This window comes from Calypte anna, chromosome 3 (assembly GCF_003957555.1).
Source record: "Calypte anna isolate BGI_N300 chromosome 3, bCalAnn1_v1.p, whole genome shotgun sequence".
NCBI classification, from domain to species: Eukaryota; Metazoa; Chordata; class Aves; order Apodiformes; family Trochilidae; genus Calypte; species Calypte anna.
In genome coordinates this window covers 50,012,909-50,084,997 of record NC_044246.1, presented here as the reverse complement: position 1 = coordinate 50,084,997, position 72,089 = coordinate 50,012,909, and the positions used below count along the sequence as shown (strand labels likewise).

At 42.0% G+C, this 72,089-nt stretch overlaps 1 protein-coding gene across 3 annotated transcripts; it reads right to left on the bottom strand.

The window, feature by feature from the left end:
* Positions 1 to 14,283: 14,283 nt before the first annotated feature.
* XDH (xanthine dehydrogenase) lies at positions 14,284 to 70,766 on the bottom strand. 3 transcript variants are annotated; one of them, XM_030448784.1, is made up of 37 exons: positions 70,427 to 70,765; positions 57,438 to 57,495; positions 54,947 to 55,043; positions 53,606 to 53,714; positions 52,620 to 52,746; positions 51,758 to 51,819; positions 49,614 to 49,682; positions 48,763 to 48,831; positions 48,231 to 48,317; positions 47,245 to 47,386; positions 46,409 to 46,501; positions 45,467 to 45,618; positions 44,426 to 44,519; positions 43,519 to 43,628; positions 40,544 to 40,728; positions 39,850 to 40,024; positions 39,315 to 39,404; positions 38,483 to 38,652; positions 37,451 to 37,574; positions 36,920 to 37,039; positions 34,843 to 34,939; positions 32,470 to 32,594; positions 30,910 to 31,043; positions 28,927 to 29,014; positions 28,226 to 28,312; positions 26,645 to 26,836; positions 26,015 to 26,160; positions 25,362 to 25,443; positions 24,677 to 24,772; positions 23,819 to 23,947; positions 22,753 to 22,827; positions 21,875 to 21,927; positions 20,603 to 20,717; positions 19,882 to 19,947; positions 16,677 to 16,865; positions 15,258 to 15,425; positions 14,284 to 14,505 (listed from the first exon to the last, which is right to left on the bottom strand). In XM_030448784.1, the coding sequence occupies exons 1-37, from the start codon at positions 70,478 to 70,480 to the stop codon at positions 14,455 to 14,457; spliced, it is 4,080 nt and encodes a 1,359-aa protein (XP_030304644.1). In that variant the 5' UTR covers positions 70,481 to 70,765; the 3' UTR covers positions 14,284 to 14,454. The 3 variants fall into 3 exon arrangements, with proteins under 3 accessions (XP_030304644.1, XP_030304645.1, XP_030304646.1); XM_030448785.1 differs by lacking the exon at positions 28,226 to 28,312 and having other exon boundaries at positions 70,427 to 70,766; XM_030448786.1 differs by lacking the exons at positions 26,645 to 26,836; positions 28,226 to 28,312 and having other exon boundaries at positions 70,427 to 70,766.
* Between the last annotated feature and the right edge of the window lie 1,323 nt (positions 70,767 to 72,089).

Here is a 72,089-nt window from a genome sequence, read left to right as displayed (position 1 = left end):
TCCAGAAATGCTGGGGAAAAAAAATACAAAACCAAAACCAAACCAAAATCCAACAAGAACCCCAAACACAACAGGAATAAAAATGTTAATATAAACAAATCATCAACAAATAATATTAGTAATTAATAACAATAATTCATATATATCCTTAGTAGATAAATTATTACTATTAATTAAAATATTTATTAAGGTATTAAAATACACCACAATAGGAAGAGAAGTAAGTTTCTCTTTCCGTCATGTTGGGTTGTTGAATGTTGGATTGAGGTGGAGAGACAGACTACATTACAGTTGTGAGCTCCTGGTGCTTTCTCAAGGCACTGGTTCCAGATTGAAGCTGGCAGAGCTGAACTGGGAACTGCTGAGTCTCCAAGATGGTAAAACAGGCCTGAGATCTCCCTAGCCAAGAATGTTCCTTCTCAGCACCAGTGGTACTGCAGGGCTTCGGGGCAGGATATTTTTCCCTCTACATAACCTTCCCTATCAGGCAGTTAGTGTTATCCTCAAGTGAGTAACTAAAAATAAAAAATTAAAAAAATAAGAATGTTTTGGCCTTGTTTTCATAACCTTCCCAGTTATACCTAGCCATGAAGGGCTGCCCAGCTCCTTTGAAAACATCTGAGGTGTGAGTTGGGTTTGCAGAAGCATATTGGTTGGGAGGAGGGCATAACATCCCTCCACTCTGCATGGTGGGGCAGGGAGCAGAGGCTCCCACACTCACATGTCCTGGCCCTGGGAAGGTATCACCAAGGGGGATATTGGATGTGGAATATCCCTAGGGGAATATCCCTGCAGCTGCTGATTCTTGGACAAGGCTCATATGGAGGCAAGGGCCTCCACCACTCAGCTGGACAAAGATGGGCACTGACCCTTGCCAGCTCAGCCCCAGTTATGTCCCTGGTCCTGTTTGCAGCAGCTAAATCCCAAGAGCTGTGGGAAGGTGTAAGGGATGAGAGGCATGACAAAGTGAGCTGGGTATCCCAGGTAGGGTCAGGTACCTCTTGTCCAGGGAGGAGATGGCGGGGAGTCAGTGCAAAGCCCTGAAACACTCCCTTGTGATGCCTCCTGCCCTTTCCTTTTGTGGCATCACTCTGCAAAGTGCCATGCTTTGGGGAAAAGCAGAATTTTGGCTTGTGCTTCTCATCCCCCAGACTCCAAAATCAACTTGTTGGATGGGAAGACTGACCCACATCTGCAGGCCTGCATTCCACAGGAGCTATTGGGAGAATAGAGGGAGGCAGCAGTGTAGGGCTGGCACTGGGGGCTGGGCTCTGCCTTTCCTGTGCATCTGTCCCTGACATTCCAATGGGAAACAAACCAGGTATTTATGCCCCTGCCATGCCCTCCCCTTGGCTGGACCCCAGGCATCCCACCAGTGGCATCAAGAGGCTTCTGGCATTCATGCCTACCTGCAATTGGGTCCCACACCATCTCTCTCCAGCAGTAAATGTGTCATTTTCCTTTCACAGGACATGAAGCAGCCTTATCCAAATACAAACAACCTGGGAGTATTTGCTGGCTTATTGTCTGGGAAAAAAAAAAAAAAAAAAAAAGTAGAACAAAAAGAACTTAAACTCTTTTGGGAGTTTTTTTTATTCCAGATTTCCCAAAAAAGTTACTCATCAGTAATAACATCCTGCAAAGCCAAGTGTGGAGTTAGCCCAACCGAGACATGCAGCCACGTCCTCTAAAAGTAGCCCCCCCAAAATTCAGAAATCTATGAATATTTCAAGAGCTGCTACATGAATAATGGAAAAAGCAGCTACCAAGAAAATGTGATAGCTACACCATGAAGTGGCAGTGCTCCCTTAGGAGAGGCCAGGACCAAGAGACAGTGATCTGGGTGTGTCCTCGTACAAGCCGAGCTTTCAGGGAGCCCCAGCAAAAGCCAGTCCCTAGGCAAAAAGCTGCCTGGAGGAGAAACTGTCCTCCCATGTCCAGCAACAGATGTATGCAAGAGCCTTCCTTACCAGGCCAGGCAGCATCACAAAAGAAATGAGGCAAAAAGCTGCTGTAAATGTAAAACAAAAGTTTTTCCTGCAAACTAAACAGGGCAGGAACAGGTTACAAAGCCTGGGGAAAGGGTACCTCTTTTGCAGCAAGAGAGTTGAGGCTTCAAGGAAAAAGGACCCATGGGAGACGTGGGCACAAATCCCATGAGCTCCCATCTTGCTTTGCCTAACTTTTCCCCTTTCTGTATCTCCCCATTCCTTCAGGGACCACAGAAGGGATATCAATGGCTCTGATGAGGGATATTTGACATCCAAGATTTCCTTCTGATCATTCCAACATTTTTCACCACCACCTCTGTTCCAGGAGGTCTTGAGACTTTTCAGACCCCAATCTCCTCTACTCTGCCCCCAGCAGAGCTGCTGTGGCCACCCAAGAAAAAAAAAAAAAAGGACGATCTCCATGAAGCTGGGGATCAGGCACAGGCTTTGTCTCCACATGGGTAGGGTGGAGAAGTGGCTCCTGAGAGTTCTTTGTGGATTCTCCTCTTACTCTGACCCTAAAGGGAAGAGCAGTCCAAAGAGGATAAGTGTCTGAGTGAAATAAATAAGCATCTGACTATGCTAATTGCTTATGGTCAGGGCCCTGAAACATAAAAGGCAGCTGAGAGTCACACCCTAAAGCAGATGGTATTAGAGAACATAACAGCCAGGAGAAAACTCACTTCATATTAAAAATAAATGAGAAAGAAAAGGTGAAGGACAAGATTTTCCAAAAAGCCATGTATGCACAGGCACTGCTTGGGTTGTCTGCAAATGTTTTGTGTTTCTCCCTTCAGTGCTACTGCATCTTAATAGTCAGAGGAAAAGAGAAGGTGGCTGGGAGGTGCTTGGGATGAAAAGGAAGACTAGAATCTGGTTAGAGGAATGCTCAGAGGTAAAAGGTCTTGTGCCATTTGGGTGGCACCATGAAGCACTGTGAGGTGCTGCTGGGATGGAGGTGATGGCTGCTAATCCCATGGTGGTCATGGAATGGAAGTGATGGCCACTAGTCCCATGAACATCTTACCCCTGTGTGTGTGGACCCAAAGAACACACTTTTTTTCCCCTGGGATTCCTATCTGCTACTACAGAGAGGTGATGTCTGTAATTCTCTTAGATGTTAAGAAGCTCAGGCTCATTGTGTCTCCTGGTCTCAACCTTCCAGAAAAATGATGAATAAAGGAAAGAGAGGGGTCCTCTGGTTAGGCAGAGCCTGCACAACTGCCTCAGCTTCTCTCCACTATGGTTAGATGTCCATGTTGATGCAAGCTCAGCTGAGTTTATGCAAATCTAACAGCTCACATAGTATTAAGCAAAGCCTCTCAACACAGCATCATTAATTACATTAATCCTCCCTAAATTACCAATATATTCATGGCACCCTGTAAAATCTTTGTGTAATAGACTTACAAAAAAATTACATTCAGTGCGGGCAGTAAACCATGAAGTGCACATGGCAATTGCAAAGTACTTTGGATGTTTTTGAGCCTAAAATGTACATTTTTCCAAGTAACTCTGCTCTGGGGAGTATTAAAAGCAGCACCTTGACTCAGCCTACCACATAAACATCCTTCTGCCCCTGGACAGCCTGATACCGTCTTCCTCTCAGGATGAGAAACTGAATAAAAAGTGACAATCACAGCTCCTGCCCACAGGAAAACAGGAAGCATCAAGTTGTACAACCACTCCAAACATTGTTCCACCTTCTCTACTACTTGGGTGCAAAACAAACTTGCTTTGCTTTCCTTTCCTTGCATACCTATTTCTGATCCAGTACTGGTCAGTCCTGGGATGCTGCTGCATGTGACTCCCTGTAGCCTCCAGTTTCTCCCTGCCTGCCTGAAGCCAGCCCGGTGCTTTCTGTCCAACACAGAAGAAAAAACATCCACTTTTCAAATCCCCCTGTCACACTGGCACCTCAGCAGCAGCAAGCACTGGAGACTGAGACAGGCCCAGGGTGCTGGGCAGATTGGCTCCCTCCAGAGCTGCCCATATCTGCCAGAAGCGAGGTAGAAGAAAATCCCAAATCCTACCCACTAGGAAGCAGCCAAGAACAGATGTTTTTGGCCAAATCTTTTAAATGACCACAAAGAAGCTAATGTTTACAGATGTGCTCTAATTCATGCCCTAAAGAGCTGAACCTCATCCTGAATAGCCCCTGTGATCAAGGCATTCCTGTAGGTGGGCAGTAGGTTAAGTCTTTTTGCCCCTGTGTTGAAAGAAGCTGGGCAGACAGGCTTCTCCACAAGCACATAGAGAGGAGCTCAAATAAACTGGGAGCTGTGACAGAGAAGAGGACCCCCACTCGTCCTTCAACACCCTCAGTTTATCCACAAATACACTTTTTGGCCAGCAGGTCAAGGGAGGGGATTCTCCCCCTCTACTCCACTCTCGTGAGACCCCACCTGGAGTACTGAATCCAGTTCTGGAGCCCCTATTACAAGAAAGATATGGAGGCACTGGAATGTCTCCAGAGAAGGGCCACAAGGATGATCAGAGGGCTGGAGCACCTCTCCTGTGAAGACAGAGTGAGAGAGTTGGGGTTATGCAGTCTGGAGAGGAGAAGGCTCTGAGGAGACCTTATTGTGGCCTTCCAGTATCTGAAGGGAGCTACAAGAAAGCTGGTGAGGGACTCCTTAGGATCTCAGGTAGTGGTAGGACTAGGCAGAATGGGTTAGAACTAGAGGTAGGTAGATTCAGATTAGATATTAGGAAAAAGTTCTTCACCATAGGAGTGGTGAGACACTGGAACAGGTTGCCCAGGGGAGGTGGTTGAAGCCCCATCCCTGGAAGTTTTTAAGGCCAGGCTGGACGGGGCTCTGAGCAACCTGATCTGGTGGGAGGTAGTGATAAGCAAATGGTGGTCACTCCCTCATGCCCATGGCAGGGGGGGTTGAACCTGCATGATCTTTAAGGTCCCTTGCATCTCTGATAATTATATGATTCTATGATTTCTATGTAAAGTAGGTCTAGCAGTAAGTTTTAATTTAAATAACATCTATAGATACTTGAGAAAACTTTTCAGCATTGGAAAAAAAAAAAAAAAAAAAAAAGGAAACCTGGGGCAAGACATTGTTGTGTTAATAATTTAGAAGGCAAATACAGGTTAGTTGGAGAGTGGAGAAGTTCCCTGATTCTTTCTTTCCCACCTCCACAGCTCTCTTGGGCATATTTCAGAGGTGGCTCTGCCAAGAGGCAATGTCAGCTGTGTGAGTTTCTCTCAGCCCCTGGCCCATTAGTACTGCTCTTGATGGTGAGGAAGGCAGAGACCACTACACAGGTTTCACCTGGGTGCCTGAATAGTGTTTGCATGCTAACGCTCATGAGGCCCCACCAGGTATCACTGACCAGCAGGGCTTAGCACAGACACCCAGAGGGAGTTTGACCTCTGATTGATGAACTTAACCAGTGACACTCTTAGCAAAGGGAAATGTGAATCTGGTACACAAGCCCCCTGACAGCCCCTCTGCTAAAGCAGCCATGGCAAAGCAGCTGCTCCACAAAACCATCCCCAAGCAGCTCAGGAGTCTGTTTGCAGGTCAGAAAGGCACAGCGGGCACTGTTGCATCTCTGGAAAGACTCACACTGATAAAACTTTATAGGTGCTGTTTCCTTGCAATACAAAGGAAAGGGTTTTTTCACTAACTTTCTGCTCCTCGGGCAGGGAACATCTCTTTGCTTTTGCCTTATGACTGTAAAATAAAAGTAAGCTGCATTTCTCCCTACCAGTTTCAGATTCACTTTTGCTCACCAGAGCTGCAGTTGGGACAGTCCCTGCTGAAATGTTTGGTTTTCATGCAGGAAAGCATGTGCTGCTGCCTGCCACCTGCTGAACTAAGAGATCTTGCAGAGCTCCTTCTGCCCTGTTTCTTATTAACCTTACTATAGAGCATTAATTAAAAGGCCCTCCTTGCACTCAAGCTGGCTGGACTGGCTCCTGTGGCAGTCCCTGCAGGGCTCTGCTGCTCCAAGGTGCAGTCAGGACACAGGTGATGCTGCCCAGCTGCCAGAGAGCAGCTTTGGGAGCTGGAAAGGAGTAGTGCTGCTGACCAGCTTGGTCACTTGAAGCAGCTAACATGCACTGGAGAAAAAGCAGGGCATGTTAGCTTGTGCAGAACCCTGCACAGCAGTCATTTCCTGCTGATCAGGGAGCCCTTGTGGGGTGGTCAGTACTAGAGTAACACAAGAAACTCTTCAGTTAATATTCATCATTCACTGGGGCACCCTTAATACTGGGCCACCCTTTTGCCTTAAGAGCCAGTAGGTTGGGAGAAGTAATCAGAGCACTGTAATTCCATTCAAGTAATCCCTGTTTAGTTGAAGTAAAACACATCTTCTGCTGGAAAGGAAGCAAAGGGTGGTCACTCCCTCATGCCCGAGTACATTGTGACCTTGAGGTATCCGATGCTTCTTCTGAATTTGGAGGGACAGGTTGTAGGGTCATGCATCCCAACATGGGGATTCCATCACCTAGAGAAAACATATCCTCCTTACTGAGGCTTGATAAGGATTTCACAGCCTTTCCTAGAGTCCCAGCAGCTTTTCCAAGGCTGGAAGGAGACCCATCTGACTTTAATAGCTTCAAATATGACCATAATAGCCCTGAAGTTGGCTCTTAGAACCGCAACAGGGAAGGATTGACACAACGCCCGCCTCCCTCGCTGGTCTGGAGGCTGCCAGCGCTTCCTCGGGCAAGGAGCACCCTCTGCCGGGAACATCACGGTGCTCACACTGCTGTAAACTTGACCGTAGCACACAGAGGACTCTACCGAGGTCTCATGGGCGGTGGATTTCCAGCACCCTGGGCTGCCTCACTGTCAGTCCCAGGCAACAACAGCCCTTGGCCCATGCCGTCTGGGCTCTGCCTGGCTCCCTTCCCTGCCAGGGCTGTTCCCGGAGTCGCCTCTTGCTCTTCAGAGCTTCGAGGCAGCGATCCCTTCTCCTTTGTCCGCTACATCCCCCCGCAGCTCCAGGGTCTTCTCAGTCAGACTACGACGTCCCTGCTGCATGCCAGCCCGAGGGCCGGCTGGCAGAGGGACGCTGCTGGCAGCGGCTTTCACCATAAGAGACTATTTGTAAAAGTCCCTTCCTGATTCTGAAGTAGCATAATAAATATGAGTTTGGACAGGAGCAGGTCAAGCTCTTCAGGCTGCTGCCTCGGTTTTCACGTTTATCATGCTCACTGGTCAGGCTGCAGCTCCTTGGGGAAGGGGAGGAGCAACCTGTGCACCTACCTGCATATGTGTGCACTCCCTTTTCGGTATAATGGGCCTCTGCTCTGCCTGGGGTATCCAGATGCCCTCACAATTCAAACAGCAACCACAAATTTTAAGTAGCCCCCAGCAAAAAGTACATGAGCAGTGGCTCTGTACTTACAGTCTCTGCTTGGTCATATTGTTGCTACATGACCCTGGATGTGCCCCATCACAACACCTCTCCAGCTTCCACCTCAAAAAACCCCACCAGCACCACTGAGGCACAGAGGCTCATCACTCACTTGCACAGACGAGTGCTTAAGGCACATTGTGTTTGCAGCAGTGCTCCCCCCAGCAGCACTTCACCAAAGGGTAAAGCCAGCATGGAACAAGGTGTGCTAGTCGGCTCACCTGACTCTGCAGGATGCTGCCCGTGTCCATGGGTACAGGGCTCATTTCTCACAGGGACTGCAGTGATCTGGCATGGCCAAAATGTGCTGAGGATGACACAGATGTTGAATAAAAAGGCAGTTTCTGCTTCAAAACCTGATGTTGCAAACATGGAGCAGGAGGCACCTTTTCTGCCTTAGGCTGTTTCCTTGCCTCTAGCCAAGCTGCTCCCCAAGCAGTTCTTTAACTCAGTGCTGGTTGTGCTTCCGCTTCAGTAAACAGGAGGCTCCCTGACACTTCTTCCTTCAGGTCTCCACCTGCTTGCCAGCACAGCCATTCAGCTCCAAGTGCCACAGCAGCAGCCAAAATATCTGTTTCTTTCCTTGTCTCATCATCTCAGCTGCTCTGAGAATTACCACCTTCCTGAGCTGGAGGCTGCTCCTCCAGACCTCAGCTGCTGGCTGAGAAGGCAATGCCTGGGCACCATGGTGGCTGTGTTTGTCTGGAGGCATCTCTCTCAGTGCTGGGGGGGAAATGACCTGAATGACCTTGCAGGATTTTGTTTGCTTGTTTGGGTTTTTTTGTTTGTTTGTTTGTGGGTTGTTTGTTGTTGTTGTTGTTTGATTTGGTTTGGTTTTTTGAGGTTCCCGGTGGGCCCTGGGGGCAGGACAACATGGGGAGAAAGCCTTTCCTGGGGAACCCTACATATTTATGCCCTTCATGGTGTCATTGATCTCAGGAGTGGTGGGGAGACAAGGTGTTAGAGTGCTGGAGGTAATTCCCAAAACCTTTGCTGGAAAGGGTGAAATGCTGTTGGGGAGTCAGGAGGGGCAGAGAAATCAGTGACTAATGCCTAAAAAATACAACCCTGCCCTTCAGTCTCTGTGAATCCAGGGTCATGACTAGTGATGCATGACTACTGATCAACTAGTGATGACTAAGTCATCACTGGATTTTATAGACATGGTTGGTCTGGATTTTGGCAAGTTGAAGAGCAGGGTGGGACAGCTTCAGGCATTCCTGCATTTCTTCCTGAATGTCTTTTCATAATCTTAACTGTGCTTCTCCTCCCTGTGTGACAACCTCCCCAAATCAGTGAGAAATATTTAATTTCCCAAGGACCCAGGAGAAGCCATTAAACTAACTGACTCCCTAGGTCTGCCAAATGCCTGCATTAAGCAAATGAGGCAGATATGTGATGCTGCTAAAAAAAAAAAAAAAAAAAAGTAGCAAGGCAGTTTTTCATCTTTTACATTGAAATACGCTATGGCCTCTTCACATCAAAAATAAAAAATAGAAAAGAGTAAGGAAAAAAAAGCTGAAATGTGAGAAATGAAACTGCTGTAGTCTTTTTATTTGCTTTTGCCTTTTTATCAACAGGAGAAAAAATTTACATACAGAAGTAATGCAAGAAGTTATATCAGTTTGGTTCCTAAATCATCCCAAGTCATTAAGAACAAATCTCTTGCTTTCACATATATTCGATAGCTGGTGTTAACCAAGAGGGTTTGCAAGGGTTGTGTTTTTATGGTTATAAGCAATTTATCACACCTGTGTGTCTCAGAATATTTCTGACTCTCCTTGGTCAACTCACCTCAGTTAAGTTCAGTTGAAAGAAAGGCGTTAAAAGCATAAATTGTTATTTAGGGTTCTGTGGCACAAAGCTACTCCACTTGCAACTGGTTCTTGGTTTGGGGAAAGAGGGTCTCAGTATCCATGAGCTCATACATTCATGAAGACAGAAACCCTGAAAAACTGAGATCTTGCCAGGCAGAGCTGGTGTACCCACTCCTACCCATCCTCCTCCTCTCCTACCCATCTAATTCATGCCATAGCCTTTCCATGTTGGAATAACTGGGAAAGAGTCTGCCACAGCACCCCACACTGGGGGGCTGGCTCAGAGCAGAGGTTGGCAATGGACCCTTGTCTTCCAATGGTTTTCCCAGGTGAGCTGACCCCCAAGGCACAGAAGGACATCACTTTCACTCTGGACACCTTCCTTCATATTCAGCAGCTCAGGAAGAGAGCTTTCTGCAGCCAATCAGGTAAAGTCACCCCACTCCCAAGGAGACAGGAGGACACCCTGCCCTGAAGTTTGAGGGTAGGCACCCTCAAGTTTTTGTTTGCCAGGCTTGTTTTGCACTGCCAAGTCCCAGGGAGGGACAAATGTCAATGGCTTTTGGAGAAACCAGAAGGAAAACATGATGCTCCCAGTGTCACTTCCCTACCCTCAGCAGCACATTCTGGAGACTCAGATGAGTGAGTTCAACCTGAAAGTGACAGGCACCATGTTAGGGTCTTACATCAGGGTACTGTTTGTCAGAGACCCTTTCCAGAGGCTGATCTCCACATTCACGCAAGCAGCCCCTCCTTCAGCAGCTTTGCTCAGGATGTTTCAGACAGCAGACAGCACACTGCCAGCCTGACTTGGAAACCACTTGTCAGCCTGTGCTGGCCCTCTCTCATCCAGTATGGCTATATGGTGATGTTTGGCTTCCTCAGGCAGGAGCTGGGTCATCTGCTGAAGCAGGTTGGGCTGCCTGTGGACAGCCTCCTCAAGGTCACTGACAACTGAGTGGAGTGGACCTACAGCTGATCATCAGAGCTGATGTTCAGTGAGTTGTCCCTCCAACAGAAGAAGCAACTGTTTCATTTCTACCACTGAGATCTTTCTGCTTTCAAGTTTTTTAGTAACTTTCTGTCAGAGCTCCTCTCCACCCTAGAGACCTGGTAGAAATAACCCAGCTGGAGAGGCTGTTTTAGACAGTGTCAAACCAAATGCAAATGTCTCAAGACATTGGCTCATGGACAGACACTTGCTCCACAGATGCATCCAGCACAGTTGTCCAGCACAGCTCCACAAGTCACACCTGTGACTGCTGTGATTGAGCCCTCAAGGGACAAGTTATCAAGGCTCTTCTTGCATTTAAATGTGGCAAGAGCAGGCACTAGGAAAACACAGGGACTGGAGCTTGGAAAACTGCATGACCTGGAACTGCAATGGGGTGACCTGCTCTTGGCAAACCCAGTGTTTTGGAGTAGACTGAGTTGGACCCAGAGCAAACCACAGCATACCCTGCCTGCACTGCTGTTTCATGTTCAGGGCAGTCTTTTGGGTGAAGAGGTTTGGTAATGGATTCTCTGTGACAAATATCCCCACGCAGACGTAAGAAGTGGTCCCAAAGGAGCATGTCACCAGATGTCCGTCTATGCTGCACAAGAGATATCACACAGGATGCAGACCCTCTGGTGAGGGTCTGAATCCTTCATGCTTGAGGAAGGCTATGCCCAGCCCATCTTTTGGTCATATCTGTTCTGTGTGAACTGTTTCCCATTTTCTGACCCCACACATCGTGCATGTTTAGGCTCAAGAAAGCCCTAGGGGCATGAAAAGACACTGACCCAAACTGCAAGTTTTGAGAGAGGTGGTTCTTTACCAAGCTGACCTACATGAGCCAAGGCTAGATTTTACCTGTACTAGCAGTGAGGCAAGGATATGGCAGTCCAGACCAGGTACCAGCAACATCACACAGGTAGCCAACTCCCCACCTTGTCTAAGCACCTGATGGGCCCAGTGAAGGCAGCTAGAAGCATCAGGATGAATCTCTGTGCTGCTCTGGGAAACCTAATGTGGGTACTATGAGTTCCTCCTTGTAAAGAAGCACCAAAGACTGTTTTCTTTTGGACTTGGCTACCAGCATGGCAAGGTGGAGGCTCAGGTTCTCTGGCTGGCTCACCTGCTGCATCCTGCTGGGTCACCTGGAGCACTCACCATCTCCCAGCCTTGGCCACTTGAAATGATCTGCCCTGCAGCCTCTGGGAGAAGTCCATCCTTGCCAAACACCAAGGATGACCTGAAGTTGTCCAGTTTTCTAATTGTGACATATTTTTACCATAGCATACTATTTCCCAGAATATTTTTTAACTTTATTGTGCAATATTGTGACATTCACAAGGAATTCTGCAAGCATTCATGTGACAAAGACACTGATTTTTACAATGCTTATTAAAGAGCATTATTGAAAGCTGCTGATTAGAACTGACTTAAGACAATTACCAAAAACTTTTCCTCCTTCTTTCATCGAGGGGTGTGGTATTAATTGCTTTAAGACATCAGATGAGATGGCATTCTTTCACCCTCCCACAAACTATCCAGCTACAGCAATCATTAAGTGCTGCTGTAGTGTGCTATGTTACAGTCTAGTAAGATGTCACTGTTCCCATTCTGAGAATACAGTTCTAAAAAAGAAACTATTTCAATTATAGGCAAACATTAGTGTCATGCATCCATGCTGGATTTCATTGAAAAGTCCTAGAAAAAGAACAATTTTTCTCTTTGCAGGTAGCTTTTGCTTCAATGATTGCAAGCTGAAAGCCCATGCAGCAACATGTGTGGGAAGAGATCTGATGCAGCACCTTGCAGAGAACAGTGCTGTGGACTCAGAACAGGAGAGCTGCTCTCAGACAGAGAGCTGGTTGTGGTGCAGACTGACATTTTTAGTCAGGCTATCCTACAGCCTACCATCTCTTCCTCCTAGCCCTCTGCAGGAGGTTCCAGTCCATCCCCAGGGTATCTGGCACTTAGTTCCATAGGAAAGCCGTGTATGAAATCATATGATACTATCAGACTTCAAATTAAAATCTTGGGTTCGTGTTCCTTAGGGTCCCTGACCCAGTCACAGCCCAACCAGTTATTGTATTGATCTCTGTGTAAACTCCTGTTAGTCTCCAAACTGTTAATTCTGCTGATGCAGCAGATGGCAGACAAGCAACAACTGATTATTGGCTGAGGAGCAGCAAGGAATGGATAGCATAAAAGGAAAAGACTCCAACTCTTGTCACCCTTCTAGGATGAGACCACCCTTCTTTGCCACAAGTCCAATGGGACACCACTGGATCCCTGAATGGTGACTTCCCTCTACTTTCTCTCTCTATCTCACCCTCTCCCTCTCCTTTGGGTCATGCTTTATATTCCCTTCCTTTCTTTTTCTTTTCTCTTCTCTCTCTGTCTTCAGGATTAGGGTAACAAGTATAGTATTAATGCCTACCAGTTCTGTCTGTGCTCAATAAACCTGTGTAGTTGCACCCAATACTGTGTTATCTTTACTTTGCCCTTGTGGGATCCAAGTAGAATCTCCATATTTCCAGCCTTTGGAATGTGGCAATACTGATCTACCTTACAGACTTTGTAATTTGCATCCCTTCCTGGACATGCAAGAACAGGAATACAATAGCTGTTCTAGTACAAAAAACTATCACATTTTCTCCTCAAAGGGTTTTTTACATGTTGCCAGCTTTCAGGAGATTAAAATGTGTTCTTGCCCAGTACCTCAGAACTTAAGAAACACCAATATCATAGTTCAGTTAATAGAACAATTACACACCAAGCCCAGCAGGCTTAAAATACTTTTTGTAACTTACATCTACAAATTGCCTTTGTCCAGATGGTAGAACTATGATATTTTTAAGCTGAGAATAAACCTACATATTTTCAAACTATATGCCCTGGAGTGCTTAAAAAAGATATTACAACTGTGACTAAATTTATAAGTCCTAAGATGGAGGCCAATTTTAAGCAAGATATATGTGAGCAAAATTTTATGTAAGGCAATGGAGTAACATCCTCTTGTACCATAAGTTTTTGATGGCCCTAGGAGTGCAAAAGTAGTAAAAGGACATTTTCATAAAGCTGTGGGCCAGAGAAATGGATAAAAGTTTGCAGGTACAGTACATGGCTGACATCATCAGGAGTTAACATGATTCTATAGTGTTAAGTCTGACAGTGACAAAACCTGTGAAGAGAGATGCCCAGCATAAAATCCAACATGAAAAATGCATTCAACCAAGAAGACGTGAGGTCATCACATAGTCAGCACAATTTTCAGACAAGCAGTCCCTGAAGCAAAGCAAACCTTACTTTCAGCAAAACTAGGAATGCAAAGCAAGGAACTGCCCCTAGAGAGTGCCCAGAGCCAACTAATCCCCAGTTGTGTCCATCCTGTTCCTTGCCTGGGCTGTTAAAATTGCCCTGGGAACAACAACGAATGAGTAACTTCCTTGGTTATTCCAAGGTTCTTTCTCAGATGTTCTTTCCTATGTGAAAGATGGAGGAAAAATGTGGAAGTATGGGGGGAAAAGGCTGAGCATGTCAAACAGTTCAGTATCTTGCTGGAAGTCATCTTGGTATCTCTAGTTTTTGTCTTTAATCAGACAAGACAAGGTAGCGTGTGAACTGAAAATTCATTAGAGCCCTGGTGCAGGCAAAGCAATCTTCATCTAACTTAGGACAAATCACATTTATCAGTCAAATTTTAGGGTTTTCCTCTGAATCACTTTTGTTACATAGGTAAGACCACAATCATCAAAACTCCTCCTTGTCTTCCTCTAGTGTATATCCAGCTTTATGTGCAGAGGGGATAACAACAAGGTCCAGCTCTATTGTCCTCCACTAGAGGACTGCTTGTCTGGATTCAATACACTTAAATCCCTTTTGGCATAGCATCATAAGGTGGTCCATCTTTTCCCCATAGAGAAAAAAAAAAGAATCAACCCCTCTGCCATTTCACATTGGTGTTAGTAAGCATGTCTCCCATTGTTGCAACAATTCTAAATGAAACCTGAAAGATTTTTTTTTCAATTACACATGGATAACTTCACCTTTCACTTACACTTCAGTTTACATCAGAGCAATAATCTGGCAGCAAATCCCTCTCCCGGTGTAAACAATGATTGGACAATTAAATGTGAAAGCCCCATGAATCAGTAGGTGAGCCACATGAAAGCAGATTACTTTTTCTCCCCCATTATAGTCCTACTGCCTTGTGGGCCCTCTGCTTTAAATTGTTTCTGGAGGAGTGTTTGCTCCTCAAACTTCTGTTTCATACACGCACAGACCATGGTTTAAAGGTCCCTGGCTCAGCAGAAGGAAGCTGTAAAGAGAAAAAAAATGGTTAGCAACAAATCAGGGGCCTGGCTTGGGTTCAGCATGCCCCACCATGTTCCCTCTGAGGTGTCTGACTTTGTAGTAAAGATCTGAGCTCATATCCCAGTCTTTCTAAACAGATGCCTGTCTCATGGCACTTCAGCTAGAGGCTGTGTCTGGCTATAGAGTTCAAGGCCTTATGGTCAATAGTTTGGGCAGATTACTGAAACCATTTCTGAGTGGTTTTAGACAGACAGTGATGCAAATGTTAGGTGAGAAGGACTAAGATATCCAGGTTTTACTGTTAACCACAGTGGAGTTCAAGCTAATAAAAGCCTGGAGGCTTTCATCACAGAGAACATAGACAGCTGTGTTTTCTGAGTCACAAGAATCAGCAGGACTCTGCAGGGACCCACTCCTATGCAGCCCTGTCACAGCACTGCAACAGAGGAACAGCCCATTAAGAGACCGTAACAGGGTTAACAGCATTTGAGATTAACAGGACTCAAGAGATTAAGTGCAACTTTACTGTGTGGCAGCCCTTCCATCAATGGGAGCACTAGCAATGCTGGTTTTGTAGATTTGTCTCTCATTTGGTGGCATGTTAAATGAATGATAACACCCATGAATTAAAAAATACCTGCTTAAGCAGCCTCCCCATCTTGACCTAATCCCAGCCCTGGGCTGCTGTGACCAACACACACATGAGATGTGGGGTAAATTGGCCAGGGAGCAGGCTATGGAACCTGAAGCTGTTACCATTTTGGTGAAGATGTCCACACAAGCATTGCGGATTCTCTCTGGGGTGGCAGGGCTGTCCAGCCTGAATGGTTCAGTCAGGCCAGAGTCCTTCCTTGCTGAGTAGATTGCATCTTTAATGGCATAAAACACTGAGGCAGACAGGAACAGAGGTGGCTCTCCCACAGCCTAGACAGAGTACAGACAAGAGTGAGACTGCAGCCTCGAACAGCCCTGGCCCTGGAAAGACTAAGGCTAACAGAAAGACCAGCAAGCCCTAGGAAATTATCAGGAACTATCTGCATTTCTCATTCCTTCTTTGTAACCTGTCAGTCTCCCATATGTGATGAGGAAGGAGAGCCCAAGCCAAAACACCCCCTTATCTGTGGACCTCGACCTACCAGATGTGGTTAGTGAGGAAATATGAAGCTGAAACACTCTCCAGTCTGCTAGGTGTGATCAGTGAGGAGTGACTGTGCTAAAACAACCCCCAGTCCATTTAAACATGAGAAAGTAAGAAAACACAAACTTTTTGACACAGTGAGGAAAAAAGGACTAATCCATTCCCACACCCATTTTGACAGTGTTAGAATTGCAGCAAAAGAAATTCAGATAAGGCAGTGATGGGCTGTCTGAGCAGAGAGCATAATGAATGCTTCATCATTGGAGGTATTTACAAACCAGGAGAAATGCCTTCCTCAGGGGTTACACAAATATTATCTAGCACTGAGGTCAGTCTCATTCTCTTTTCTTAATTCTGTCATCAGCACTAATCACCCCAAAATTGATGAAGATGTTGCTCTGGATGGAAGGGAAATGGAAAACTCTAAGGAGGCAGACAGGCATATACAGATAAAGATGCCAGTGGCCTCTCTAAGTGCTCTGCTGACCCATGAGTAAAGGAAATTAATTGGTGCTGTACATCCAGCTCTGGTCTGTGCAGCCCTCACTAACTGCAGAAAACATCACTGGCTTAGATGGAAATAAACTGAAGGACACGTGGATTAATAATGGACCATTAAGGGTGTTGTAAGCACCGTGAAATACTAAGGTGAGCAAAACAAACACCCAGATACAGCATCTGGGTATATTAGATCTGGGGAAATGACACTGTCTAAAATGTTCTCTGCAGTCATGCCAGGGAGGGGCAGTCAGGGAGCTGACATCTGTGGGGAGGCTGGCAGCCTCTGACAGCAGAACTGGCACAGCAAATCCATTTCAGTTCTCTAATAGACATTCAGGGCAGCAATTTGCAGGATACTTCCATTCCTCCCTACTACAAAGGACAGTATGTATGTTTCCGGTAAGGAATGAGAAAACATTCTGACTGCAGAACAAATCCAGTGTAACAAGATTAACTATTTAGACACATGAATCATTACTTCATCAGCTTTAGAGAATTACAGAATAGTAGGAGGCCTACAGATCTCGCAGGTATACCTTGGATGAATAAAGTGCCTTGCTGTTTGGACAGTCACGGAGAAGAGATACATAGAATTCTGTTGGGATGTCTCCAAATGCTGGGATTTTGTACATCCCAGGCCCTCGAGTGTACAAGTTCCCTTCAGGAGAATAGCGCAGCTCCTCCATGGTGAAGAGTCCAAGGCCTTGGACAAATGCTCCTTCTATCTACAAACACATCCAAACAAGGTTACATTATTTTTTTACTATTGTTCTTCCCTGCACAAGAACAAACAGTGATAAAAAGCAGAGTTTTCAGCCCTCCAGGAGCCTCCCCTCCTGACTTATTTCCAACTTCTAATCTCCAAACCCTTGTCCCTTCTGCTGACTGCATCTTGGCACCTTTGCACAATTATTGTGTTCCCATATAGATATGGCTGCATTGCCCTGTCAGGTGAAGCAGCTTATAAATATACTCAAACAGGTACAGTGTAAACACAGGACAGGAATTTTTCTGATGAAGCTAGGGAAAAAAAAATCAATGTCAAATATCAATTCCTTTATAGGTAGAGTAACACTGAATGAGTTGTATTTGCTGGCAATTCAAGAGAAGACTAAAAGGACTGAAGACAACATATCTGAAGAAAAACTATTTTATCCTTAATGTTTGGTTATAAATGTTTTCCTAAGTACTGAATATTCCCAGGTCACCAGAACAGACACCTGCAAATAGATTCCTATGTCCATTCAAATATAAAGACTTCTTTGCACAGTTTTTCTAAGGGGGAGCAGCAAAGAGAGGAGGACGTACTTGAATAAACCTACAAGAAGCAGCTCTGTTCTCTCTGCCCACAGAGAGATCTGATAGGCAGACCACACTGAAGATTTGGCACAAACATTCATTAACCCTGCTCTGCGTACTTGTATTCCTGCACTCATACAATACTCCTTTGCCCTCAGATCCTCTGCAGCAATTTATAGAAGGGCACACCCTGACCCAAACTGCAAATTGTTCTTCTCCTGGTATAACAAACTCTGTGTTTATTAGAAGACAGAGACAGTGAACAGATCAGGTCCTGGGTAATCCATGATGAAGTGGTTGTGGACCTGCTTCATAAGCTAGGTGCACATAACTTGATGGGGCTGGATGATTTACACCCTAGAGTGCTAAGAGAGTGAGCAAATGTGGTTGCCAAGCCTCTCCTCATCATCTTTCAGAAATCCTGGCTAACTAGGTATGTCCCATTGGACTGGAGACTGGCAAATGTCAGTGGCCCTTCTTCAGCAAAGGCCAGAAATAGGATCCTAGTAACTGCAGACCTGTCAGTCTCACCTTGGTGCCAGGTGAGGCCATGGAACAGGTAATCTCAAGAGCCATTATTGATAACTTAAAGGTCAACCAGACAATCAGGCCCAGTCAGCATGGGTTCATGGCAGGCAGATCCTGCTTGACAAACTTAATCTCGTTCTATGACAAGGTGAGCTGCTTAGTGGATGAAGGAAAGGCTGTTGATGGAGTCTACCTGGACTTCAGTAAAGACTTCATAACATCCTCATGGAAAAGCTGCTGGCTGCCCGTGGCTTGGATGGACAAATACTCTGCTGGATTAAACACTGGATGGATGGATGGATGGATGGATGGATGGGCCCAAAGAGTTGAGGTCAATGGAGTTAAATCCAGTTGGTGGCCTGTCACAAGTGGTGTCCCCAGAGCTCAGTGCTGGGGCCACTCCCATTTAACATCTTTATTAATCATCTTGATGAGGGGATTGAATGCACCCTCAGTAAATTCACAGATTACACCAAATTAGGAGGAAGTGTTGATCTGCTGGGTGGTAGAAGGGCTTTACAGAGGGACCTGGGCAGACTGGATGGTTGGGCTGAGACCAACTCTATGAAATTCAAAAAGGCCAAGTGTTGGGTCCTGCATTTTAGTGACAACAACTCTAGGCAATGCTACGGGCTTGGAGAAGAGTGGCTGGACAGCTGCCTGGCAGAAAAGGACCTTGGTGTATTGACTGACAGTCAGCTGAATATGAGCCAGCAAAGTGGTGGCCAGTGGCATTCTGGCTTGTATCAGAAATTATGTGACCAGCAGGACAGGGAAGTGATCCTGTCCCTGTATTCAGCACTGGTGAGGCCCCACCTTGAGTACTGTGTCCAGTTTTGGGCACCTCATACAAAAAGGACATTGAGGTGTTGGAGCAAGTCCAAAGAAGGCAACAAAGCTGGTGAAGGGTTTGGAAAAGATCCTTCATAAGGAGCAACTTATCCTTCGTAAGTGTTGGGGCTTTATAGTCTGGGGAAACAGAGGCTGAGGGGAGACTTTATCACTCTTTACAAATACCTGAAAGGAGTTTGTAGGGACAGTGGGGTTGGCCTCTTCTCACTGGTGACAGATGACAGGGGAAATGGCTTCAAGTTGCACCAGGGGAGATTTAGGTTGGCTATCAGGAGATATTGCTTTACAGAAAGAGTTGTTAAGCACTGGAACAGGCTCCTCAGGAAGATGGTTGAGCCTCCATCCCTGAATGTGTTTACAAATCACATGGATGTGGTGCCTGGGGACATGGTTTAGTGGTGGGTCATCAGGAATAGGGTAAATAGGGTTAGGACAAGGTTAGACTTGATGATCTTGAAAGTTGTTTCCAGTCTGAACAGTTCTATGATTCTATTACCTTTACTTGCTTAGATGTATCGTCATGATTATTACTGCACAAAAAATGGAAGCAAACTTGTCCCTGCCCAAGGATCTGAAAGCTCAGTGACTGATGCAAATTCCTGTTGAGACCCCTACAAAGCAGTAGCTGGGGGACAGAATCTATTACCAACTTTTATTCACAGAAGGATTTTCTCTTAATTAAATGGGACTTAATATTGAAGTTAGTATAAAAATCAGGTGCTGGTTTTAATGTCACATGTCACATTGTAGAAACTATTCCACCAAATTAGTATTACAAGATTAATTCTTCAGAAGTCATACTGAAAAGCATCAATGTGGTGGTAACTGGAGAATATCCTGTAGTCTTAATACTGGGGCAAAAAAACCCAACACCTCAACTGGGTATTTCCCTGTGCCTATAGTTAAATGTAGGTTTCCATAGCTAGTCTAAAATACCTCACTGAATTAAAATGGTCTGTTTGCAAAGACACAGCCTGAAGAGGGAAAATAGACCATCTAGAAAAGCCTGAGAGTAGTGTGATTACTTTAACATGGTGGAAATAGCAACGCTCTTTCACTTACCTGCCCTATATCTATGGCTGGGTTCAGACTGGTGCCAACATCCATAACAATGTCTGTGCGAATATTCTAAAAGGCAGAAATAAAGAATAAATCAGCACAGAATACTGAAACTGGTACACCATGGTCTTGTATGAGGAGGAGTAACATATCAAGCCACTATCCACACTTAGCCAGCGTCCAACAATCTATGTCAGGCCAACTCTTCATACCAACCTTTAATCCAAGTTCATCATTAAAGTAAATCAAAATAATTCAGTGCAGTTTTCCCCAGAGATCCAATAGGTCAAATTTTGTTTAGTTCCAAGCTGCTAGTATCAGTGCTCTGTACGTGAGCATAACCTAGGTAAGAGCCTGATGAATTTTTTTTTTCTCTCTCTAAAAGTCTTCAGTGCTATTTTCAATTATTAATACAACTCCAATATGTTTGTTCTTTTGTGCTAACACAGTGCTTCTATCTCTTACGTAAACAAATCCAATAACTTTTGCAATCACTCATTAAGCCTCCTAATACCCGTGCAGGGTAGATAATTATCGTTTTATTACACTTTATGGATTGCTGCACTGGGAAATAGAGGAGTTAAGAAATTTACTGAAGGTCACACGGGACCAATGACAGAGCTAGGAACAAGTTCATACCCAGTATGTGTTCCAGAATTGTCCCTAGAAATGTTTCCTTCACCTAAATAAAGAAGGCTATTTCACTAATAGCGGAACCCCTCACCTTGTGGTCTCCTGTCAGGCAATCTATCTCAACCTCAGAGCAAGCAACACCATAACTGAAGTAGCAGAATGGTTTCCCTTCATTCTTTTCAAAGTTGTAGCCAAGGTCAGGAATTCTTGATACAAAGAAAAACAAAACCACATGAACACAAAACCACATTCCATGGTGAAAACAAGTACAAACACATTGCAGCTTATCAAAATCCTTAGTTCAATTTTGAGTCATCCCTTCCATCAAGCCCATGCAAAAATGGAAAGTGTAAACAAGTATAAATAGAAATCCACTAAAGCTGCTCTATATTCTAATACTTGACTGAAACTATTAAACTATTTTAGCTGGCTTTATTTTCCCATGAATCCCAAGGCCTGTTACATTACTGTTATGAACTTGTTCCCACTAATCCAGTAACAAATCCTTTGCTTTTAGAGTGCAGTTGAACATTTTTTGGAGATCATTAAATTTCAGAACATAATCAAGTTGAACCAGAAACTGGACTAAGCTAAGAACTGATTGTAAGCACAGTCATGGAAAATTTTGTATCTAGCTACTTACACTTTATCTGAGAACTGTTTTATTGAAATACTGACAGTCATTTGGTTAAGAGAAACACATTTCAAAGATGCAACAGAAATGAGATCATATTGTTTTAGTTCTGAACAGGCTCTTCTCAATGCTGTGTTTAGTTTTTTATGTCAACCTCACTGCTCCAAAGTGGATGGATCTCTGTTTACTTCTCCCAGAGTAAAGCTGAGTTAGCAAAGTGCCTCACTTCAGAACTCAGCAGGAAACAGCAAGAGTTTTAAGCGAGAAAATGAAACTGAAAACACTAATATCTGTTCATGCCACAACAGAAAGGATATTGCTCCAGAAAATTTCAGTTAGTAGATCTGTCCTCAAGGACAGTTCCTGCCCCCTTTTACACTGCATGGCACTTCTAGTGCAAGACTAAGTCACGAGGCTGACACAGAGCAGAGCCCCAGGAAAATCTCTGATTTCATGTATTACTCCTCAAACCTAGGTCAGCTAGACTGAAGGTAGATCTTCTTCAGATTTATATGAGGCCTGAACTTGGCCCTGAGGGCTGTGCTCCATCAGGAACAGATTCCCCCCAGCCAGAAGTGTGTTAACCTCAGCTTAACATTTCTAGGAAGCAAAGGGAATGCAGCCCTACTTTAGAGCAGTGGTGGGGGATAGGGGCTGTAAATCCTCACAAAATTTCTCTGGATGCAACCAAGTAAGAGCTGTGCCTCTGCAATGTGAATATTCACTCACCTATAAAACCCAGTGGCTGACAGGCTGACACAGTTCTCATAGGCAGCTTTAATCTGGCAAAGTGAACAAGAATTCGAAAACAGTAATTGACCAACCAGTCCCTGCAAAATAGTTACCCCAAATACATTTTCAGGAGAGCATGAATAGAAGGTGTCCAGTGACAAATAGCTGTCATAAGACCCAGCACCAGCAGTGCCAAGAGAAACATCATCATGCAGTTGCTTCTCCAAATAGCTCCATCAGCAGCTACCAAGGGCAGAACTTTCCAGCTGGCAGGGGGGTAAGGCTTGTTCTTGCTTGTTTGGATCTCAGCTACAGGTTAGAGTTTGAACCGTAGGGACAAAGGTTAAACTGACAGCCATCTTGACTTCAGTGAGGCCAGGGGATAGCCTGAGTTCCAAATCACAAAGCTGAAGCTCTTCCCATGAAGATAAAAGCTTAGATCTGAAAATGGTCTGGAGCCTTACACCACACCAATCTCTTGTTATTGAGGGTACAGAGATATTGGAGCCAAGGACCACAACAGGAGGTGCATGGCAGCTCAAAAAAGTCATACTTTTGACAGAACCCCTTCACTGCAGATCAGAATTCTTTCTGTCCAAGACTGTAGCCTGACTAGAAAGATACTTCTATTTGGTCGAGTTTGTTATAGGCAGGCCCCAGGATCTGGAGAAATCTCAGTCTTAACTATGTTTTGGGGATGACCTCTTGCAAGTTTTGGTTGCTTCCCTTGCCAGATTTCTGTTTCACTTTCTCTGCTCAAATCTTTGCTAGTGAGATGCAGAAGGCTGTGAGAATATACTTGAATACAGGGTTTGCCAATTAAAACAATGTCTGACAATGCCCACTTGTCTCACAAGCAGATACAAACAGCATACCCAGTCTTCCCAGGATCCTTTGGGATTACACTGTTTGATTGGCTCAAGTCTTTTTAAGATATCTTGACATGCATTCTAGAAACAAAAGGAGAAAGAATATTTTAAGATTTAAAAAGTCATCTTACAGTGTTAAGGGCCCTAGAAAAGTTTCAAAGAATCTTATTTTAAAATTAATATTGCCTTTAGTACTTTGGCATTCCATAAAGAGACACGAAGTTCACTAACCTATGTCTTGCTATGTGGGAAGAAATGTTGACTGAAACATATTTCAAAGGAAACTAGCTGTGCTGCTAGGAGAAAGCAGTCCCAAATTCAGAACTTCTGGACATGACACAAAATATCAGAAGTCCACCCACTTATATAGTAAATTTTCCTATACCAAATGATAGCAGGATATCTTAGCATATCTAGCAAGATGATCCCAGAATACTGAAGAAAAGAAATCTAACAAAAAAATCCAACTTATTCAGACAAACTTTGCAGGGAATAAAAACATCATGATACAGGCAACACTTCCCCTTTTTAAAACCTGAGAATGGCCAATATTAAATTCCTCTTTCAATGGAAAAGTCACATACTTTGCAAATATATGCACTGGTAACTCCACCATGTCAAAGATGGTCATGACCAGACCATTGCTACAGAAGGATGTTTGCTCTGAGTCTATCAACACTGAAAAGGTCTTTGGTTCTGGATCTCAGCCGACAAACCATCTGCTATTAACATTTGGATCACAATGTATTTGTTTTAAATAGGGCCACATTAACTACAAAGAATCTAGCTACTTAAATAGATGCTTTGTTCTGTTCATTTTGAGTAATCACAAACACTTCATTCTATAGCTAGAAAAGGACTGAAGGAGAAAAAATTGTCATTCATTCTCTAGCAATGCTAGTAGCTATAGCAGGTAAAGAAGGTATAATATATCTTTAGCCTGGAATTGTCTCTTGATGGTTATGGTTTCCTTAAGGAAATTTCCTTAAGGAATAGATAGATACACATCAACTTTTCATGTGCTGGAGCTCTAGCTTATAACCCACTAGGTTATATAAATCAGCCTCCATACATGGACAGCCATTCCATTGATGTCCGCACTGACAGATGCAGCTGTCGGGGAGGTATTTGGGACGGTGTTTGTGCTGGTCTCACTGATGTGAATTTTGGAGGTGGGAATTCCCAGTGACCTGCTAGCGACCTGCAGAGCAAAGGTAAACAATTGGTAGGCAGCTGCTCTTACACATAAGCACTGTCAATCATTGCTTACACTGTTAGGATCCACACAGCAAGCTTTACTATCTCCCATCCTAACTTTCACTTTTCTTGAAGACTCAGTTGACTGGGTGACTGAAAGCTCCTCAGAACATTATCAAGCTTGCCCTTCAGAGACTTAATGTGTGCAAGCACATACATGTTCACTTTTGCTACAATGCCAGACATTCACTTCAGTATTGTGAGAGAAAAGTCTTCTCTCAACAACTATACAAATCAGAGGATACAGAACACTATTTGTTTTTCCCCTTTTCATGTCCCTGACAATGCAATCTTGATGTCTTTTTTAACTACAAAGGCATTAGCATATGAAGATAAATATCTCTGCAATATGACTAATTATTGTATAAAATACGTGTAAACTTTAATTTTACAGGATGACATAATATTGCCAGAGAAGCTAGATTGTAAACATAACCTGCATCATCTACATAACAAGAGTTAGGGTGATGAAGAATCTAATTGTCATACTCAATTGTGATAATACTCTGAAAATGTTGCACTGCTGCTGAACCAGTTAAGAGAAACTAGTAAAGATATATTACCCTAGGCACATATAGGAACTGTCAGGCTGTGTTTCCACAAGGCAATACTACAGTACAAACATAATTTTCCTGAAAAGATTTCATTAGGTTAAGTCCAAACTCATGATTACCTGAATCATTTTGGTATGAAGTCCTTGACCCATCTCAGTCCCCCCATGTGTAAGTAACACAGAGCCATCTGTATACACATGGACCAGAGCTCCAGCCTATAAAAGGCAACATTAATTTGAGAGTTATCATAAACGATTTAGTGAAGTACTTGCAGATTTCAGTTAAATCTATAGAGAGAAGTAATTTGGAACTAGACCAACACTTCTTCAGTGCAATTAAAGCTTCTACACTTGAGGTGAGTTTGGTTTAGTCTCACCAACTCTCTACAAGTTCCCATGATACAACAAACCTCAGTCAGTATTTTCAGCTCAGAATGCAGGTGAAGCAAACTAAACCTGCTCCTGTGAAACAGAGACACACCCTTAACCTGAATTTGCCAACACCACTGACAGTCCATCAAGTCCAGCAAACACAGGAACAATGAATGCTTTGATTGTTGAGGGAGAGGGACTAGGCAGGGAAACTAACCTAATACAATACCATGGAAACATAGCTGTACTGTGGTGTCTTTTGTATGGCATAAACTAGTAACTGATATGTTACTCTTCTGGTTTGAAAAATGTGTGCTCTTAATTAATTTAGTACATCCCTGAAATGGTTCAGTTTGGTACTAATGAAGGAGGGCCTGGGGAAAGCAGAATAAATCTAGCTTCTCTATTAAGAATATAAATGATGCTTACTGACCTGGTTCAGGAATGGGACAGTGAAACTGATGCCAAATTTTGTAGGAATGATGCACATCCCTCTTTTCTTCCAGCGATTCTGCCTGGTAGGAAAGAATGTGATTTGTATTCTCATGAGACTTTCGTTGTAAATCAGTACTATGATTCCCTTAGACAGCTTGGGCATAAAAGTAGCAATGAAATAGCTGAATGCAATATAGAGTTATCAGTTATGTTTATGAAAGATTTGCTTTGTTTATGGACTCTGACAAGAATAAACCTGAACTGAAGATACTCTCCTTGGCTTCATAGAAGCAATTGTCTGGACTATTCACTTTTCAATTGCATATACAAGCCAATTAAAAATAATACAAGGGAGTGAAAAGCCTAAAAAATTACTTTGATTGCTATTTGAAAATTCCAGCCATACTTAGCAGACCTCCTCTCCTTTGCTACATTTCCCTCACAAAGCCGTGTCATGGTATGGTTTTTTTAAGCTACCATCTCACTGATGGAGGTTTCTTTCCATGGTGAGAATGAAGGAATTTTCAAAAATAGAAATGTTTAGAATTCACGGTGTGAATATGAGGTCTGACTTCACAAGTGGCTAAGAAAACTTCAGAATTTAGTAATCAAAAGGTCCACCCAGTAACAAGAAAGCTTCAGAACACCCACTTGTTGAATTCTTCAATTAGTATCTTTCTGGCATGGTAGCTGGAGCTTGACAAACATTCATCCCAGCATCTTCGCAGAGTAAATCCCTCCAGCTTTTGGTTAAAATGAGTCAGGTCTCCTTCATTATAGAGATTGAGCTTCCGTACCTTCCCAAAAAAAACACATGAAAGACATAACAAGATTAATGTTTCAGACCAAGTAATTTTTATGGATGACATCAAATGTACGTTGGCCCTAATTTTATTCCTCTGCTCGCTGTAAAGAACAACATAATTAGACATATATCTTTTTATGGAAAAATGGTGATTAGGATATTAAGGGTGGAAATTTTCAAGAGAGACTGAGACTTAAGCACATTGTTAGTAAGATTAGAGCACCTGGTTTCTTTGGATTTTTAAAAAATATCTATCCCTAAAGCAAGTGTTAGAAAATTGAAGCTGTTGAGGCAATTTAATGAATCAGAAGATAATCCATGTTATAATGTGTCAAACAGAAAACCTGAGATCTTCCTAGGGGCTTAGCAAAAATTAAACAAATGTTCATGTGCTTAATAATTGTCTGTGGGTGTGTCCAGATCTCAGAGCTTGTTCAAAAGCAGCACTGCCCTAAAATGTGTCAGTGGATCTGTACCTCCTCAGGTGGCAGGCCACACTTTTGAGCAAGGTCACTCATCCAGCATTCAGCAATCATCATTGCTTGAGGCCCTCCAAAGCCACGGAAGGCTGTGTTGGAAGGCAAGTTGGTCTTGCAGATAATTCCCACACTGCTGACATTGGGGATGCTGTAGGAGTTATCCAAATGTAACAGGGCTCTGTCCATAACCTGGTGAAGAGAAGGAATGAAGAGGGATCTATGTTACATGAATCATATGTCAGATTTCTCACCAGCTGTCAGACCCAGGCTGGAGAGTTCTGAAGGTAATTTACAACAACCAGAACTTTCACTTGCACCCTACGGGGCTGCAGCTAACAGAGCTAAATGAGCACTGAGGTGCAATGGAGTGTCATGGGATATTCTCCCGAAGGACAGGACAATAAACACCCATCTCTGTTAGCACTTATGATCCTGGGACAGATTGAGCTTTAAAGACTGTTGCTGGCCCTGGGCTCATGCTGAGCCAAACTGCTATGCCATTAAAGTTTCCTGCAAGAACCAGAATCTTCTTTCAATCATACTGAGTAAAGTTACTGTAAAGAAGTCTTGCTGATGTCAAGTGACTCAGAAGTTAGGCTACAGCAGTAAGGGCAACTATATGAAATAAAGATTTTCAACAGCTATATCTAAACTGCAAGCTTTATGATATTTGTCCACTAATTGTCCAAAATGGGAAAGGGCCATATTTCAGGCTTGAATTTCCAGATTTTCCTTCCAGAAGCAGGAGAGAGAGGAGATTACGCACATCCCAACTTTATTCCAACATGGGAGTGCTATTCAGTCCACTGATTCTGACACAAAGACACAGTTCACATAGATGTACTCTCAACAAGGCCCTTAGTTCATGCAAAGACACTTGCCTGCCATTTTGCTCTGCACAGCAACAGCTACATTGCTAGCATCAATTGTCGTGCTGGTAGAGAGCTCTTGCAGTTCTCTCCCACTCTTCTGTTTTTGCAGAATATTATCAAAGACTCAGTGGACTAGAGAAAAGGACCTAGAATAAACAGGACTGACAAAGGGCTACTGGGTTGGTCATTCATTTAACAGTGGAGGTTTTTACTCATCAGCACAAAATTTCTTAGAGACAAACTCAGAATGCAGGCCCATTCTTTCCCTTAGTGCTTGTGAACCCAATATAAGCTTCAACCACTCTTTAACAAGCTTGTTGATTCAGGAACTCTGCCCTGATTAGCATATTCAATTGGGTGTTTCTTGTTCCAAGGAATTAGTTTTTCTCAAAGCTGGGGAACTATCAGTTATCTTGCATTGGGCAACAACTTTCCCATCACAGCCCTCTGTAATGCAAAGCAAATTTTCTCGAGCCTTTTGTCAAATCAGCATTATATTACAGCATTAAATGGCTGTAAGGTTATATGGCTAAAAGGAAGGTTAGTTGGCTTAAACAGCAGTTGTAGAAGGTCTAGAAACCCATCAAGACCTGTTTTCAGTCATGTCTGAGAGCAGGATGTGCAAGCAACACTGTAGACAACAACTGTCTGAAGAGCAAAAGGGAAACATCATCTGCCTAGTTAGCCATCAGAAAATTCTACTTACACCATGAGAGAGGTCTACAGAATTGCCCCCATTACTGTAGTATGACACCTCCAAAGTCTTGACTTTTCCGTTCTTCATGAAACCAACCTGCCAAGAGAATCTTCTCAGTATTTTTTTAACAAAACATTCTGGTTTGTGCTTCCCTCCAAAAAACCTAATGGATCTCATACAGGCAAAAGGCTGACTGTCTTATCCTGCAGGACAGCACAAGTACAGACAGCAGTTGAGGAAGCTTCCCAGTAAAGGGTCCATATATGCATCTTAATCTTGCTCCAGATAACTCTCCTAAAAAAGTGCTAGCTACTTGTCACAGTCTCATCTTCCTTAACAGGTTTTTTTTTAAAAGCAGAAGTAATTCGATGGAGATTGAAGAAAAAAGGAAATTAACAAAACAATAATAGGATACTGTAGGCAAATAGAGGAACAGCTAAGAGCAGTGTGATTCTTAACAGAGGCAAAGTCTTGGCTGCAAGGAAGAGGGAAATATTTAGGCTAGGTCACAAGAAAACCATCCAAGCCTAAAGAACTTCTGCAGGACCTCAACAGGAAAACCCTGTAACCCAGCTGACCTAATCAGTTTGCAGCAGGGGAGATGAATAATGACACAATCAGAGCAGCAACTATTTCACAGTATCTTATTACTCCCTGATGTTTCAGGTGACAATGCTGAGAAAACATATTCATTTCATAGGTATACATACCTTGTACCTCCCCAGGAAGGGGTGCCTCCCACCACTTATCAGCATGTCCTCGTCTCGATCCAGCATGCACCTTACTGGGCGGCCAACTCTGTTAAAGATACATTTATCAGGCATATAAACACATAACACAGTTCCTATAGAGCAAGATTCCCCTTTTTTTGGAGTGGCAAGGGAGAGCTTAGGGTAAACTGCTTGGGGTTTTATATCTGCCTCTTAAGAAAATGGCAACATTGAGTAAAAACCAAAAAATTAAGATCCTAGAATCTTGGACCTGTTTATGAAAACCCGTGCAGAGACTCTTACATTAAAAAGAATAGCTTCCTATAGAGACAGATGCCAGTAGCAGGAATCACTGTTTTCCAGAGAGGAATCTGTATGAAATCTATAAGGCTAAGTACCAACTAGCCTTGCATTTGATTTTTTTTTTTTTTAGTTGCTTTTTCATTAGCCAAGGTGGTAAACAAGTAAGAGATGAGAAGCAGTTCTCCCTTTCCAGTGCCTCTCTTCAGGATATAAAAATATCTAGGGAATTTCATAGTTGGTACTTCACTACCTCTAGGACAGAAAACAGTAGTTTGGCTGGCAGAGACCAGAGAAAAAAAATGGACATGTATTACTGATCAAAGAAAGCAGGTTGTTTGCTAAAAATAGGAAAAATAAAAGTTATTAAAGTACATTTTGATGTAGTGAAATGAGGCAGCCAGGTGCCACTAATTGCCAGGGAGTAGGCATGAACTTGTGTCAAGCCCACCTGTGCCTAATTAGGGTGGGCCCCCACTGTGCATGAGCAGGACCAGGGGGCCAATAAAAGGTAACCTTTATTGCTCCACTAGAGCTCATCGCCGACAGGGTGAGGCTTTAGTGGTGCAGCCGGCTAAGCACGTAATGACACACCCCGAGCAATGCTCTGGGGCCACGGGTTCCAGACTCCTCAAAGCCTCACCCTGAGGGCAATGAGCTCTAGTGGATCAGTAAAGGTAGTGCAGTGCTGAAAGCAGCAGTTAAAGCCAAGCATGCCAAGATTGTGAGTTCCAGTGTGAGCTGAGCCTGTGTCTTAGGCCTCACCTTTTATTGGCCCCCTGGTCCTGCTCATGCACAGTGGGGGCCCACCCTAATTAGGCACAGGTGGGCTTGACACAAGCTCATGCTCACTCCCTGGCAATTAGTGGCACCTGGTTGCCTCATTTCACTACATTTTGGCTCTTCCAAACTTATTGCTGCTGCTCCAAATCAGATTCCAAATCACAAGATCTATCTTGCATTGCTAGCAGGGTTCACCCTCCCATATAAGGGCAGCATTGGAAAGGGGCAAGTTACATGCAGTGCACAAATACCATCTCAGAAGCTGTTCACTGACAGCCACAAAAACTTGCACAGTAAAAGATGAGCCCATATCAAAACTCCAGAAAACAAATATATTTTCATTTTAAACTTCACAAACAATTACAGTTCACATTCTCAGTCCCTGAGGTCTTAGGGGTTTGAAAAGTGTGAGCATCTGTTCACTGGCCTTCCACTCTTCCTAGAGAGAATTCCAAAGAGAGAGTTTGCAGAAGAGCAGGGAAACAGTGGTGCAAGGCTGGTGCAGTAGGCTTTTAAGCAAAGAAGAGACTCTCATACTTCTATCACACAAAACAACAAACATGGCTAGTGCTGGATTTTGAAAGGGCTTGGGGTGGAGGGGAGAGGAAGATAATTTGAGATACAAGAGTTTCCAGGGAGTGCCAATGGAAGAGCAGAGCAAGGGGGCTTTACCCCTTTCCTATTAAAAACTGAAATTCCCACACAAGCTTGGCTCCTTCAATTCCTCCTAAAAACTAAGAGCCTATTAGACACCTCTTTTGGGAAAATCCAGGTTTCCTATAAGTTTTACACTAACAAGACATGAAGAGTCAAAGTGATCCAGTACAAATGGTGCTCCAGAAAGAGGCAGGCTAGGACAGTCAGAAAGAAAAAAGCCCTGTTCCCTACACATAAACTTACTTGAAAGCTGCAACAACCACTGCAGTTGTCAAAATACAATTCCTAGTTTCTTTTCCTCCAAATCCTCCTCCCATTCTTTTCACTCTAACCACAACACGATTTGCAGGTACTCCCAAGGCATTAGCAGCAAACTCCTGAAGAAAAGCAGAACAGAAAAGAACAACACGTACAGAGCTGAGCTGGTGTTAAGAACCAGATACCAATGCATCGCTTTTCTAGAAACATTGCAACAGTCTTTTCAGGTCCTATTGGTCCTGCAGTTGGGTTTCACAGAAGGGTTGGAAGGGACCTCTAGAGATCACCTAGTGCAAGCCTCCTGCCAAAGCAGGACCACATAGGGCAGGCCATACAGGAATGTATCTAGGTGGGCTTTGAAAGTCTCCAGAGAAGACTTCACAACCTCTCTGGATAGGCTGTTCCAGTGCCCCATCATCCTCACAATAATGAAGTTTCTCCTCAAGTTCACCTCAAAAGGTGAATCTTCTTATGTTCTAGTTAAAACCCATTATTCCCTGTCCTATTACAGAACACCACTAAAAACAGATTGGCCCCTTCCTCTTGACACCCACCGCCCAGATATTTATAGACATTAATAAGATCCCCTCTTAGCATTCTTTTCTCAAGGCTAAACAGCTACAGTTCTCTCAGTGTTTCTCCATAGGAGAGATATTCAAGTCCCTTAATCATCCTAGTAGCTCTCTATAGGACTATCTCCAGTAGATCCCTCTCTCTCTCTTGAACTGGGTAGTCCAAAACCAGACACAGTATTCCAGGAGTGGTCTCACCAGGGCAGATTTGAGGTAGGGGAGAACCTCCCTAGGTCTATTGGACACACTTTTCCTGATGCACCCCAGGATACTATTGGCCCCCTTGGCCACATTGTTGACCTATGAAGATTCTACTGTCCCCTAGGACTCCAAGGTCTTTCTCCATAGAGCTGCTTTCCAGCAGGATGTCCCCTAAGGATTTGATGCAATGGGAATAATAAGCCCAGTATTTCATTTCCGAGGTGTGAAGGCACACTCAGTTTCAACAGACAGCACTAGACTCAGGAAGAGGCTAACATGACATGAGGTCACCTAGACATAGGTCTCATTTACCACAGTGTTTGACATTCATACCACTCTGTCCATTCTCCTCACTCTATCATGAGACCTTTGGACAGTCTTGGTGAGTCAGTAAACAGACCAAGAATGCCCCATAGGGCCAGTAGCCCATCTTACAAGATGGCAGAGTTGGTACATATAGTCAGTGTTTACATCAGCTCTCTTTCTGACATATCATTCAGCAGTCATCCCTACTGACTCTCTTCAGAAAGGGGTAAGTATGTAATTCCTGGTGACAAAGGTGTGGTGCCAACAGAAACATCTGTCACTTGGAAGTAGATTCAGGACACCAGTAGGATGGATATGAACTTTAGATCCATTTCCCAACTTTTAGCCTATATGTGGGTTTTGTTTTGTTTTTTCATTCAAGACAAGAGAGAACAACTGTAAAACAACCATTTATCTGGTCTGAAACAAACAAATTCCTTTTAGGTAGCAGGTCAATGAACAGTACCTGTGTCTTCATTGGGTTTTGGGTTGACACAAAGAGTTCCATCTCACCATCTTCCCCTTTTGGCACAGCCAGAGTACAGTGAGTTTCCAGATAGAAGTGTTCCTGTCCACCAAGGTACATCTCACCTAGAAAATTGAAAGAAATACTCCAAAGATAGATGGCTCCTGGTGTTGCTAGGTGTGTTCCCACCATGTGGTGCCTGCCAGACACTGCCCTTTTGATATGTGGTAAATGACAAACAAGCCTTTGCACTCCTCAGCACTAGATAGCCCTGGGTCTAAAACTGACTGGTTCAACATTTATAAAAAACAACAAAACAGGTATGTCTCCCCCTCCACATTCTAGAAAGTTTCAGTCCAAAACACAAGTGACTGGCATTTCATAAATAAGCCTGAGCACCATGCAAATTGAACTAGCATCCCTCAATGTGCAGTGTTTGGTGCCTTTCAGACTGCCCTGATAATACCACTGAGACGAAGGATGAAAATAAGTATTGTCTAGCTGAGAAGATCAATATGAAGTTACAGATTCCAAAACAGGGGAATAAAAATAGAAACCCAAAAATCCTTAATAAGACCTAATGTGAATCAATCCTCTGTCCCTGCATGTAGCTCTTCTCCAGGACACCTTATGTGTGCTGAGTCCACAATTTCCTGTCATGCTGGTATTAAATATCAGAATCGACCTCCCTTCTCAGTCATAGCCCTGGTCTATTCAGCTGCCCTGATTATTAATATTCAGAGATCTCAGAATCCCATTCCTCTCTTCCTTTTATTCAATTGAGAAGGAACAAAATAGCTACCTTCCTCACGTTCATCAGTAAGAAATGCACATTTGTGTAAGACAGCACCTGCTCTTGTACGTGGCAGAACCCTTTCTCTTGTCTCCTTGAGGGGGTTGGCCTGGCATTCACACAGTATTGCAGCCTTTTAAATAACCCAGTCTTCTAGCTCAGAACAATTACTGCCGTGCCTGGCACAATGCTTTTGTTTTGCATTGTGTTGGGGAAACAGTTCAGAAATATATAGATTGTGAGCAATCCTGACTTACTTCAGCTTAGGCTACATTGGGTTAATGGTTATTGAGGCCTAGTTAGAGGTTTTCTAAAAATGAGCTAATGGGAAAGAGATAACTTAATTGGTAACAGAAGAGGAAAATAATTATGTGAGAAGAGTGGTTCCATGAGAATGGAATGTGTAATTGGAATACAAAGCCACCTGCATGATATGATGGTGTAAACAAGGCTTCTCTATATAAGTGAGTGCAAGTTGTTAATAAACGATTTCATACAATCATACTGATGTGTACATGGAATCCTTAAGCCTCCGCAGACTTTTTTCCCACAGTATTGTATAGAAGACTATAAGGTAACCAGTTTATGACACCTTTAAAGTGCCAGCATTGATCTCTGACTGCAGAGGGAAGCATCAGCAATGCAGACCAAAATACAATAAATGACAGAAGTGAGTGTTTCAATTAACTCTCCCCTTTTCCCACAGGGAGGGGTCAGGAGGGCATGCTTCTCCATGATCTTTGAGAATAATCCCTTCACACCAGATTCTGTGTCTGTAACTAATTTAACTTCCCTCTCAGTCTTGTAAGAGGGATAACAACACCTTCTTATTGACAAACATGAAGGTCTCCAGAGGTCTTATGCTTGAAACTCTTCCTCATAGGAATTATTGACACAAACACTATGGATGACATGGGGCTGGGAGAGCACTCCCATTCACATCTTCTAACTCCTGAAGATTTTAAACAGTTATTGATAATTTCTATGTTTACCCATGTCTTTACAACCTGCTTGGCAGACTCCAATGGAATACACTAAAAAACACACACAAAATCCATCCTCAAAGACAGACCAACAATCAATACTGAGAAAGTGTTAAGAGGCAGTGCCATGGTCTTCATGATACCTACCAGCCACCAGTGTTGGTGGCACATCTTTCCAGATGCACGTATGTGTGTACATGCCATTTTTGGAAGATACAGTCATATACCAGGTAAAGGAAGTTGACAATTTAAGATTCAGACCAGATTTTATGGGGACAGGTAAAAGCTCCTATATGGATACATTTTAGGGGGAAAAAATCACTTTGTAGAGTATTTGCTTAAGAAAAATGTGTCCTTACATTGGAAGAAAGTGTTTACAGGGGTGAAGCTGGGAGCATCCAAGTCTGTTTGAAACGGAATTACATCTTTCACAAGCTATTTGTATATAAACAGTTAGTTGAAACATAATACAAAATTAATTTAGGCCAGAAAGCCTTACTTCCATGAGTTCAGAATGCCTATAAAGGAGGCTGATAGCTTGACTTCTTTTGTTAAAAACTGTCTTTCTTTAAAATTAATATCAATGCTTATTCTCACCTTCCAAAATGTGATCAGATTCTTCAAATCCTTTTTTCACATCTCCCTTATTAATCCTCTTTATAGGCTTAAGAAAGGATTGTTTCTCAATAGCTTCCTAGGAAACATAATGACACAATCAAATTGCTGTGGAAGCAGAGTGAAAACAAAGCTCTCTGACTAAAGAAGAAATATTCAAGATAAGAAGCACAAGAACTTATCAGACACTATGGCAGTAGTCAAGTGACTTTTTTACAAGTAGTAAAAAATTATTTTTGGCATCACAGCAGTTTCACAATAAACACCATAACTGGACAATCCTGAGATTGTTCATCATGACCTCTTTTTCCTTACAGACCAGGAACCTCGCAGTCTGTAGTCACCAGAGCTATGACTTAAAACTTATGTTAAGTATAGTCCATAGCCCAGAAGGTGGGAAGAAAGGAAAGGAAAAGAAAGGGGGGGGGGGAAGAAAAATTGAAAAAAAAGAAAAAATGAGGAAAAAAAAGGAAAGAAAAAAAGGAAAAAAGGAAAAAAAAAAAAAAAAAAAAAAAGACAAAAAGAAAAGAAACAGAAGAAAACTATGTATCTTATATGGGGTGGTAACTTCTGCACAAATAGTTCATTTCTGACCTAATATATAACAATCTTTCTTGGGGAAGTTTTACAACTGCATTTCACTTTTGCCAAAACTGAAGTTTTCCCTAGAATCACAGAATCATAGAATTGGCTGGGTTGGAAGGGACCTCAGAGATCATCAGGTCCAACCCTTGATCCACTACTGCTGCAGTTACCAGACCATGGCACTGAGTGCCACATCCAGTCTCTTTTTAAATATCTCCAGGGATGGAGAATCCACTACTTCCCTGGGCAGCCCATTCCAATGCCTGATCACCCTCTCCGTAAAGAAATTCTATCTAATGTCCAACCTAAACTTCCCCTGGCACAACTTAAGACCGTGCCCTCTTGTCTTGCTGAGAGTTGCCTGGGAAAAGAGACCAACCCCCCCCCTGGCTACACCCTCCTTACAGGGAGTTGTAGAGAGCAATGAGGTCTCCTCTGAGCCTCCTCTTCTCCAGGCTGAACAGCCCCAGCTCCCTCAGCCTCTCCTCATAGGGAGAGTAATCAGAGTACTCAAACAAAAAAAATGGCACATTTGAGTTCCACTCTTTCCTGGTGGAATAGACACCTCAGAATAACCTCAAAAAAGGATATTATCTCACATGCTGTTTGTGAATTCACAAAGGATTTTCATCAAAACCTCTGCTCAGAGGTGACAGTTCCAGTGTCTGTACAAGCACAGACTCTTTGTATTCCTCGGAATAAGATTCACATTACAAAATACATGGTATGAAAGACTGATAATTAAGAAAAAATAACTAAAATTCCATGGTTCTAATCTCTCGTCAATAAGAATGGCTTCATACTTTTTTTTTTTTAATTTCTAGTGTGAATACCTTTAGATGCTATAATTTGCTTTTACTGGCACCTTAGGAAATATTAAAAATCCTAGTTAAAAAAAGAAAAAAAAAAAAAGGCATGGAATGATCACAAATTCTAGACAGTAATTTTTTTAGCTTTCAGAAAAGCCTCCTAAAGGCTGTCTGTACAGTTAGTGGAAATGTTCATAGTGCAGAGTGAATGCCTGAAAATTAATTTCATCAACTTTAAAACCTAGATAAGTGGTCTCCATAAATCTCAGAAAAGCAGTGCAGTGACAGAGCTATAAGAGATATTTTCATGCCCTCTTATCAAGTGCTAGAGACCAGAGAATAAAGAATGAAAGCAAGCATCTGTGGGTTAGAACATAACTGACAGCACCCTTGTTAATGTAGCAAATTTGCATTGAGTACACAAATATATCTTCCAGAATCTGGTTTGTTTTAGCTTTAAATAACACAGAACAAGTTAATGTACTTTCACTAAGTACCATATGAAAGGTGTGTCCTTTCCATACAAATTATTCCACTCTATTCCTATCTTGCTGCACGCACAAAGACTAACAACATGTGAGGCTAAATAGCCACACATGTGAGAACAGAAGTTAGACACTAGAGTGTTCCAAGCTAACTGCAGAACCAGATCTGAGCCATCTTACCTGAATCGTGACAATAGGCTTGAGCTCTTCATACTTAATCTTCACAGATTTAGCCGCTCTCCTGGCATGTTCTTGTGTGTCTGCAAGAACTGCACCAATAATATGGCCAACACAGGTGACCTGCAGACAATATTAGAACCCACAATCATTTGGTGTGTGTATATATATAAAAACTGAAAAGCCCATGGTAAATCTCTGTCTATTCCTTTTGTGTACAATTTTTTCTGCTTTTTTTGAGCAGTCTATTTAAAATCAATTAAGGGAAACCTAACAAAAACAAATTCAGATAGTAACCCAGTGAGTACACCTGTACCAGTAGCCTGCAGCTTACAGAATAGTACAGATAGTTTAGATAAGAGAAGGACAGGGGTCAAGGGGACTCAGGGCTTGCTGAATTTGTTACCAATATATTTATTGACTCCAGTGCAGTCAGGATTTATCTCTGTATAAGGTAGAGGACTTAACCGGACAATAAGATAAATCTTATCTCCTGAACAGCGTGACTGAAAAGGGCTCTTTTTAGCCACATACCACATCCTCAGCAAAGACAGTCTCATCATTAGCAATGCCAGTGATGTTACTGCCAGGAACATCCTTTGCAGAGACAAAACACACAAAACCAGGAACACTTTGGGCTTCAGATGCATCTATAGAACTGCAGAAAGGAAGAAAGAGAGGCAGCGTTATTACTTCTCATTTTATTTTTTGTAAGTGCTTATTATATACAAACACATTTTCAGGCCTGATCCCATGAAGTCTGGCTATGCAGTAGAGAAGATTGTCTCATTAATATCATGTGAGACCAATGCAGAAAGGGCAACTTAGTATACTAAAGTAATTTGGGACCTACATTACAATCTAAATCTGATTTGGAACACCAGTCTTCTTCTTTGGACTATACTGTATCGTGCATCTTCTCTGAGACATATTTGAACTTGATCCAATCATTCATGGATCACCATGAATGTACCACAGATTTTTTGACACTCTTTACCAGAGACAGATTAGCACTAATGATAGTGTCTGCTTATCTGTCATGGTGTTGAGAAGGCAAGATTCCTCCCTATCTACACCCAACAGCTCAAGTAAGCACTGTGCAAGGCAAGAACCTGGACACATAACATACAGACAGATGACTACTGTGGAAGAACTGCATGTTACAACCTGAATTTTTTGCCAAAGCTACATTCAAGCTGCATGCTCTGGTCGATGATTAAAATTATACCTTCTCAGACATTGTAGTGCTCTCCTACCCTGCTCCTTTTCCATTCTGCATCCTTGAGTACAAGAGACAGGACATAAAAGAAAACTGCCTATGGATGAGGACTTCGTGCTCCAGCAAAACTCTGAGTTTGGTGTTAATGCTCTCAATTCCCACTGACACAGAGTAGCAAGTCAGCTGTAACATACACAGCTCACCTTCATATAACAAAATGCAATTAACCGAAATTCCCACTAATGCAAAAACTCACTGTCCCTCACTCACAGCTTGACAGCTAAATGTTTTCTAAGCCACCAGGCACTGGATGCTTCCAACATCTGAAACTCAGAAGCAACACTTACAGGATCTTAGCATGGGCTTTGGTGCTGATCACCAGGGTTAGATACAACTCATTCTCATAGTGAGGGATGTCGTCGCAGTAAACAGCTTCTCCACATGCTTGTTTGGCTGCTGAAACATGCATCAAAGGCCGACCCACCATATCTTCAACCACTTGTCCCTTGGGTACTTCCTGGAGTAAAAGAGGTGACCAAGTACTGCCACTCATATTGCAGGGGATGGGAGAGCAAAAGGCATTGATGGGAGAGCAAAAGGCACCATGAGCAACATTCTAGTGAGACGATGAATGGAATAGGGGCTCAGTCCCATAGAAAAGGAATGTAAACAATATGGAGCAGCTACACAGAGGAGGCTTTAGAAAAGCATTTCAGTTTTTCAGACTGCTATGGAAGAGAAGGGTTTGATGTGACAACTTCCATAAAAGGCTTAGCTTTTGCAGCTGGCTTCTATTCTCAAAGCCAAAGAAAACAGACCTTAGCAGAGGTACAAGGAAGGAGATACATCCTGAGTCTGAAGCCTGAGAGATGCAAAGAGAGGCAGGCTGTGGCTGTGGAAAGCAGGAGGGCAATTTCAGTTTGAATATGGAGATGGATGCAGGAGGAAAGTGCTACACACAAATTTTTATCAAGCTGTACACATCAGAAGCAGTTGGCCAACAGGGCCGTATCCTAAAGGCAGTATCCTAAAGCAGGGAAGGGACTGAGACCCAAATATAAGTCTCAGGAAAAGCATTATGTAGGTACATGTATTGCTTATACTCAGTGAGGCAACAAGTGAAGCACATTTTGAGCTACAGAAAGCTCAGGTTTACATCATGCAGATATTACTACTTACTTGGAAGAGCTGAGCATTTGCAATGGGATCTTTGTGAAACAACTCTGTAGCACTGATGTAGTTTAAGGGGACAGGTTCACACAAATTGTTCTGCCAGAAATACATTAAATAACAATTATCTTCCCTGCCAGTCCCTTTCTCCCATACCCCAGCATCCCAGAATGTTCTCAACTTTTCCATCCTTCGGTGAAGACAATCAATCTTTTACCAGTTGAATGGGCTCAGGCTTTGTGCACAGAATAGCCACATACCCATGAGAGGAGTTGTATGTAATGCACAGAAAGGAAGAATTCCAGGAATCCTTCTGTGAACCCACATATCAGCATCATTCCACAGCAAGGTGGGGATGCCATGAGGAACCAAGTGGCAAGATGCAATAGTCACTGTCACGCAGGTAAGGAGCAGAGCAGTTCTGGCAATAGCTTGTTATCAGATACAGCTCTGTTTATATCTGAACCTCCACCCTGCCTTCCCCACCAAGACAGCACATACAGTTGTCTCCTTCCCCAAGTCTGCAATTCCTAGCAGAACTCACAGGGTCACTGTGATCCTTGCTTAGTTTCTGAAGGACTGTCAGGTAGAACTTGAAGAAGAAGCTGAGTGTGAGTGTGCGTCGAAAATCCACCATCCCACCAGGCACAGAAGGAGGCAGATCCATCTCACCTGCCAGTAAGTGGCAGACATCCTGCAGCAGCTTCTCATTCCAGTCTCTGCAAGGGAACAAAGGTGACACAGAGCCCTTGCTTAGCCCTAAATATTCCTGAGGTAGATTAAATCTTCTGACATGGCAGCTTCATAAGCTCTCAAACAACAGCTACCTGTTCTTTCACTGTTTATATTATATCGATCAGCTTTCCTCTCGTCTTGGCTTCATGTCATCTTTTCTAAAGATGTGGCAAAGATATTAAATAATAAAAGCATAGATTTCTAGGTCCAGATTGAAAGAAAATCAGTTTCATAGTTCATGCCCACATCTAGCTTTTGTCCATTTCACCAAATGAGCAAATTTAGCAAGGAAATGTCTCTCTGAATGAGGTTGACATGGATCTTTAAGGTAAGTAGTACTGAAGAAAGCAAGGCTCAACACAAAAGACTGATGAAGAAGCGTAACTACACTTCTTCACCTTTCTTCTGTGTACTGTCAGAGAGGATTTAGGTTATGTGAACTGCTCCTGCAAAAATCAGCACTGTTTCAGTAGACAGCCTGTCTAACACAGGAAAATTTATACCTGCCAGTGATCGCCTGGCAAGTTTTTAGAGCCAGGACAGTTGTAGGAGCCATTCCTCCATAGCTTAGTTTTATTTCCTGCACTCTGATAGTTCCAGCTTGGAACAAGACTCGCATCCCACATGTCACGATAGCAATGTCATCCTCCCGACGGGAAGCCTGCTTGAAAGCCGAGAAGTATTCACTCTAAAAAATAGGAAAATATTTCTTTATCCTGTACCTTTGCATACTTTGGAATATAAATATGGACAAGCTGTCCTTTCTCTACATAGATGAGGCCTTGAAAGGAACTGTATCTGACTGATTCATCTTGCCGTGCCAAACAGGACATGTTTTTTAGGGCATATGGTTCAACAATTAATTTGAATGTATTACATTTCCTTAATTCAAGTAATTACTGGGCAGCTAGCAGATAACTGAAGAGGAGCACAAGTAGCATCCTCCTAGTGAGGACGTTCTGCCAGTCTGCTTGTTAAAGAATTGGCTTTCAAAGAGGAGAAAAAGCAGTCCCTCTTCTTACTGCAAACTTCAGAGAAGCTTTCCAATAACATGACTGCAACAAGAGGGCAATATTTGCCTTCACTCCTCATGAGACAACTCCGTTTTCCTGGTACAGAGTCCTTAAAGATAAAAGGCACCATTTCCTAGGAGTGTCGGTAAGATAGCTATCACTTCATCTGCCCATATGTGCCCTACCTCTTAGTGAAATGTCAGAGCACATCTCCTCTAAGCTGTCATAGTGAAAGATCCTAGGTGCTAGTTATACTCACAAGAAAGCCAAGCAACCCATAAGAGTAAGGGCTGCATATCGGGGACCTAGATTAGTCTCCTCTCTCCCCTTTTGGAGAAGTTGCAACACCAGGTTTGTTTTGCACATTAAGAAATCCACAGGCTCTAAGAGACTCCTAGGCAATATTCACATTTGCAAAAACATTGTTCCCATGTCTATTTTTTCAGTCCACCACCATGGAATACAGAGAGCAGTAAAGACTAAGGTTGGAGGATACTAATTTAAAGAATGAAGAAAGATTTCATGACAGCTTTCTGCCCCTTCAAGCAGGGCAAAAAAATGTGATACTCTGAACCTATGATGGCAATACTCAGCAAACAGTATGTTAAGATTGTTTTCCAAAGACAAAAATACATAGGTATTGTGATGTCAGGCTTTTCTAATTAGAAAACAGTAAACGTCACCAGTATCAGTGACAAATGTGATGAAGAAAGATATATACAAGGGGAAGGACGTGAAAAACCGATGGTCACTAAGTGCATAATAACATAAGCGGTGCATAATGTTTGTGAACTTTATCTGGAACACAAAGAATGTTTTTTTATAGTCCAGAAGAGAAAGAGTGTTGTTAAATAGAGAATATGACCTGTTCTAGGAATGCTTTGTTATATATGAAAATTTAAGCAGTTTTATTTACTGGAATCTGTTTACATTTTATCTCCAATCAAGTGAGCTGTTTCCTTTTCTAAACACTGTCTTTGCTCAGCTGCAATTCTCTTAACAATTAGACTCAAAAAATCTTTATTCCCTGAGTATTTAAAGTATCTGACATACAAAATATCAGGATAAAAAGGTGTTACCTCCTCTCTCTTATAACTGTCTACGATAAAGCCTACCCTGCACTCAGTTCCCCTGCAGTAACACTGAATCATGTAAATAGCAATACTTCTTTAATACTTCTTTCTGTACTTTGGCCAGTCTTACCTTTGGTGTAACCAGACACAGTAATGCAAAAGGTAACATCTATTTTAAACTGAAAAATTTGATCTAGCTGTGTGCTGACACAGCCCCACTTAGAGTTGTGAGGAAGTAACCATTATATAAGGCTTTGCCTGCCACACACCAGCACATCAGACAAGAAACCACGAAGTAGAGGGTGCAAAAGTTGTTTTAGTTTTTCAGATCAATGAACTACATATGACCACAGGATGAAGCCATTTTCCTGGTGGTAAACATTTGTTTGTTTTGTGAAATTGCCACATGATTGTCATATTGATACAGGAATATGGTGTTTTCCATTGACTACCTCAAGCATGCTTGTCATTCTGGTAAAATTTAATGCTGTCTGCAGTTACCATGTGATCAAAGAAAAATCACTGGGAAACAGGCAGAAACCCACCATAAATAAAAAAAGGTGTATTCCCCTAGTAGTTACATACAAAAACCAGAGAAGATGGACAAAGGATTTATTGGTTTGCTCTCATAATCTGATGGCACTTCAAGTAAATCAGGATTTTCCATTTATAAATAAAATGTGAATCCTTGCATCTTAAAACTTGTCTTAAAGTGCTAAAAATGTAAGCACCATCAGAGCCATAAATTAGTCTGATGTTTTCATCCCTAAACAGAAAGAAAAAAGTTCTGGACTCTTTGAATCAGTAATGGCTCATGCTGCTGCAGAAGTGCTCGTTGTTCTACTTGAAGGAAATTCTGCAGGCTTGTTTGAAGTTGCAAGTCCATGCTGCTAAAATACTCCAATAAGCAGTTCTTGTGGCTTTAGTCTTGTGCAGCAAGAATGGAGAAACTGAGCTTCCCTCCTAGCCATAAACATTTTTCCCGATTTCTTTTCTATTTCAGTTCATAGAAATTAAGCAGGAAGCTTGAGAACCTTCACTTTACTTCAGGAAGGGTTAAGCATCTTTTCTGTAATTATTTTGCAGAGGCCTCATGGAAGTATCACCTTTCATCACTACCTAATGCACTCAAAGAGCTCCAGACAAAGTAAAATTTAGACTTCTAGCTCTAGAAACCTTCATGGTCTTACCATACTCCACAGCCAAGCTCCTCTTGCTTGTAAAAAAGAGTGTGTTGCTAGATTTTCACCAAATAATTTACTTGTTTCCTAGTCTGTTTGGGATTACATTTGGGGGTCATTCTCCAAGGGAAAAAAGTGAGTAACCTTGAAAATGACACTCAAATTGTAGCATTTTAACTCCATGGACACTGAGGACTTCGTACAAGGTTACCTTCTTGCTGTAGGGTATTTCAACAGAGAGAAGTATTTCTTCAGGCTTAACTATTGTCTTTCTGTATCCAGTAAAAAACTTCTCATCCATTGTGATAGTGCTTTTCCCCTCTGCAGAACAAGAAGAGAAAAATGGCAGAAGAATGACTCAGATAAAAATGGCAATAGTATGTCTGAAAGAGCATTCAACCTAGAGAAATATCTCTTGATATGCTAACAATTTTCATTTTTCCATGTCTCTTCACCAAACCCAGAAGGAATTTCTTAGATTTACTTTGGTCCATATGGAATTTGTGACAGCCTCTGCCTAAATATGTAGTTTTATTTGCACAAGAACTGATCAAAGACACCCCATTCCACACCTGAGCCTCCAAGTGAACCAGTTTCCAGCATCCCAATGTAATTTCCTTTCTACTTTCCTTAGTCTGCACACAAACCAGCAAAAGAGAAATTCAGTGATAAGACAGTCCACTTACTTCAAGGATCCCATTTTTTAAAAATTCTTCCTAAGAGCAAATACAAATTGAGACATTCAGCTTCCCTCAGAGAAAAAAAAACCACAAGTTTCAAACTTTATCTGAAAAATTCACATGGGTCCAAGTATGATTGTGACAGAAACAATTTTGCCTGTTGGTTTTATGAATAGACATCTTCCACCCTATTCACAAAGACTTTTCTGTGTGTACTTACAAGGTACCAGAGATTCATTCTGGCACAGAAGTTCAATATTCTTTAGGAAGCCAGTCTTAGGACTTCAGCCTCAAAAAAACCCAAACCCCCTGATGGTTCAGACTAAGCTTATTTATGTACTTGTTAACTTCCACTTCCAGGTTCTGACCCGATCCGTGGCAAAATACTATTGACTATGCCTCTCCTCTCAGTACCACAAGGAAAACTAAACAGCTTACCACTTGATACCAGAGTCAGTTTGCTTCCACTTGCCATTAACACAGGATTTAAGTCAGAAATTGGACTTGCTGTCATTATGTTCCCACCAAGAGCCTAAAATGATAATATATGCATCAGATAAATGTTAAAATGCCTGAAGGTACATGTGTAGCAACTTGTAATACAGCATTATTCTGTATACCACACACTAGAGGGTAGCTCTGCCTGGGTTTGCTTTGTTAAATTCTATTTGCTCACTCAGTAATTTCAAGCCTTTAATGAAGTGGGAAGAAGCATGGAAACACATGGAATCAGTTGCTGTCCCAGTCAATAATAACCCCTGAAACAGTTCTAGGAGCAGTCTGTGGGTAACACAACAAAGCTACCTTATGTTCAACTATAAATGCCAAACTATACCAAAATTCAATCATTGTAGCTGCAATTAAGGAAGTTCCATGAAAGTATAGAGCATCTTTACAGTGACATTCAGGAATCCAAGGTTTTTTTTCTATAAAACTGATGTATAGCACAGTATCTCATAGAACAAAATTCTGTGTTTGGTAGGTTGGTTCCTATGCTTGCTTCATAGTCTTTTCTTTTAGTATATGGAGTTCAAACACACCAAACCCACCTTTTCTTTCCCTTTAAAACAAGAGGAAAATGTGTCAGATCTGATACATTAACACTATGACTGCAATAGCTGTTCTGGCAAAATTCTATGCACCTGGAGTTTGCTCAGAACTCTAAACACATTATTGTTAAATGACTCAAATCTCACTACAGTTTCCACCCGCCCTACCCAGAGAGAAGCAATGGAAGACTTGGACAACTGCCACGTTTCCCTTGCTAGATGGATCTGTGATATCAGTGTAGCACAGACACCAGCCAAGATTGATGTTGCTATCCTTGCCTGGGGTTGGTTTATGTGTGCTAGCTTTTGTCTAGGTTTGCAAATGTTCTCAGGTGAGAAGCACAGGGCTCAGCAACATTGGATGAGGCAGCCCAGCTTCTCCGGTGATGGAGTTTTCAGTTCCAGTCCTTGATGCTCCTGAGTCACTTACGGCAACATTCCTGATCTGTGGCCCTGCAAACCACCTCAGCTGTTCAAGAACAGCCCGGAAGATCTCTGTTTTGTAAGAAGGAAGCTCTGCCACTGCTTTTCTCAGCACCTCCTCTACCGAGCTCAGGGTACAGGCAGCGCCAAAGGTGATCCCTGTAAACAAGTGAAATTAATTGTTTTCCTAGATGTCAAGGTACAGGGGGATATCTATAACTGTTTCTACAAAGTTTAGATGGCACTGAGTTTAATTAGGCAGCATGGTTTAGAGAAGTCATTCAATCACATTAGAGTATTTGTTATGCACTCATATAAGCATCACGTCCCCAGAACAAAATTCACCTTTAAATTCAAAGCTCATGATGATACTCCCTTTCACACAACAGTACCCCACTGTGTTTTTGCCTTAGTGTGTTATGAATGATATTGCTTTCCTATAGGTATTACTTTGTCCTTTGAGAAGTGAACTTCAACTCCTCTCATTTCCACATGCTTCCTTAAACATGCTACCAGGTATTGTGCCACATACACTACACACTGCTTCTATTTGTGAGGTTGACCTGTTCTTATCGTGAAGGTAGAATGCAATATTTAATCACATAGACTGTCAAATCCAGCATCTTTCCTCCAGTTAGTAACTTTTAAATCTTTTGACTTTAAAATATTACCCATTGAGACTCATTATTAACACAGTTAGTATAGGTAAAACACCACACAAACAGATGAAATACTTAATATACCTTCTAGTGAAAGCTCTCTTTCCATCTCAAATTATTTTTACACATCCCCCACATGATTCTCTGCATAGGAGAGGCATTAATACAAATGCAGTTTTTAATCTGGGAATTTTCTTTCATATCCTTGTCATTATGCTCACTGACATCCTTTTCATTATTCTGTTGAGTCTCCACTCATTTCACAGGCAATCTGCCTCTTTTTTGCTTACCTGTTTCAGTGTGCTGAACAGCATTCATTTCAGAGATCCATGCTGGTGCTATTATTACTGGATACAACATGTTCTTTAACCTCATCTCAATACCTTAAGGAAAAGTAAGACTCCTTCAGTGACACACAGGTGGCAGAGAGCCTAATTTACTGTTTCTCAATGGAATGGCAGTAGGCCTATTAAAGAGCCAGTTCATTGACCATCTGTTACACAGATTATATAAGGTGACATAGATACTCATCAGAATTCTCAAAGGTAAGGTTTAGTGACTCTTTTCTAGGCTTACAATAAACTTGAACACATTGTCTAAAATTTGTGTAACTTGGCTATTGTTGTACTTCAGGAAAGAACTATGAATAAAATGAACCATACAAAGTTTGGGGATTGTCTCCTGAACCATTGGCTCAGCATGACAGAACTACTAAATTTGTCTGAACTCTCCTCTTATGTTTGCAGAAGTACATATTATTTTGGAAAAAAAAAAAAAGATTTCAAGTGTTGAGAGTTTTCTCATGAAAAATCTTTGAAAACACGGATTTCGCAACTGAATTAATTAGATTAGGAAAACATTTATGCTGTGCCACTCCTCTTTTCTTAAAATTCCACAACACTAGCACAAAAGCTCAGACGTCTAGATAAGCCGATTTTTTTTGCCCAAAATAGCGAAGAACAGGTAAAATTATGCACTGTGAGATTAGTCCATCTACATAAATCCTGAAGATTAAACTGCTATTTAACAGCAACGGCATTAATGTTTATATTTGCACTACCTCTCACAAAACACTCCATGGAAAGTTTTCCAACTACTCCTATGGAGCATCATCTCTTCCTCTTACCCACTTCTGTGTTCCCCACAACGAGCTTGGCACTGGGGTACTGGGATTTGAGATCCACCAATTCCTTGAGAGTTGTAGGCTGGATCCACATCACACGCTCACCTTTGAAACATATCTTTTTCTGCTGTTTGTTACTCTGAGTCTGGAAAAGTGAATTCAAATTGAGCTCAGACTCTACACCAAGCCAAGAATCCCTGCTCACATGCAGCCCATTAGAGAAGAAACAGAGAGTACAGACCTCAAGCTAAATATATATTATGCTATGGTCTATAAGAACCTATGATGGTGTATCTCATAACAGTTAGGTTGGGTCCAGAAGCAGAACTAATGTCTGAAATTCCATTGTTTGCTAGCAGTGAAGGAAGATGTAAACATGCAATTTGCTAGGTTAGATTCCTGGCTGGGAAACTTTTACTTAGGGAAAAAAATTACCTCGCAAAAGACAGGAAGGAAACATTGAGAAAAACTCATGTTTGATGTCATTGTGAGCCAGCCAACTCCTTCTGCTACTACACTGAGTGGGGAGAAGTGAATGCTTTTGGGAAATCATCTAGTTGAAATAAATATTTAGTTACATCCCCTAGCTCCTACTTCTCTTCCTACGCTATAAAGGGAGCACAGGGCAATATAGCTCAGATACAGTTGTATTTAAGGTAGAAATTCACACCTGACCTAGTAAATCTAGACTAGTCAGCAACTGTTCCACCCATAGATGGCAGTGACTGGAACAGAAGACAAACCAGGAGCAGGCATGTGTGGTGAGAAGCAGAGAGGACAGCCAGGCAGCTTGGACAGGTTCTTGGCCTGAATCTTCTAAGCCACGCTGGCTTAAGAGCCTTCCCATTGGGAAGTGTTCAAGCCCAAACATCATCTTCTACCAGAAGCCATTTTTTACACTATTTCCTCAGGGCAGAGAAGACATTCAAACCCTGTGCAAAACATTGAAACCAAGGAACCACGTGCTATTTCTTTTTGAATGAACTTACCATTAACTCTGGTGGGAAGATTGGCTCCTGAGTAGGGTCCCATGGCTGGAACTCAGAGGCATTGAACAGGCTGGAGGACACCATTGTCTATGACAGAGAAAACAGAAGTGGCTCAGCAGCAGAAAAGAAAGCTATCCACACACAACCCTAACTCATTCCTCTTTCCAGTCAAATCTCTATTATTATTTCATAGAGCAAAGAACAACAAACACAGCAGAAAGGTGCCACCTGATCCAGTGTTCTAGGTTCTTCAGTCATATTTTTCTAATCACAGTGCACGTCTGGTTTGAAACCTGAAGCGTGAACACACGAAGAGGTTTCTGATGACCAAAAGTGACATCACTTTGGCACTGGCATGCTAAATTACAAAGCTACCTTTTCTGAGGTAAGACCAGTATAAAATATAAGTTAGACTACACTGCTTTGATCAGAGCTAAATTTAAAGCATTGGGCTTTGGCACCGAACAAGCCAGAGCTAAGACTTCAATCCATCAGGAATAAAGATAAAAAGAGTAGTTAAGAGACACATTACCACACTGTCATCTTTTCCCTTCATGCAGCAACTTGGACCATTGGCTTTTCCACCACAGCAGCCCCCATTCTGAGGAAGAAACAATCATGCTTCAGCTATTCTTCACAAAGCCAGAACATTCCAACTTTTACAGGATATATTCCTCCTCATTCATCAATCACAGCAATCTGCAGCAACATTTTTCTTTAATAAACTATTCACGACCTTCAAGTAGTCTTAACTGCTGAAGTATCCCATGAAACACTGGATGCTTCCTAACAAAGAATCCACAGGAATTCATTGGAATTTTCCAGCAAAAAATTTAATTATATTCTCTCTTTCCTAAATTCATTTTATACCCACACTGCCTTATGTCCTAATAAATTGTTTTCATCCCTCCATTGTTTGTACCTCAACTGGTACATAAAATGTGATTAATTTTTTCCCTTCAGATATTCCAAAAGGTTTCAATTTTACAGTCTATGGGAATGGTGATTAAATTACTTCATTCCTTACTGGACTGCAAAGTTTGGCAATCCAGCAGATAAACTGGGCTCTAGATCTGTTTTCACAGGAAGATGGATAGCTTCAATAAACCAGAAGCTGGTAACACATTGCTTACAGTTATCACTGTGATATTTCATCGAAGTGTTACACCACACAGATTCAGAAGAAGCTTATCTAGATCACTACTGTAAACCCTTAGTCATGATGACCATGATGCAGTCACAGTGTTTTCTAAGATAAAGACATTCAAATCAGTTCAGATGACTCTGAATATCTGCACCACAGTAGAGCCAGAGGTAGCCAATACAGCACAAATCTAATACTATATTGCAATGTGAGTTTACAGACTTTAAAATTTAGCTTACCATGCTATTTTCCCTCTCACTACAACAGCATCCAGTGCCATTGGCTACTCTGCCACAGCAATTCAAGTCCTGTGGAGACAAACTTTTAAGAAAAATGTGCATATTCCAAGGAAATTAAGTAGATTTTATTTTCTTTTGAGATAAATTGATCCTACATTTATTATATCCAAGGCAGAAATAGGAGATGGAAGGTGCCAAGCAACCAGGTGTTTCCCTTGTCAGTGGAAGGCAGTATATTGCAGTATGATGGCTAAGTGATGTACAGTGTGCCCATACACCTCTTGTTCTCATTTAGAACTACTCTGACCACTCCGACAATATCTCTGGCCCAAATGGAGCTGTGGGCAGACGCCCAGAGAAGAGTAAAAGACATAAGCACATACAACACAATACCTACTACTCTAATCAGCATGGAGCTAAGAGGGGTTCCTTAGCCTAGTGTGTTTTCTGCCTCCTTAGTAACCCTCAGTAGCTCCCCATTCAAGTACTCACCCTGGAGCCTGCCTAAGTTTTGGTGCCCACAATACCCTACAGTGAGCTCTGCAGGTCAGCTACTGGGTATATGGCAGACCATCTCCCTTTGGTTTTTTTCAACCTGACTGCTACTAGTTTCATTTTTGACACCTTGCTATTTTACTGGAAGAAGCAGCAAAGAGTAGATCCCTATCCACATTCCACCTGCCAGTCACAATTTAGTAGATCTCTCTCAGAGGTCAACACAAGAAACTACATGGGCTATATAGAGGTCTTTCCCTTCCCTGACATTAATTTTACAGGCTGAAGCATACTCAGTGTTTCCTTGTATGGAAGCCAGATTACCACATACATGCAAATTGTTCCACTTTCCTGAATCTTTCCTCATCCACTACACCATTAGAGACAAGAGGATCAGAACTCTATGAGTACTGAAGTGTAGGAAGATCACAATGCAGACAGTGGCATGGTAGTGATTTGTTCTCTACCCTTTGAAGTGTTGTTTTGCCTGTCAGTGAGCATTGATTTGATGCATCTGTGGAACTGTCACCCACACCTCCAAGATCATCTTCCTGCATGGTAACAGGAAGATGATCTTGTATCTGCTCACAGTTTATAATTTTATATGTGAAACTGCTATGAATTGTAATTTTGCCTTGAATTTTTTGTCCCATTCTATTCTCCAGTTCTCATATTTATAAAGTCCTTGTGAAATTCCTCAAAGTCTGCTTATGTGACCAGTACCTAGACTAACTTGGTATCAATTCACTTATTTTCTCATCACTGCTTGTTCTCTTTTCTCTTTTCTAACAGTCTTGCTCCCTCCACAGGTCCCACGACCTCCCTCCACTGCAAAAATACACCAGTTTATCCTATCAGCCGTTTCCTGCTGTTTAATCCATCTTTTATCCATACATTTTCCCTCTTATCACATGGCTGCTGATTGTCTTTATTACTGTCTTTAACAGTGTCTGTTCGGTGAGACACTGTTGAAAGCTTGTTGAAAACCTAACTAAGTTACAGCAATTGGGTTTATCCACTTGTAATAGATCTCAGTCCTGCTAGTATTATCTTTTGTTGATTGTAATTCTGGATAATAAAATGAAATCATGAGCAGCATGCTAAATTGTATACTTTTGATATTCAATACAAGTGTAGCCCCCTAAGTGGCTAGTAATCACTGAAGTACCTAATGATCTACTTTTCCTTGCAGCTTCTAGTAATCTTTCAGGAACAAAGGGACTAGAGAAAACTTATAGCAAAGCTTTGTGCCTTAAAAAAAGGAGATGAGTTCTGGTCTAGACTTATACAACAATGACAAACTTTTTTCCAGAGCTATTTCAGGTCTACACCCAATCTTTCAATAAAGCAACTTTCTCATTAGATACCCTTTTTTTGAGACTTAGAGAAAAGAATTAGAATGTAAGTACGTGTGATCCAAAAAGGTACCACTGAGGAGATCTTATTTGTGTTTCACTTAGAGCAAATGCAGTATAGGAATCAGTTTTCCTGTATTATTAATGCATGAAACATACATAGGGGCTGAGAGTTGAGGCTGGGTTGTTGTTGCCTGAACATTTCCTTCCTCCCCATTTCAGCTCATAGTGTATTAGTAGTAGAAAGACAGCCATCCATCCAGATTTTTTAAAATACTGCCTGAAGCCACTTACTTTAGCAAATGTCCTGTATCCTTCCAGAATGGGTCTGTACCCTGTACACCGACACAAGTTCCCTGCATTGCCAGGGCAAAAGGAAAAAGATTTAGTGTTATTTGGCTGAGAACATTTCTTTAGAATACTTCATTGTTTCTCAAAAAAGCTTGTCAAATCTATGTACAGTTACTAAAAAAATGGGAGGATGAAAATTTTATCAGTAATCTTGTAACAATTCTCCCATCCCCTTTTGTTGAAATTTTAAATTTAAATTAATTTAGCAGAAATTCAGTCTGCCTTATTCAGTATTTTATTTACCTCAATTGTGTGAGTCTAATCAAAATACTAACTATCCATTCTCCTGGACTACAAAGAGGTTGCTTTCTCCTGCATCCAATTTATTTTCAGGTTACTGCCAGAAGCACAGTAGCAGCTCTAACCTGAGCAATAACAACAGTCTCTCAGATGATTTATGCAGTTGGATTCTGCCACACACTGTGTATATTGCTCTGTTGGTTCTTTACTTGAGGTTGGGTGGCCCAGATGCTCTCTGTCACCTCTGCAGGCTCTTGTGACAGCAATGAATACAACAAGGAGTTGCAAAGGCTCTTAGAAGCCTCCCCAAGTACAGGCTTTGTTCTGTGTTTAGTGGGGTCCTAATATAAGACTGAGGCCCTGCTTCCAGACAAAAAAATTTTTTGCAAGCCAAATTTGTTCATTTTATGGTACCTGGCCAGTCTTCTAGTGGAAAATCTAGTTCTCTACCCTCATAACAAATGTCTATCTTTAACAAAATAACAAAGATGCACCTCCACCCTATTGGTGAGCAGATATAATGGAAGAAGAATAAGTTGCGTCTCTGTGTGGCTATGAGTATTACCTTGGAAAGCATCTTCTATGTCCTCCATTTTGGGTTCAGGTTGGTTCCGAAGCAGTGTATACATGGACATGACAATGCCTGGAGTGCAAAAGCCACACTGGGACCCATGACTTTTTGCTATTCTCTCCTGAGAAATAGTAACAACAGCCATCAGCTCATCATATAAAGATCAGGTTGTTGTTGCACTTTCTGTAATATATCTTAAAAAAAAACCCAAAGAGTCTCATCGGAGAAGCTAAGACTATTATCAGATCTTCTCTGATGAGATGGTCAATTAATCTGCAGAGCATACTTCAAAGAAGAGGACACTCTCAAAAGTTCTCTAGGAAAAGCATCTAGGCTTTCAACTTCCAGTGTAACTGATGGTGACTAGAAACCTTTGATGAGATCAAAAGGTCTTTATATTTACTAGAAAGTGCTAGAAAGGCTGGGACTACCTGTTTAGATCCAAGTTTGAATTTCAAAACTTAGCTGTTATAATCTTCAGGGGAGACACAGAACAGGAGGCAGCAAACAAAGGTCAGGCTAGCTGCCATTGATTCATGCATGTCTAACCGATTTTCACTTTGTTACTTACTGCCTCAGATAGATAGTAGCACAAGTCCTACCTACTCTATAAATTGAGATGAATCATAGTTTCCCTTAAAGGAGCAATATCTCTGACAAAGCTGAAATAAGCCTTCTTCCAGAAAAAGTGCATTATAACACCTTGCTAGAAGAGCAAGGTTTCACATTCCCATCACTCTTCTCCAGCAAAAATAGTTTGGGACTCCAGAAACATTTCTTAGCCAAACTCTACTTCCCTGCTACAGAGAATGTTCCTGATTATAGAAGACAAACCACAGCCATTCATGGAAGGACAGAGGACAGCCAAAACCTGAGACAACTCGTGGGAAGTCAAACTCCCGGCTTTAGCCTAATGATGAGATTCCCAACAACCATGAAGAGGATTAAACAACATAAGAAAAAAAAGGTTTCAAGCTTACCTGGGCTGGATGCAGCCTGGATTTTGTGTTTCCTATGCCTTCAATAGTTGTTACTGCTACATGATGCAGGGCACAGACAGGGAAGATGCAAGCATTGGCAGTATAGTGACTAAAATAATAAATTAAGGTTGTTTTATTGAACAGTGCTGCTCAGCAAAAGAAAAGGGGAACACCAGGACTGAGGAGTACTTAGAAACTGTAGCAGTGGACACAATTTAAGAACAACTTAAATAGATGTTATTCGGATGCTAGCTACAAGCCAAATCCTACAGCACCAACTCAGCCAAAGTCTCATCAACTTCACTTGGAGTTTAAACTGAATATGCACCATAAGATTTGATTGAAAAATAACATTTTTAAGCATTCTCATTGCATGTTAAGCTACAGAACCCATATAAATACTGTATAGGTTTGATGAACAAACATCAAAATGTTATACAGCTGCCCTGGCACTCTCCCAAAATTACATAAGAACACCAAGTTCTTGAATTTTGACATAGAAAACAGTTTCTGGATGGTACACATGGGGGAAAAGTCCAGGGTGAAAGTAAAATAGAACCACACCACAAAAATTCTTACAGGAACTAGCTACTTAACTTCTACCAAGACAGAACAATAACACTACAGGTACCCTATTCAAGGCCCCATTACTAAGCAGAACCACCAAGTTAAAAAAAACAAGTTAAAGTATTTTCAATTATTATTCCAAATACACCCAAGATTTTATTGATTTCCATTCTCCACAGAAAAGAAACTGGGGCCTGTTCCTCAGCTTCATCCTGTCTCTCCTTCTCCATTTCCCTTTTTTTTTTATTCCATTACTTCACTTTTCAATTAATTAAAGGAAGAAAGTTTATGTCTCGGGAAATAAGATCCACTCTGAAGCTTAGAACATGAATAGAGAAAAAGTGAATATCCACTAGCATGCAGAAACCAGATTATTGTAGTAGAATAATAGTAATAAAGATTTTTATCACAATAATCATCATTTGGGTCATCAGCACAAAGTGCTATAACCTCGCAAGAAAGGAACAAAAAAATTTTCTGAGTTGGGAAAAGCAGATAGCCTGTGTGCAGATATTTCTGGGCACAACAAAACAGTTCCCTACCAGCACTGCACGATGTTGTAGAAAAAAATACCTACTTGTCTGAGCCTTCTGAATTTATGATGAATTGATGAAAGTGAAAAAAAATGTTTTGGCAGCAAATACATTATATAACTTTAAATAAATAAATAAATAATAGTACCATGTCTGGAATGCTAATGTCCAGAATCAGACATTATGAAACAGATCTGTCCCTGTTTCATTTGCCTGTCAGAGTTCAGACTGCAAAGGATACAGGATTTTCTTCCGAAAGGGATCGTACTTGGATATCATAACAGTGCAAGCACCACATCCACCTTCTCCACAGCCTAGTTTGGTTCCACACAGGCCCACTGAGAGAACAGGAATCAAGGAAAACATGAAGAGTGTTGGCATAAGTCTGCTCAAACAGTTGTCAATCAAGCCTTAGCAACAGGCTACTATTGCTAGTAATTTTTGAGTACCAACAGTAGTAGCTACTCAAAACATAGTAGTAGTTAGTAGCCTTGGTTAGGCTACTAACCAAGCACTCCATTTTTCTGCTTAATAACTTAACACAAGCAAAATTTCAAACATTGGCATCCAAAGATGCCTAATAAAGACACAGTTCACATTCCAACAGACTCAGAATAAACAAAAAAATTCTCAACTTCAGCAGTTCCCATTTTCCATTACACTCAGAGAAGGAAATGATAGAAGGGAGAAAAAGCATTCTGCATTGCTGAGCAGGAGCTTTTCAGGCATTCCCTGAGACTCATAGTGATGTCTCCTTCAGCACTTCTCACCAGGTGGCTGAATTCTTCCTATGCCTGCTGATTCCTATCACCTAAAAGGCACCCAGGCAGGGCAGACACACAGTGCTACAAGTCACATAGTTTAGTAGTGACATGGGAGCTGCGCCTGAAAGGTGCAAAAACTACCTGTATCTCAGGAACCATGGTCTAGCCACCCTAGCTTTTCTCTTGGCCCTGTTCTTGACAAATTCCCTACAGAACCCTAGGGACAAAACCAGACAACCACACTCTCTGCTATCTTGGTTCCTAGAAAACCACAGGAGGAAGACAATGAGAGCCAGAATTAGCAGAGGTGCACAGAACCTCTTCACAGACACATGGGAATCCATAAAGTGCATGGACTGGCCTAAGAAGACTCCCCAACGGGCCACAAAGCACTTCTCTGTACTTTCTAAGGAAGAATTACATCAAATGGTCTGTGAAGTGATTTCAGGAGACAATTTTTAAGGTCACTTCTGCTTTAGATTCCTTCATGCATTAGATGCTGTTACTTATTGTGAAGGGGATTGGCAAATGGAGAGATTTTTGCTTGGGAAATATCTGCTTTCAGTGACAATGGACACATGCATCTACTGAGATAATCAGCTTGGTGTGTGTTGCTCCCCCACAGGCCTATGACATGGGGAACTCAAATCATCTGTGCCTTCACTACAAGAATTCTGGTACCAACTATTTTTATAAAGTTTATAAACTTTATAAAGTATTTTTACAGTTTATAAACTATTTTTACAGTTTTTATAAATCATGTACTTGATTCAGCATAAATCAGGTGCAATCCAGTAAGAAATGCCTTCCTTATGCTATCCAATACTTCTCTTGACAAAAATTATAATATGCCTTAATTAAGCTTGTTTTTCAAAGTATTTGTCTGATCCTAGCCAGGCATCTACAAAGCACTGAAATGTCAATACAGAAAATCAGGTTTTGAAGAGCTCAGATTACCTTCTTAGAAAGCTATACACTGTAGATATTAACAAGATTAGATGAAAATCATCTAGCAGTAAGAAGTGCGCACAAGCACAAGTCATGCAACTTATTTGCCCTCTTGAACTTTATCCACCAAAGGTATGGTCAGACAAAATAGGGTTGTTGATAATTCTGATGGAAGTCCCAAAGAGGAATGTGATTTACATTCCTGTACATCTTTCATATCTCAGACAAATAGAACACAGCAGCACAGTGAATGAATGCATCATTCTTTCTACGGAATACACCGACACAGATGTGAATAGCTTGGCATTTGTATACACCCAACTGGTTAAACAAAAGCTCAGAAAGCATAGAATGACACTACCTACTGAACCAGACCTACTATAGCCAGCCTGGTCATTGCAGTAATAGCTACCCAGGTCCTGAAGCTCATCTGCCCCATGTGTTGACCAGTTTCAAACAGAAGCAAAACATGACTGCTTGCGTTTGCTCATGTAAACGTGCCCACAGTATGTGGGTGGGAAACCTTGCCTCTGAGTTTGCATCCCTGGATCATATCTGATAAATAGGCCACAGGATAATCAAGTCATTAATATCCAAATTATTGGATGATACAGCAGGAAGCTCCAGTGGATGTAATGTATTGGCCACAAAATTCTTTCCAGTTTCTGTGGAATAGGATTATATTTCCTTCAATTTTATTTTCTCAATATTGCTTTCCATCATATTTCAATTACCAGTAATTCTGAGAGTTTTCCCTTTAGGTTTTAATTTCCCTTTCATTTTCCCTTAAAGTATTAATAAATAAGATTTAAAGTATATTATTTAAAATTTGCTGATTTTTAAGCCTGGACTACCAGCTGTAATCTTTGCTGGTGAGAAATACCAGACCATGCAGAGCACTGCCTCTTATACTTGATGCAAAAGCTCTGCCTTGCATTCAAGTGGCAGACAGAACAGTAAATAATTATTAAATGCTGTAGGTATTAAAAGCCTTCTGCAGTTTCTTCCGAAACTGGATACATTTTCTTCGTAGATAGGTTAGAAGAGTTGTTTCCGGGTCCACATGTTTTTCCACCACCTGCAAGAAGAGAAAGGTACTGTTAATTTACAGTAACATAAAGTAATGCTTTACAACACAGATATGTTAGTTGGAAGGAAGAAGTTTGGTCTTTCTACAACTCTTTTTCCAAAGCAGGGAACAGAGCCATTCACTCCCCTTACCAGGTTCAGCAATGTTGGTCACATATCCAGAAACAGCATTTCCTTAAACACATTGTGACAGAGAAGAGTATATGCATTACGTGTCAGAGATTTTCAGCCATGGCAAATGTTAAAGGAAACTTCATTAAAAATGGCAAGCAGAATCAGTAGTGAACAGACAGATGTGTTTTGTAGTCAAGTTTTGAATTTTTGACAACTGCCCAAATTATATCTCATCTTTATTAACCATGCATAACTGACCTCTATCCTTTCTTCTTCTTACTATTAGAAGAGAAAATAAACAGATAAACTCAATGACAAAAAAAAGCATCAGTATCAGATTTTGCATAGAAAACCACCCAACACTGGAAACCCTAACATGGCCAATGCACATGCTGCAGGACAGACAGCAAAGCACCAGCTCATTTTGAAGGCTGTCTTTCTTTCCTGATAGCATTAAATCAATTAGTGTTACATTAGTAGCTATCCTAAATGTGAAAATGTGAAATTCAAACCAAGGAGAACTTTTCTCTGCACATTTGAGTCAGCTCCATTCTATTAGTGAACACAATTAGCAGTTATCTGTTAGATATAAAATTAGTTTTTACTTCAAACTCTGCCCATTGGTCAGAAACCAAAGTTCTACCTTTTCCTCCAAATGTCTGTAGAGCTTATCTTCCCCTTTTTCTGTTATTAGTAAGAGTGTTGAGAAATTTTTCCAGATTCAGTGTATGCCAGAATACAATAATGTGTTCTTGTCTCTTACATTGTGCGAGTCCTAAGTACAATAGTTAGAGTTAATTTAAGTTGATCGCTGCCAGTTGAGGGGTAAATTGAAACAGAGGTAATTTTTGTAAGCCTTTTTTAATAACTGGTAAGAAACCTTCACAACCTCTGTACTGTTTCAATTTTATGCCTTTGACACGACAGGGATATTCTGAAGAGACAAAGTTCCTATTTGAGTTCAAATTTTTTGAAACTACCCACTGAAGTTGCAGGTACAGTACACAACTGGTCATTTTTTGGCAGTTTCATTCTTGCATTAGGGATAATCTACGAGGAAACAGAGTGCATTCTTCTAGCTTGGGGATACATTAACATAAACCACACAGTACTCATATTACTGCTATTCTGAGCAGAGTGCTCATTTCTGCACCTTTTGGATGCATAGGAACTAGTAAGAGCATGCAGTGGCTCTCCCATGACCAGCTGGTTCAAAGTTAGCACAGACTCTGCAGTAGTTTTGTAAACAACCATGAGAATGTGATTTCAAAAAGCCTCTGACTATGAGCATCTGTCACAGTCTAACTATTATTGTGTAATATTTTGTTTGTGAGGAATATTAGCCACTGCACATATACGTCCTACAAATCGCAAAAGTGACCAGCCTTATAACACCACGCTGAAAGAAGTCTTAGGGAGGAATGCAGGGAGTAGGAGAAAATGCAGGGAAAATAGATCTTTAAACAAATTAATCACCTCAGGGAAAGGGTTACTAAGAAAAGAAAAAGAATAATAACTGTTCTTTTCTCCCTCCTAAGTATCACCTGCCCACCGGGATCCCCATCTCTTCACACTGGTCCCTGGTTGCTGCTGCTCATTGCTTTTAGCTTCTTTTTGCTTCTGCTGTTTGCTGCTGATTCGCATCTAATTTTCCCCTTTTTCCTCTGAATTTTTAAAGTAAAAAGCTCCTTCTACTCATCACTTACTGCCAGAGGGAAATTGGCAACTGCAGCTATTCCCTTTGTTTTCCCAGGTTTTCCCAGAATTCTTTAGATCTTGTATTTGATACCAATTTGCATTACTGATCTGGCAGTTTATCAGGAGTCATTCTGATTAGCATTTTACCTTTTAGTCCTGTCAGAGGAGTGTTGTTCCTTGATGAGATAACGCTGATCTTTAGGCAGAGCAAACAATGCTGGCACTGCCTCATGCTAGATTGGATGTAATTTTACTGATTGAACAGGCAATTTTTTTTATTTTCAATGTACCCAATTTTAAACTGAGCCGGCATGGTACAAGACCAGCCTGGCTAAACAAAGAGCTTTGGGCAGAACTCAGGAAAAAAAGGAAAGTCTACCAGCTATGGAAGGAAAGGCAGGCAACTTGGGACGGTCACAAAGTTACTGCAACGATATGAAGGAAGAAAATTAGAGAGGCCAAAGCTCAGCTTGAATTAAATCTGGCCAGTACCATTAAAGATAATAGAAAGAGTTTTTGTAAGTATGTAAATAGTAAAAGAAGAGCTAGGGAGAATCTCCCCCTTCTACTTGACCTGGGAGGAAAACTTGTGACTGATGACATGGAAAAGGCCCAACTGCTGAGTGTTCTTTTTGCCTCAGTCTTCATCAATGCCAATTGCTCCCTAAGGATACAGCTCCCTTAATTGGAAGACCAAAATAGGGAGCAGAATGAAGCCCCCATAGTCCAGGAGGAAATGATCAGTGCCCTGTTGTGCCACATAGATGTGCACAAGTATATGGGACCAGACGGGATCCACCCGAGGGTACTAAAGGAGCTGGCAGAAGTGCTCACCAACCCAGTCTCCATGATTTATCAACAGTCCTGACAAACTGGGGAGGTCTCAGTAGATTGGAAACTGGCAAATGCAATGGCCATCTAGAAGAAGGGCCGAAACAATGATCCGGGGAACTATAGACCTGTTAGTTTGACTTTGGTACCAGGAAAGGTTAGGGAGCAGGTCACCTTGAGTAGCATCACATAGTACATACAAGATAAACCAAGTGACCAGGCCCAGTCACCATGGGTTTATGAAAGGCAGGTCCTGTCTGACTGACCTGATCTCCTACAAGATGACTCGCCTAGCAGATGAGGGAAGAGATGTAGACAATGTTTATCAGAACTTCAGTAAAGCTTTTGACATTGTCTCTCAGCATTCTTCTTCAGAAACTTATGGCACTTGGCTTGGATAAATATACCACCTGCACTGGATAAAAAATTGGCTGAATTGTTGGCCTGAAAGAGTGGTAGTGAATGGAACTAAATCTGGCTGATGACCTGTCACAAGTGGTGTCACCCAGGGTTCTGTTCCAGAGTCTGTTCTCTTTAATATGTTCATTAATGATTTGGATGAGAGGATTGAGTGTGCCCTCAGTAAATGTGCAGATGACACCAAATGAGGTGGCTGTGTCAATCTGCTGGAGGATTAGGGAAGCCTTACAGCAGGACTTAGACAGGGGTCAAGTGGACTTAACAAGTGGACTTAACAAGGCCAAATGCCAAGTCTTGCACCATAAAAGCCCATGGTAAGCTACAGTCTTGGGGAAGTGTGGTTAGAGAGCTGTAAGTTGGGAAGGGACCAGGGAGTACTGGTTGACAGTCGACTTAATATGAGTCAGCAGTGTGCGCAGGTGGCCAAGAAGGCCAATGGCATCCTGGCTTGTATTAGGAACACTGTGGCCAGCTGGCATAGGGAGGTGAATTGTCCCTCTTTACTCAGCTCTGGTGAGGCTGCACCTTGAGTACTGTGTTCAGTTCTGGGGCCCTCACTGTAAGGGGGACACAGAAGTGCTGGAGAGTGTCCAGAGAAGGGCAACAAAGCTCATGAAGGGCCTGGAGCACAAGTCCTGTGAGGAGCAGCTGAGGGAGCTGGGGGTGTTCAGTCTGGAGAAGAGGAGGTGAGAGGAGACCTTCTCGCTCTCTTCAGCTGCCTCAAGGCAGGTTGGAGCGAGAAGGGAAACATCCTCTGCTTCTTAGTGACTGTGATAGGACCAGAGGGAATGGATGGAAGCTGTGCCACGGGAGGTTTAGGCTGGATGTTAAGAAACATTTTTTTCACTGAGAGAGTTGTCAGGCATTGGAATGGCCTGCCCAGGGCAGTGGTGGAGTCACCATCCCTGGAGGCATTTAAAAGGTGTTTGGACCTGGTCCTTAGGGACATGGTTTAGTAGTTGACTGTGCTGTTAGTCAAAGGTTGGACTGGATGATCTTGGGGGTCTCTTCCAACCTAATCATTCTGTGATTCTGTGATACATTACAGCATCACAGGGACAAGAGGCCTTTCACAGCCATTTCACAGGCAAAGAATTTTCCCCAGAAATTTATATCCTCACCATCAAGCCAAGTTTTTCCCCAGGGCTGTGCCAATTAGCCACTGCAAACCCTTCCAAAGCAGCTTCCGAGATAGCTAGACACAGAGAAAAAGCTTCAGGATAGTTTTCCATATAGTCAAAGACTACTGAAATTATTCCGTGCATAAATCAAAGAAATTCTCAACAAGGTTTCTCAAAAGAATCCATGAAGCACTCTGTTATGTACCCAAGCTATTAAAAGCTTGCCCCGATGGGTCCTTTCCAGAACTTTAAGAAAAAAACAAATCACTGGCCTAAGCCTTCATTCCACAAAGCATTTAGCCACTCAGCTCAACACACTTTCAGTAAAGTACTTGAGCGTGTGTTAAGTCCCAAAGTCAAACTTTTGCTCCATTTTATCAAAAAGTGGCTCCCACTATGCCGTAGAACATGTCCTGAAGAATCCACAAATTTATGCTGCTTAAACCAATAGCCCAGAATCCTACTTCACACTACTTCATTGCATCTGTAAAGCTGCACTGCTGACATTGACTTTGGATCAGAGATGAGACTGGATCATTTGAACTGATGACACAAAACTGGACGAGTGGATGTCACCCTAGAAGGCTGGGCTGCCATTCAGAGGGACCTGGACAGACTGGAGAGTTGGGCAGGGAGAAATTTAATGTATTACAACACGGGCAAGTGTGAAGTCTTACATCTGGGAAAGAACAACCCCAGGTACCAGTATGGGTTGGGGAGTGAGGTGTTAGAAAGCAGCACAGAGGAAAGGGACCTGGGGGTGCTGGTGGATGGAAGGATGGCCATGAGCCAACAATGTGCCCTTGTGGCCAAGAAGGCCAATGGCATCCTGGGGTGCATTAGAAAGGGGGTGGCTAGTAGGTCAAGAGAGGTTCTCCTCCCCCTCTACTCTGCCCTGGTGAGGCTGCATCTGGAATATTGTGTCCAGTTCTGGGCCCCTCAGTTCTGGGCCCCAAAGTTCCAGAAGGATCGGGAACTGCTTGAGAGAGTCCAGCGCAGAGCGACCAAGATGATGAAGAGAGTGGAACATCTCCCTTGTGAGGAAAGGCTGAAGGAGCTGGGGCTCTTCAGCTTGGATGAGACTGAGGGGTGACCTCATTGATGTTTTTAAATATGTAAAGGGTGAGAGTCAGGAGGATGAAGACAGGCTCTTTTCAGTGATATCTAATGACAGGACAAGGTGTAACAGGTGCAAGCTGGAGCAAAAGAGGTTCCAAATAAACATAAAGAAAAGCCTTTTTAATGTGAGGATGAAAGAAGTCTGGGACATGCTGCCCAGTGAGGTTGTGGAGTCTCTTTCTCTGAAAACATTAAAAACCTGCCTGGTCACGTTCCTAGTGACCTACACTAGGTAAACCTGCTCTGTCAGGAGGGTTGGGCTCAACGATCTTGAAGTCCTTTCCACCCTCTAACATTTTGTGTTTCTCTTCAGCCCCCCAACATGCCATTCTGTCAGTGGTTTGTTACACTCACCTGCTGGCATATTTTTTTCTTAAAATATTTTAAAACCTGTGGGTGGGAATAACATCTCTTGTCTGATGCCCAGAACAGTATAATTCACAGATCAGTATCCCACTCATCAAAACAATTCTTGCTAACCTCCTCTTAATGTCCTTATACAGAAGAAAACCGAATTATACTCATTCCTTCAGTAAAGTAGAATCAGTCTGCTGAGATACTGCAATTAAAGTTATATTTTTGTCCAGTTACAGATTTTTACTGTTTTATTTTTAAAAACCAGATGTCACATTGCCAAGTGAATTAGATTGATGGCTATATTTTGACAGATTCAAAACTGTGGCTTTTACTCTGTACAGTAGCTTAAATATTGATCAAATGCAGAAAAACTTTGTTGGAAATGTTAGGACAGCACTAACAGTTAAATAACCTCCAACAAATTTGCTCTGTACTTCTGTATTAGTACTACATATCTATTTGTCCACTTATTCTAGGAATCCTAAAGACTCAGAGCACCTCAGCAGGGAGCCCAGCCTGGCCCTACAGCTCTTCAAGCTTCAAGTACTACACAGAACAAATTCCTAAACCATACGCCACATTCTGTCACCAGACATGCTGGCACATGATGATGGATGATGCAAGAATTATCCAGGATATGGAAAAGGAATTTTGGCCAGGAGTTGGCAAGGATTATTGACAGGGCTTTAAAATAGGTTTTAACAGGGGAGGGGATAAAATTATGACCACTAAAGATGAGCCTAGGGATGGCATGGTGCTGCTAGGGGAGAAACCAATAGCTCAGCTCAAGAAAAGCTTTTACCCTACTAAGGACAGAGCCACTAACAGATGCCCTGCACCGGGAAGAGAATCACAGGTCAACAGGACGGTGAGTGTACAGATTGATATTAAGCCCTGCCAGCAAAGCTGCTTTGATGGAAGCACATCTTAAATGCCTCTATGCAAACATACAAAACATGGGGAATAAACAAGACAAGTTGCACGTCTACCTGCCTTCAGTCACTTCAATCACCCCAACATCTACTGAAGGGTCAACACAGCAAAGCACCAGCACTCCAGGATGTTCCTTGAGTGCACTGATGACAACTTCCTCCTCCAAATGGTAGAGGAAGCAACCAGAAAAGGAAGTTTGCTAGATGTTGTTCTCACCAGCAGAGATGAGCTGGTGAGCAATATAAAAATTAATGGGAGACTAGGCTGCAATGACCATGACACTGTAGAACTCAACATCCTTAGGGCAGCAAGGAAAGTGCAAAGTAAATGGATGGCACTCAATTTTAAAAGGGCAGACTTGAGTAGGGTAGAATGGGATACATCTGCTTAGTAGGATAGAATGGGATAAAGACCTGGATGGGAAAAGAGCCCAGAAAAGTTGGTCCATATTCAAGGATCACCCCCTGCATGCCCAGGACCAATGTGTCCCAACAAACAGGAAGGCAGAAAGGAGTGTTAGGAGGCCTGCGTGGGTGAGCAGGGAACTCCTGGACACACTTAGGGGCAAAAACAAGGTTTACAGAGGATGGACAAAAGGACAGATACCCTGGAAGAAGTACAGAGAAGCAGTCAGAGAAGCAAGAGATTGGGGTAGGAAAGCAAAAGCACAACTAGAATTGGATCTGGCAAAGGGGGCTACGGACAACAGGAAACATTTCTATAGGTATGTCAATGATAAGAGGAAGACTAGGAAAAATGTGGGCCCACTCCTGAAGAAAATAGGAGAGTTGGTCACTCAAGATGTAGAGACGGACAAGGTCATAAATGACTAATTTTTCTCTCTCTTTACCGGCAAGGACTCTGGTCACACCCCCCATGCTGCAGAAGCTAAAGGGAAAGGAAGCCCTTTTCCTAAGGGAAAAGGAAGATCCTCCCACTATAGATGAAGAGCAGGTTCAAGACCACTTGAAAAACCTGAAGATGAACACATCCATGGGACCTGATGGCATTCACCCACAGCTCCTGAAAGAACTGGCAAATGAAGTTGCAAAGCCACTGTCCACCAGATTTGAAAAATCATGGCAGCCTGGTGAAGTACCTGCTGACTGGAAAAGGGGAAACATAACCCCCATTTTCAAAAGTAGAAAAAAAGAAGACCCAGGGAACAGGCCAGTCTCACTCTGAGAGGCTCACACCTCTGAGCCTGGCAAGATCATGGAGCTGATCCACCTGAAGACTCTGCTCAGGCAGGCAGATAACAAAGGGGTGATTGTTGACAGCCAACACGGGGCAAATCCTGCCTAATTTGATACCCTTTTACAGTTTTGTCCACCACAGCCTTGGTGGACAAAAGCAGAGCAACAGACATCATCTACCTGGACCTGTGCAAACCATTCGACACTGTTCTGCACAACATTCTGATCTCTAAACTGGAACAAATACAAATTCAATGGATGGCTCATGAGTTGAGTAAGGAGATGGATGGATGGATGGATGGATGGATGGGAGCACCTAAAGGGTTGCGATCAGTGGCTCAGTGTCCAAAAGGAGATGTGTGATGCATGGTGTTCCTCAAGGGTCGCTACTCAGAGCAGTGCTGTTTGACATCTTTATCAGCAAAATGGACAGTGGAATCTAATGCATCCTCAGCAAGTTTTCTGATGACACCAAACTATGTGGTGAAGTCAACACCCTGGAGGGAAGGGATGCCATCCAGAGGGATCTTGACAGGCTTCAGAAATGGACTTGTGCAAACTGCATGAAGTTCAGCAAGGCCAAGTGCAAGGTTCTGCACCTGGGTGGAGGCAGTCCCATATATGATTACAGGTTTGGAGGAGAAAGGACTGTGGACATCCCTGAGGAGAAGGACTAGGGGATGGTGGTGGACCAGAAGCTCAACATGAGCCATCAATGTGTACTTGCAGACCAGAAAGCCAACTGGGTCCTGGGCTGCATCAAAAGAAGCACAGACAACCCATTGAGGGAGGTGATTCTCCCCCTCTGCTCTGCTCTATGAGACCCCACCTGGAGTACTGTGTCCATTTCCCAATATAAGTTCCCAACATAAGAAGGACATATAGCTGCTTCAACATGTCCAGAGAGCCAGTAAAATGATCAGAGGGTAGAAAAACTCCCTATGAAGACAGGATAAAGAAGTTGGGATTGTTCAGCCTGGAGAAAAGGAGGTTCCAAGGTTACCTTAGAGCAACCTTCCAATATCTGAAGGGGGCCTACAAGAAAGCTGGGGTAGGGCTTTTTATATGGGTGTGTAGTGAGAGGACAAGGAGAAATGGTTTATAACTTGAAGAGGGGAGATTTAGATTAGGCATCAGGAAGAAATTCTTTAATTTGAGGGTGGTGGAGTGCTGAAACAGGTTTCCCAAGGAAGTTGTGGTTGCCTCCTCCCTGGAAGTGTTCAAGGCCAGGTTGGATGGGGCCTTGAGCAACCTAATCTAGTAGAGGGTGTCCCTGCCCATGCAGGGGGGTTGGAACTGGATGATCTTTAAGGATGATCTGACTCTAACCATTCTGTGATTCTATGATTCCTGCAGCCTGTGAACTAGTGCAGAGATATTGAGTTCAGTTTCCCATCATTTCCTGCAGAAAATCTGTATTTCAATAAATATTTTGTTTGCTGTGTTCTCTACCTGCACCATATTTAAATTAGAATTCTCAGAAAGTTCAAAAAAAGGATTTTTCAATTTAAGAAACAGTAGTTGAGCTATGTAAATAGAGGAAAAAAAGGAAATCAAAACAAATTTTCCTAGTTTACCAATCAACATGCTAAGTTTTCCACCAGCTACAGTCATAAAATAAATAACAGATGCTTTTCTGAACAGAGTCCCATTCCATCATTAGGCCCTAGTCCCTCAGCTGCAAGAAAAGACTATCACACAGCAAGTCAGATTAGTCAACAGTAAAGGTCTCATAGGAACTAAAAAATATGTGAATGTGTGCTCCTGAAGTCAATGAGAGACTTCAAATTAATTTACTAAGGAAAAAGATTAAAAGACAGATGAATAAACTCCGTATAACCACACAGTGTACACCTTCTGCTGGTCATGACAATTTTTTGTCCTGCTTTAAACTGGTACACTAAAATTTTGTAACTCACTGTCCCAAAGCTCAATAAAATCCTGTGTTTTGGCTGGTCCTATTCACAATCAAAGGTGCACAGGCTTTGGAAGAAAATTAACGTGGCTTCTAGCAGAGACTACTCTCTTAGCATTCAGGGTAGAAATAGAAATATTGGTGCCACATGTTTGAATTAAAATTACAGGTTACATATGCATGAGATAGATTTGTCAGCTGAGGAAAATAACATTGCTGCTATTAGCTTTAAATTGTATTCGTTTTTTTCCATTCTAGTCTAGGTAGACTGTCAAGATAACTTTGTGTTAGTTTTGTGCCATGCTTTATGCCCAGTGAATTAAGCAGATACTTAAAATAAACAATTCTGAATGTGAAGTGCTCAGCTGTTCCAAGACCACCGTTTCTTAACAACATTGCGGAGTGTGCTAATGCAAGAGAAGGATTTGCTGCCATGAATATCCCTATCTTATCAACCACCTCTTATCATGCAGTTTTGTACTATGAATATCAACAGACCATTAGCAACACCAAGCTGTCACAACTTCACACAGCAGTAACATTTCCCACTGACCATACTGTCACATTCTTTGCTGCAAATCAACTGGAACATTTAGTCAGGGCTGCAGATGGATAGAGCTATACCCTAACACACTGTTTCATCATTGCACACAGGCACTTCCTACCACTCATTCCATCACATAATATAAATGTGCAGAACTGTCTCAAGAAGGGTCACATTTGTTGCCACAGATCAGATTACCCCATGAGTCCAATTATCTCTCTTAAACCTGCACTTGTAGGGATTGTAACTCAAGCCATTTTGGTAGCACATCCAAAGAGAATAGAAAAAAAAATGTCACTGGATGCTCTGGGTAGAGCACAACCCAGGAAGCCCTCTTCTCTCTGATCAAGTGGAATATATTCCTTTGCTAGAACTGCCACTTCCAGGAGCAAGCAGTGAAGGAGACTGAGAAAGCCTTGACATGTGGTATGAGTTGGTACCATTGGCATTTTGTTCCCTGGTGTCTGTGGGATTTTTCAGCCAACAACTGCCCAAATCACACTGCGATAAACTCCTTTACACATTAACAAGATCAGCTATGAGATTTGGCTTTTGTAAACAGGAACTGCAGTTCCATAAACATTGCTGAAATGCTCCAAGGGCAATGCTATTCATTGCATACTCGTTAGCTCCAGGACACAGCAAGACACATATAAAAAGAAGTGTCTGCCTTCTGCTGCTAGCCTTCTGGGTCTAGGCTGCTCTTTCTTCCTTTCTCTGCCTCACCCTGCACGTATAAAAAATAATTCCCACAGAACCAATTCTGTGCAGCTCAGTCTCATCTCTTCTGCTTTTATTAATACACGTTTTCATATGTTAGCCAAGAGGCTCCTCCAGGAAGAACAGCTTTTCTAGCAGTTAACATAGAGCAATGTTCCTGTAATACCTAAGCACCAAATTAATACTAAAGAATCATCTATAAATGTATATAGGAATTTGTTTATAAACTCTCTTCAGCCTATAAAAAGTGGCATATTTGTTTTGAACCTTAGCTGGTCTGGCACCAAAACTACAACTCTCAGTTGAGAGTTCAGTAGAGAACACCTGGAAGGAAAAAGATAGGAAAAAAAAATCTAACACACCATGACAGTACACTTGTCCTGTCTGGATTGCCCAATGTGTTTGTGTCAATCTCTTACTACAGGACTCAAAAAGTTCCCAGTTCACCCTCTAAGAACTGGGGTTCACAGGGGAGAAATCTGAAGTCCCTAAAACATTCACAAAGTGAAAAGAAACTAAGGACAAGTTAGTATGACACCACCTGTGCTCATTGCAGCAGGGAATTCATCTGATGAAATTCACAGAACATCCTGTGCCACAGTTTCACTATCTCAGTTACCAGACTCAATTAGCTAGTCATGATTACCTTTGAGCTTTCACCTCCCTCTAGAAACAAGGAACAGCTGGTATGTCAACTAACCTTGACATATGAACCATTACTGATCTGCATGAGCAAACTGACTTCAGTTGTCATCCTTCTTTATAAACCTCAGAACCAGGGCTTGGTTCTGTATCAGTATTACATTCAAGAGTATTCAAGAGTTCTTTGACTAATCTACGATCCATAGTAGATAAACTTCATTCTTCACCTCAAAACATTGATATCAAATGTTCTAGTACCTTGGAAATTAAAATTCCAACCCAGTTTAGGAACCAAAATCCCAACTAAAACACCCTAATTGTAGCAACAATCTTATTAACACTTGATTAAATTAGCACTAAAGATCAACAAAAGCTAAATTGACAGTAATCCTGTGCCAGTGCTTTTTAACAACTAAAAACATAGAGCAACCCCTCAAAAGATTGAAAGAATAATTTCCTAGCCCCAGCCTGGTGCTGCATGTGATTTCCCCCTAAGCAGTGCATAGGGAAGGTCCACAAACTCTTGGTATGTAAGCAAGGCAAAAGCGGTGGGGCAAGATCAGGACAGAGCTGTAATCAGAAACAGACCTAACTTGGTACTCTTAGTTCAAAAAAGAGGCAGCTTTGACTTGTCACAAGTTTTTGAAGAGTCAAGGCTGCAATACTAGTCAGGAGAAGTCCAAACTGAGAAAGGGGACTCTGGGATAAACTGTTCAAAGGTATCTGGCATGTGCAAGGACCACCCCACCCTCCTGTGAGATCCAGTTACTTCTCAGGGAATTGTTAGCAGTTGTTACAATGAACAGTATCAGTTAACGGGCTTTGATTTGAGTAAGTTTTCTAGTCTTAATGGATATGGAATAAATATTTCACTTAAATCCCTTTTAATAATTAAACATTAGAATTACTGAATATATGACTTGTATATATATGCATATATTTGAGTTATATTTTTCCAGATCTGTTGTAATTACTGAAATTATTTCTAGCATAAATACCTGTATTAAGTCAGTGTACCTTTATTTGAAAGTAGTTACCTCAGAACTGCAGTAAATTATTGCCAAAAAATTTAAAGTTAAAAAGTAACATTATATAGTTGTGTTACTATTTGAGTAATTCACAAGGTAAAATCAAAGAAAAAAATAAGACACTTAGAGGAGCAATAAATCTTCAAAATTTAATATTAAATTCATGGCAATTGTGCTGGTACACAAAGGGGGAAAACTCAAAGGGGGAAAAAAGATGACTAGAAGAAGTAACCAAGCCACAACCCTGGAGTAAGGCAGAGGGAAAGCTGGAGTCTTCCTTACCTTTTTACCATTCACAAAGAAAACAAGTTCATCTCCTGCCTCAGTTGGAGTCATCCTGCACACCTTCCAAAATTCACTCAAATAGGACCACAGATCACCCGTGTGAGAGCAGTCCTACAACTCACAGCAAAGTGAACTCCAGCTATATGACAACTAATGAGCCTGTCTTAAGAATGTTTGTCTTTACTTTTACATCAGTGCCCGGTGAAACCCTGCACTATATAAGAGCCTATGAAGAGGCGTGCCAGCTTTATTTGCTAGGTGCTTCCGCAGCAGTAATGACAGAAAAAGAGCTGGAACCAGCAGAGTGACCCCACCCCCTTTTATATAGATCACAATTCATCTGCATTCCCTTTAGATTATACTACGAGGCTTGAGGCACTCAGAGCAGAGCGTGCCACCGCAATGGCTGCCAGAAATTCACTGTATTTTGCAATGCAATGCAAACTCTAGGGGAGGGGCAGAAAGGGTGTTCTCTCAACTACCCCTCAATAAATATTGACAAGAAAAAGCTCTTTCCCCTGCTCTGTGCCTAACCACACAGAGCACACAGCCAAACCTGGCATTCACCACACAGAGGTCTCTCATAAGAGCACCCACTTATTTAAAAACTCCCCAGTACATGCATATCAGCTAGTAGGTGGAATGTAAGACTTTTTCACTATTTATCTCTACAGTTCTAAAGATACAGTATCCTGCACCTGCGAGGATATGATTTAACCAGATAAGGGCAGTTCTAGAGAACTGGCAGTCTGATTCAGCACCTCAAAAGAGGTGTTAGGCTCAGACCATAATGTTTTCACTGGGCTGTTAAAGCATCTAGACTTAACTTTTTTTTGTTTAATCCTCGCATCCTGGTGCACATTGCCAGTGAAACATATAGGAAAGCCAGGTCTTTGAAAATTTTTTTTCTTCCATTTCCTTGGCAGTGGTTTCTTTTGGTTTCTCCATTAAACAGCCATACATTTTGCACTGTTTTAAGTCTCTGCTTTTTCTTCCAAAGCTGCCACAGAGTTGTCCACAGCCCCCTAGATATGATGTGTATTATTTTCATGAACAAGGTGTCTAAACCCCTAGTTCAAGTTTAAAATTAGTCTACAAAACAGCATGATACTAAAATCTCATGCAATTTCCTAGCACTATACTTTATCATGTCTGCTCCATTCTGACTGTTGTAACTCTCCATTCTTCATTGTACCATGTTTGCTATATTCTATTAAGGTTTTTCTTTTCTTAAAATCCTTGGGAAAATACTAAATCAAAATCTCTTTCCCAGAAGCCTCTATGAAAAATTCACAAAACAACAAAACTTAATTAAATTACAATTTTCAGAAACAGTCTTTCCTTCAGAATTTTGGAAATGCATCAGAGTAAGCAAAATACATACATTATTTTTACCAGCTTTTATCTTCTGATTCGTGTATTCTACTGCCCAGTTCATCCTCTAGAAAAGATATTTTATAGAAAACTTTAAACATTTTCTCAGCACTTCTTTACAGGCACTCTGCTGAAAGCATAGTTCACAGCAAACTCATGCTTAACACCAGCTGCCTTAATCTACGTTTGCCATCAAGTCATGCATAGCTGAACCAGTGCTGACACCTATTGTCTGGCACCTCCCACTTCATAGTACAAGCATAAGAAAAAATGACACATTTCCCCA

Excerpts from the sequence above, each read along its gene's own strand:
- XDH (XM_030448784.1), bottom strand. The coding sequence starts at position 70,480 with ATGACTCCAACTGAGGCAGGAGATGAACTTGTTTTCTTTGTGAATGGT. Across the intron at positions 47,387-48,230 it reads TCTTCCCACCAGAGTTAATG|ACTCAGAGTAACAAACAGCA; the intron begins GTAAGTTCATTC and ends TCACTTTTCCAG. Across the intron at positions 26,161-26,644 it reads GTGGCCTGCCACCTGAGGAG|GTACGGAAGCTCAATCTCTA; the intron begins GTACAGATCCAC and ends TTTTTTGGGAAG.